The sequence below is a fragment of the Dermacentor andersoni genome, chromosome 8 (genome assembly GCF_023375885.2).
Source record: "Dermacentor andersoni chromosome 8, qqDerAnde1_hic_scaffold, whole genome shotgun sequence".
Classification (NCBI taxonomy): domain Eukaryota; kingdom Metazoa; phylum Arthropoda; class Arachnida; order Ixodida; family Ixodidae; genus Dermacentor; species Dermacentor andersoni.
The window spans coordinates 143,263,236-143,335,324 of NC_092821.1; the positions used below are offsets into that span (position 1 = coordinate 143,263,236).

At 46.4% G+C, this 72,089-nt stretch overlaps 1 long non-coding RNA gene and 1 other non-coding gene across 2 annotated transcripts; both read right to left on the minus strand.

The window, feature by feature from the left end:
- Positions 1–1,893: 1,893 nt before the first annotated feature.
- Positions 1,894–12,904, minus strand: LOC140213029 (uncharacterized). The gene is made up of 3 exons (XR_011889969.1): positions 11,646–12,904; positions 8,970–9,111; positions 1,894–2,185 (listed from the first exon to the last, which is right to left on the minus strand). It is a non-coding gene; the product is annotated as an uncharacterized lncRNA (long non-coding RNA).
- Positions 12,905–22,728: 9,824 nt separating this feature from the next.
- Positions 22,729–22,803, minus strand: TRNAS-GGA (transfer RNA serine (anticodon GGA)). The gene has a single exon. It is a non-coding gene; the product is annotated as a tRNA-Ser (tRNA).
- Positions 22,804–72,089: the final 49,286 nt, after the last annotated feature.

Here is a 72,089-nt window from a genome sequence, read left to right on the forward strand (position 1 = left end):
TTGCAGCAGGTGCTGTTTAATGATAATTTCCAGGCGTTGATTTGCTGGCGAATTTGTGCAAAGGAATAATTTTTACTGTTTTCATTTTGACAGAACAGTTTATGTGTTTTGCGATTGTTGGTATGTTTTAGCTAAAATAATGAAATTGTAAGAGCAGGTGTTTTTCATAAATTTAGCACTGATGTTACCAAAGCCGGGGAACGAATGTATATTCAATGAATCTGTTCGTCAAATAACACTGGAAACTTCAACAGTCACTGGAGACATAATTAAAAAGTTTGTCACTCAAGACAGGTAGTTCAATATCCGTAGTGCAAGAGAAATTTTTAGCAAAGGTATTATTCAGGAGATCAATAAAGGCAAAATCAAACATCCACCCGTTTGTAGCAAGTGCTACAAAGGAAACCCATACGGGTTCCTCGAAAGAAAATCCTCAGAGTTGAAGAAAAATCCGTCCTCGTCCGGGACTCGAACCCGGGACCACCGCCTTTCCGGGGCAGCCGCTCTACCATCTGAGCTAACCAGGCGGCCAGCAGATGGCAGAGCGAAGTCGAATTTGCCGACAACACGAAGCAAAGGCAAGTGTTTGACGTAGTAGTTCTGCGGAAACCCGCAAGGTGGAGAGAAGTAATTAATAAAGGGAAAATCAAACATCCACCCGTTCGTAGCAAGTGCTACAAAGGAAAGCCACACGGGTTCCTCGAAAGAAAAGCCTCAGAGTTGAATTACTTTTCTCCACCTTGCGGGTTTCCGCAGAACTACTACGTAATTATTCAGGAGAGTTGCGCATACGTTCTTGGGAAAAGGGTTCTCAGACCAATTGTTAAGAGCGATAGACTCATCGGAAAGCGGTTGTATGACGCACTATAATTTTTTTTACATTAGTTGTCAACGTAGATTGTAATAAGTTTATAAGAGCGTTTCTTTCGCGCATTTGAATGTGGCTACATAGGCGTTAGTTGCTAATGTGTAGGCTTTCCATCATGAGTCAGTAGGTGATTGCTTTGAAGAACGACAGTCTTGTTTTTTGTTGGATAGCCGCTTTAAATGATTGTTGCACCAAGGCTTGCGCGGGTTGCAAGTTATAGTACGGTTAGGGATGTGCTTATTGATTAAGTGATTTACCTCTGTCGAAAATATATTCCGGTTTGACTGCACAGTAAGATGTTCAAAATCCGTCGAGAATATGTTAAGAAATAGATGCGGCTCTTTATTTATTGCTTCAAAGTTAGGTCTCTTAGTCTCTAATGTTTTTTTTATTTTTACTATTTGGAAGTTTCGGAAATGAAGTATTAAGGTGAATATTTAGTATTAGATGGTCACTAATACTGGATGAGCAATGGATGAAAGAGTTATAATCTGGACGATTGGTTAAGATCAAATTGAGAATGCTTACGGAATCGGATGCGATTCTTGTAGATTGTGTAGCTAACCGAGTTCGCGAAAATGTCGTACAAATGTCCAAGAATTCTTCTGAATCAGAAAAGGATAGTAAGTTAGGTAGATCGTTGTTCCAAACTATATTAAGAAAATTAACGTCGCCAATAAGAAAGGAGGTGAAGAAAACTTTGTGATAATAGGAGCGAATTACATCATGGCATGTAGATAGTCCGTTGTGCACGCCTCTACCACCACTTTCAGAACTGGCCGAGCCTCTAGTGGATAATTGTAAACTGCATAAAGAATCACAAAAGCATGCTTTATAACATGCTTTATGAAATTACGATGACCAATCGTCTTCCTCCGAATGGCAATATCTTTTCTTCACACGTGTGCCCTAATCCATCACACAATTATGCACAAAAGCTTATAGTGAAACACGTACTGCGACCACAGGTCGTCCTTGTTCCAGCAGCTTATTTTGTTGACGTATTGCGTCAAATGTGATGATAACATACGCCAGCAAGAAGCAGCCGTGAGGGACAGTGTAGTCCTTCGCGTTGTAATACGGCAGCGCCGCTAAGGCCGCGTCAGCGACTGTGGCGAGCCTCATCTCTGACGACTCCGATGAGAATCGGTGCCGTTGGTCTGCTGGAATGTGGAGCGTCCGGCCGATCAAATAATTAACTAGCTGGTTTAGGTATATACACTTAATTGCCCCACTGAATATCAATATCGCCGTCCATAGATCCCATCCTCGGCAGAAGCTGAGGCAGCTTGAGATAGTAGGAATGGGCGCGGTGACCTGGGAACGAGAACCAAGTAAAACGTAAATAGCAAAGGAATTAAGACACTTAATAAATACAAAACCACGCAAGATATTGGTGTAAGGAACTAGTTTAATGCGGCAGGTGTGAGCAATGCGCCAAAAAGAAAGGCAGTGCAGAAAAAGAACACCATCACCATGGAGCCATTGCCACGTAATATACAGAGGTAATAATGAAAATATTGTATCCCTCTGCAAATCCGACCAAGTGTTGTAAAACAATACTAACACAACTGTAATCTTCTCATTTTCAGGCTGTAGATTGTATTACCACAGCAAGCGGGGCGAGTGGGTGACTGAACATATTCCTAGGGGTGGGCAGCACAACCCGGGCGACGCAAAAAAGGATGTGCGCGATATGAGTGGAGACTAACAACTAGCTTATATAAAGAAAAAATAAATTATGGGGATTTACGTGCCAAAACCACTTTCTGATTATGAGGCACGCCGCAGTGGAGAACTCCGGAAATTTTGACCAACGGAGGTTCATTAACGTGCACCTAAATCTAAGTACACGGGTGTTTTCACATTTCGCCCGCATCTAAATACGGCCGCCGTGGCCAGGATTCGATCCCGCAACCTCGTGCTCAGCAGCCCAACACCATAGCCACTGCGCAACCACGGCGGGTAGTTCATTTTTTCACACAAGTGAATAAATATACAGAGAATACGATCACGTGAAGTGCCGTGTAGATGTGGTGAAAGAGTGTCAGCCTATCTTGCCGTTCAAGAACTCTGCTTCCTTATCATGCTGAAAGATAGAAGTCTGGCTAATGTATGCGTTTGAGTTGACATGCATGAAGTAGCTTCCATAATTTCGTGGTTGATTTATTTCTGTTTTTATATAATATTTCAGTTTTTTTCGAGCAAGATTTGCCTCACCGATTTCAAAAATACGCGCCCAGATTCGAGCCTGCTGCATTCCTAGCCGCACCTTGGTGCTCGCTAAGGTGGATGTTACGGCAATGTCCCGTCTGCGCAAAGTACGTTTTGCCACATGAAATAACGTACGTAGACCACTACCACAGAGCATGCCACAAGCTGCCCCATGTGTTTGACGCGGCACGCGGTCTGGGACGACTGCTTAGGTCTATTGACGCGATTGGAAATCTTGTTTAACGAATTTTTATTCGAAAAGACGAGTTGAAAACCATATTTCATGGTTGTCATTTTTTAACGCATGCCCCATATGATGTACATAAGGGATGACTGCAAACATTTTTGCCGTTTCGATCTGTTTCTGGGGTGCTTCCACTTTTTCTATGTTCTTCACTAGCCCTTCACATATTGATACGTCAATAGATATTGAAAAACTGACCTTTTCTAGACAATTAAGCTGTTTAGAAAAGCTCAGATTAGCGATTTGATGGCATTCCTTAGCATTCCCTCTTTTCACTAGTTTTCAGTGCGCCTGCGCGTTGTATAGTATTGGTTTTCTTGTTCTGAGCTACTACTGCCAACAAACACGTTGTGCGATTAATATTACCTGTAAATCGAAAAATTAAATTTCAATACTAATAGGCAGTTCATGAGTACGTCTGAGACTCATTCCTTCCTTATCAAAGGCTGCGAGAATAACGCCAATATCTTTCGAACTTGTTTTGGAGTGGATAGCTGCTATGTAGTCGTCAACAATCCAGCACTTAATCATTGTTCATGCCAAGGTGCTCTCAAGTTCCCGGTCAACACTGCCGAGAAAGACCTTGCCAAGAATTGGTGCGACATGAGAGCCAATGCAGACCTCCTGCTTCTGAATCCTAACTTTGTTATCCCACTTAATGAACGAGGAATTTAAATAAAGAACCAAGAGTTCGAGAAATGACTGAACCGGGACGTTACCCTCATTCCTGAGCTTAAACTCGTTGTTATGCATAATGCATCTTTGATTGTCGTCATCAGCTGATTTCCAGAAAGGCAGTAATATAACTCTGTGACGTCAGTGCTGAAGGCTCTGCATGCCGGATACACCCCTTCTAGAAAAAAAAAAAAAAATTCTGAGTTTTTTACTTTGAATGGGTCTTCTACCTGGAGCACTGTTAAGTTTTTCTGAATATAGCCAGAAACTACGTGTTGCCAAGTGTTTGTCTCAGACACAGTTGTGTGTAAAGGTTGCTCAGGTTTATGCTTTTTTATCTTAAAAAAAGCATCAAGGTTCAGCCCCTGACGTTTCTATACTGTGCTACATAGACGCTCCAGGTTCATAAAACCGCAAACAGACTTGAGGCAGTCCCGCAGTATCTTGGCCTGGCTCATTCCATCCGGCCGCAAGATCTTGCAAATCTTTCTGGTTTGACCAACCGTGGGGCTGAAAATTCCGCGCAGTGGCACAACTTTTTCTGGACACGTGTTATGGCTAAGATGCCAAGACGTGTCAGACGTCCAAGATGCCAAGAGGTGCAAGGGTTAAGTCTTGGCCGCTTCACAACGGCACGTGTCCAGAAGAAGTTATGGCTCTGTGCGGAATTTCCTGCCGCACGGTTGGCCACACGAGAAGGATCGGCAAGATCTTGCAGTGCGAATGAATGAGCCAGGCCAGGATGCTGCGAGACTGCGTCAAGTCCGTTTGCGGTTTCATGAAAGGAAGACAACGAGAGTGCCCTCGATACCACGTGTTGTCTAGGGCAACCCAGTATTAGCCGGAATTCCTCCGTAGCAACGTCCGGTGCAACCTATCACCAAGGAGAAGAAACCGAAGCCCATGACCAAAGTGCTGAACCTGACCGATATTGTACTTTCAAAAAAGTACATGAACATTCTTAAATTAGGCCACTACTTATGCCTAGAACCTTGCCTACACCCACTCAATAAGATCGCCGCCGTTAGATCAGTGTCCAGGCATATAGAAATAGATGTCAAATTCAAGTGCCTTTCTCAGTGCTGTTACTTGTTCGCCAAATCTCAAGGAAACCGGAATGGTAGAGTGAAAAAGATCCAACCCGTTGTGATATTTTTAAGAGACAACGAAGTGAAATCATTGACCAGTGATAAAGAATGGTACTTCGTCCTCCTAACAGAAGGACAGTTTTCCGAGAAAGCCTCAACCGCACACACTGAACCTGTCACATTTTAATTACTATTACACACAATATGCCCATCACGGCAACAGACATAAGCACCGATCCTGTGATAGAAAAGAAAAATGGCTCGGCAGCAAAGCAGCTGTGTATGCAGACTCGGCAATGCTAGCGTATGTTCTTATTCAATGAGTACTAGAGTCATTGAGTACGGTATAGCCAAAACACAATGAAAAATTGTAATTTCAGGTGGTTGCATTTGTGTAGAAACTTCTAACATCAAAAATTATTCATGGTTTTCAATTCTCCTAGTTTATTGTGCAGAGTAATGTTCCAGAAAGAAGATGAGAAGTTTCATCAGAACATACTGGTTTACTCTAAAGTTATGACTTCCTGCGGAAGAACAGCCCTCATATAAAACGCACATCCAGGGGCAATTGAATAATAAATGAAAAATGAACTGAAAATGATGTTTTGAAAAAAAAAATTAGTATACCAAATATGTTATATACATCATTGCAAGATCGTGGGAGGCTAAAAGTCACCAGTCCCATAGCTGGGTCTTTCCTTAACTGCCATGAGTTCACCGTGTGATTGTTTCGCAGCTCGTCGTTTTTTTTGGGGGGCTTGTTTTTTGTACGCCGTTAAGTGGCGCTTGGCGTTCTTCAAGCGTCTTGGGTCCCCTCTTTGACAAGCTACTGTGGTGTAGTAGCCAGGATCGACACCAGCCTGCCTTAATATGTCCAGCGTGCCACTATTTCCATTGTTGAAGTGACAAATACAATCGCATAGTTCGAACCAAAGACGTCGCAGGCCGACACAGACATATTTAGGGACACGCTGCCAGAGCATCCCATCGAAGCATTTGTTCACATTCCACGTTTTTTCGTGGAGACCTTTCGTCGAAAGTTCATCAGAACAGAGGTATGCATACAGAGGTTTCACTTCGTTCAGGATGTCACTGGAAAAACCTGCCCTTTGCTTATAGCGTTCTGTGCCCAGAGCTCTCACTACGTTGTAAGCACACCAACTTTTCTCACCCATAGTACAGAGGCCATGTCTAGGAGTTCCATCGGTCAAACTGCAGTAAAAGAGACATGCAAATGTGGCCTCCTTCATAGCTTGTAGGTTCCCCAGATTTCTTTTGATTGCGACAACGTAATAATCTTGCAATCTGTCGGTCATAACATCCGTCAAAATCCCTTTACCTCCAAGTCCACGTACAGTCTTTTTCGGTTTCCTCAGTCGGCATCCGACACGCTTTTGCACGTGCCCAATGCATTAAAGTTTGCGCACAGTGTCAATTCCGCATATATGTTTGACAGCAGCATGGCTTTTCGAGTCGTCGTCTCCATAAATATCAATGCTCTCACGCGTCGTTTCGGACCGCTTAAACAGACGCTACCCTTCTAACACCTTCATGCTACCAGCACTGCCTGTATGGTTGGCGTGGTAGTCAGTGTGGTTCGCCTTCCATTCTTCGAACTCAATGCTTGTGGAACACTTCTTCATATTTTCACATGCCTTGCACTTTTTGGACATTACTTCCTCGTGAATCACCTTTCCTGGGTCCACTGATATCAGAGAGACGCAACCATTCAAAGAGTGCCCACGCTTTTGCCAAGTGCCGTCGCCCGATAGGCCACACTCGTTACTGCCGACAACCTGGCGCACTTCTGCAGGAGCATCCATCACTGACTTTGATGCGACAATTTTCGCGGCATCACAGAGCTTGGAAGAAACCTTGTCATAGGCGGAATGACAAAGTGGCAGTGGCATATTCAAACCCTTCGAAAATGTCAGTGCACCAGTACGTCCTTTCCCCAACTGGCGCATAGCGTAGACAAGCGGAACGTTGTTTTCAGCTGCACTTGCTGCTGTTTTTTTTGATGAGGAAAACAAATGTTAGTGGGCACATGCACTACATATCACGGTGTATACAAAATATACCCCTCGGCGTGAACGCTCCTCAAGCTTCAGTGAAATGTTTTTGCATTCCGGGCATGCCAGCGATGCCAAAACTGAGGAAAGAATTTCGGCATCTGTAATCCTGTGCCCCTGTAACACGACACCTTCCGGTGGCACTTCACAGTCCTCCTGCAACTGGCCCAGTTTCACTTCACTTGCGGAAAGAGCCTTATTCACGTCACACTTCGTCGAGTAGTTCGTCGTGTACCGATTGCCGCAGAACTGGCGTTTCGCCCTTTGCTTCACTCGGAACTTAGCCATGACTTGCTATATTGTGTAGGAAAACTATCTAGGACAATGAAGTGACGAAACAATAACTTTAAATGGCGGTACAACGCGTCGCTGCAGTGTAAATACGATGTCAGGTCGTGCGCCGCCGCTTGAAAATTTGTTCAATTTGAATAAAGAAATGATTGCGATCACCATTGCTCAATTCTATCAACCTTTAATATACGTCGCCATAAACTTATCTAAATGTATGCTGCATATTCGAGCACAAACATAAGTTTGGTTTAATGATTGAAATGTAGGTTTCATATTTACAAAATGTCAGTTTGGGTTTCAGAGAGGTCTGCCAGTACTTGTATAAACATCATACCTTTGGAACAGAAACAGATAAAAGCATAATTTTTGCAGCAGCACAAGTCTGAATGTCTGTAGGTTGTTAAATTTTAAAAAATTTATTTCACTATTTTTGAACAAAAACATCGTTTTCAAGGTTGGCGACATACCTTAACGCTCACAAATACCTTAGCCTTCCCATAAATAATGATCTGTCATGGGATATGCATGCTAATGCTAATCACATGTTAGGATATCTTCATCGTAATTTTTTTACTGTTCCGACGTCTATAAAATGAACACTCTACAAAATACTACTTTGTTCAAAACTACAATACGCATCTGCCATAAAAACTCGTGTGTACATGCAGTGGCGTTATGAAAAAAAAAAAAAAACTTGGGTAGCCCAAGAATACCACCACGTGAACATTCAGTGGCGTCCACAAGGAAGGAACGACGCAGGAAGTGAAATGTAGGGGTGAGGGTTCACATGTTAGCATAGAGCACTCTAAGGATCACAGATGCCTGTGGAGTGTTCCTTTTGTTCTTTACTGCAACTTCTGTGAGATCAAGGAGACTGTCAGTACACCTCCACCTGCTTTTATGATGCTCCTATGGTAAGCTACACTGACGTACGAGTTCTGCGAACTGCATTTTATTGCACTCTTTTTTAAAAACTGTTTTTATAGAAAGTTCATGGGTGTATGAAAAAATAAAAGATAAATGACAAATTATTTGACATCAACATCAAATAAGGGCAAGAAGAATCCAACCAGCGCAAGTGATCTTTTTCTTTTGTGTGAATAGCTTCTCTGGCCCTTTTACCTGTATTTGCGGTGGTCGGTTGCTTATGGCCGGTGTTCAAACCTTTGCCGCCAAAAGGTGCCGATGCAAAGGCCATATGCTCTCACACGACAGTTGTGATGCTCAACCTAACTAGTAACTCTCTGTGAGGCGTGCAAAGCACCGTGACCGCTCGGAGTGTCCGAACACTTCAATGCTTCGGTGGAGTGCTCATGAATGACTGCACTCATCAACTTCTAATTAAAGCAAATACCTCGCTAGAATCACTCGACTATTTGCCCCCATTGACAATCACTATTGTTGCGCGCACATTTATTTCTTTCTCTTATGAAATTTTATATTTTGAGAAAGTCTAAGGAAGTGTTTGCAAACGAGAAGCTATGAAAAGAGAAATAGAAATATTCGCATTCACTTACTACTTATAAGTGAATATTTATAAAAAAATTTGTCGGTGAAGTACACAGCCAAGACTTTCTTCAGTGCTCCACTTAAAAGGAGAAGGTCTGACAAACCGTCAATGAATGTGATAAGCGTCTCGCGTGTTGTGGTGAACACTCCCTGTAACAGAAAACAAGAGGTAAATTTTGTCAATGAGTCAGTGTCTCATTATAAAACATTAATGTTTATTGACAGCTTGTATTTGTACATATATACCCGGACTACCATGTACCAAGATTTAATAAATATAATGCCACATAGCTGGACAGAACCAAAGTAATGTCGGCCGTCGCTTGGAGATACTCATATGGAGATACTCATTTCTTGCATTCCGCCTAATTACATATTTAGAGTTCGCATATTAACCAACTTGTCAAATATTATAGTTAGAATAAATGTGTCAATGAGGAAATTGTAGAGCAACATGAACTTCTGATACAGCTTTCTGTTGCTCACTAGGTGCTACATGACAGTTTTTCCAAGTGTGAAAGAAGCCCGAAAATACACGCAAAAATGGCGCGTGACTGGCTGCTCGAGCAAGCGGCTGGCTTCGTTAATTAAGTATCCGACGTGATGATTCCACATTAATTTACACGTTATATCCACGTCTAAATACTTACATGAACTTGTCGTTTCTAAAGCAACATTATTCAGGTAGTACACAGGCAGGTTATCTTAAGACCGGGATGCTCTCATTAATTTATACTTGCTAATGTTGAGTTCCATTCACCACAATCGGCACCGATTGCTGCCGTTACTAAGGTCGCCTTGGAGCAGGGTGATGTCGTATTCGTTATTTCTCTGAAGACGATACATTTATCTCCAAATAAGTGAACGTCATAAGTTATTGCTGAAGGTAAGTCATTAAGATGGATAAGGAATAACAGAGGTCCCAGGACGGAGCCTTGTTGCACACCAGGCTGGACGTCGCTATGTGGTCAGTTATGACCATTAGCTGTCACGAACTGGGAATGGTTAACGAGAAGCTACTCTATCTATCTTAGAACATTATGGTCAAGGTTTAATTTGCTTAGTGTATAAAGTAAAAGTATATGGCACGTTTTGTCAAAGGCTTTTGAAAAATCTAAACAGATGCAATCGGCAAAAGAATAACGGTCAAGTATTTGGTGTTGTGTTTGAGTAAACGTTAATACTTGCGATTCGTATGAGAACGATTTTTGATATCCGTGTTGTGATGGCGAAAAAATGAATTAGACAGAAGAAAATCTGCAAGGTTATTAAAGATATGTTCTAGTAGTTTGCAGCAGGTACTGTTTAATGATAATTTGTAGGTGATCTTTTGCTGGCGGATTTGGGCAAAGGAATAATTTTTTCTGTTTTCATTCTGACAGAACAGTATATGTGTTTAGCGATTGTTGGAATATTTCAGTTAATATAATGAAATTGTAAGAGCAGGTGTTTGTCAGAAATTTAGCACTGATGATACCAAAGCCGGGCGACGAATGTATATTCAATGAATCTATTAGTCAAATAACACTGGAAACTTTAACAGTCACTGGAGACAGTTAAAAAGTAAGTCACTCAAGACAGGTAGTTCAATATCAGTAGTGCACAGGAAATTTTTAACAAAGGTATTATTCAGAAAAGTAGCGCATAGGTTTTTGGGAACAGGGTTCCCAGGGCAATTGTTAAGAGCGATAGAATCATCAGAAAGCAGATGTATGACGCGCCAGAATTTTTTTACGCTAGTTGTCAACGTAGACGGTAGTGTGGTTGCTAAGCATATTTCTTTAGCGAATTTGAGTGTGGCTACATAAGCGTTAGATGCTAATGTGTAGGCCTTTGAACATGAGTCTGTGGGAGAGTGCTTTGCAGAATGATAGTCTTTTTTTTTTTTTGTTGGATAGCCGCTTTAAATGATTGTTGCACCAAGGCGCGCGCGCGTCGCAAGTTATAGTACGGGTTTGGATGTGCTTATTGATTAAGTGATTTGCCTCTGTCGAAAATATATTCCGGTTTGACTGCACAGTAAGATGTTCAATGTCGCTCAATAATATGTCAAGAACTAGACTCGTCTCCCTATTTATTGCTTCAAAGTTAGCTCTCCTATAGTTTGTAATGACTTTTTACAATTTGGAAGTTTCGGAAATCGAGTATTAAGGTAAATATTTTGTGTTGGATGGTCACTAATACTGGATAAGTAATGGATGAAAGAGGCTTAATCTGGACGGTCGGTCAAGATCAAATCGAGAGCGTTTACGGAATTGGATGCGATTCTTGTGGCTTGTGTAGCTAATCGAGTTCACGGAAATGTACAAATATCCTAGAATTCTTCTGAATCAGAAAACGATACTAAGTTAGGTAGATTGCTGTTCCAAACTATATTAGGAAAATTAAAGTCACCAAAAGAGAAAAGAGGTTAAGAAAGCTTTGTCATAATAGAAGCGAGTTACATCCTGGCATGTAGAGTGTCCGTCGCGCACGCCTCTGCCTCCACTTTGAGAACTAGCCCAGTTGCAAGTGCATAATCGTAAAATACACAAAGAATAAGAAAAGCATGCTTGTTAACTTAATATGCTTCATGATATTACGATTACCAATCGTTTTCGTCCGCATGGCAATATTTTTTCCTCACACATATGCCCTAATCCATCAGAAAATTATGCACAGAAGCGTATAATGAAAACACGTACCGTGGGTCCATTGTTGCTCTGCAGCATCAGCTTGTGCTGCTGGTGCTGGGCGTAGCACGACAAAATTAAGTAGCATAGTAATAATGCGGCATGCACTGGCAAGTACTCTTCCGCGTTAAAGTAAAGCAGCCCTGCCAGGCATAAGTCCGCAAAAAATGAAAACCTCAAGTAAACACATTCGGATCGATAGTTTGGCCTCATATTGCTTTGAACTTCTCTGGATCGCTCCACCAGTAAATTGCAGATGCGATGGGTGTTGATAGCCTTGATTACAGTCGCAACGACCAGGACCACGGTCCAGAAGTCCCAGCCGCGCCCCCAGCTTAGGCAGCTCGAGATAGTGGGTATAGGTCCCGTAACCTGGGAACCAGAACCAAGGAAAACTTAAATAGCAAAGGAATTAAGACACTTGATAAGTACAAAACCATCGCAAGATATTGTTGTAAAGAACTAGTTTAATGCGGCAGGTGTGAACAATGCGCCAAAAAGTAAGGCAGTGCAGAAAAAGAACACCATCACCATGGAGCTATTATCACGTAATATACTAAGTTAAGGTAATGAAAATATTGTATCCCTCTGCAAATCCGACCAAGTGTTGTAAAACATTACTAACACAACAGTACTCTTCTCATTTTCAGGTTGAAGATTGTATTACCACAGCAAGCTGGGCGAGTGGGTGACTGAACATATTCCAAAGCGTAGACAGCGCAACACAGACAAAAGACAAAAGGAAGTGCACGATACGAGTGCAGACTAACAACTAGTTTATTTTTTCACACAAGTGATTAAATATACAGAGAATACGATCATGTGAAGTACCGTGTACAAGCGGTGAAAGAGTGTCAGCCTATCTTGCCATTCAAAAACTCCGTTTCCTTAATATGCTGAAAGATAGAAGTCTGACTAATGCATGCGGTTTAGTTGACATGCATGAAGTAGGTTCCATAATTTCGTGGTTGATTTGATTTCTATTTTTTATAATATTTCAGTTTTTTTTTCGAACAAGATTTGCATGGGCAATTTCAACAATACGTGCCCAGATTCGAGCCTGTTGCATTCCCGGCCGCACCTTGGTGCTCCCTAAGGTGGATGTTAAGGCAATGTCCCATCTGCCCAAAGTACTTTTTGCCACATGAAAGTGGAATAACGTAGACCACTCCCACAGAGCATGCCACAAGCTGCCCCGTGTGTTTGGCGCGGGGCAGCTTGGACGCCTGTTTTGGTCTATTGGCGCGATTGGAAATCTTGTTTAACGAGTTTTTAGCTGAAAAGACGACTTGTACACCATATTTCATGGCTGTCTTTTTTAACGCATGCCCCGTCTGATGCACATAAGGGATGATTGCAAACTTTTTTGCCGTTTCAATCTGTTTCTGGGGTGCTTCCACTCTTTCTATGTTCTTCACGATCCCTTCACATATTGATACGACAATAGATATTGAAAAACTGACCTTTTCTAGACGATTAAGCTGCTTCAAAAAGCTCAGACTGGCGATTTGATGGCACTCTTTAGCATTGCCTCTTTTCACTAGCTTTGAGTGCGCCAGCGCGTTGTTTAGAATTGGTTTTCTTGTCCTGAGCTACTACTCGCAACAAACACATTGTGCGGTTATTATTACCTGTAAATCCAAAAATTAAATTTCATTACTAATCGGCAATTCATGAGTAAATCTGAGACTCATTCCTTCCTTATCAAACGCTGCGAGAATAACGCCAATATCTTTCGAACTTGTTTTGGAGTGGATAACTGCTAAGTAGTCGTCAACAATCCTGAAGCACTTAATCATTGTTCATGCCAAGGTGCTCTCAAGTTCCCGGTCAACACTGCCGAGAAAGATCTTGCCAAGGATTGGTGCGACATGAGAGCCAATGCCGACCTCCTGCTTCTGAATCCTAACTTCGTTATCCCACATAATGAACATGGAATTTAAATAAAAAACCAAGAGTTCGAGAAATAACTGAACCGGGACGTCACCCTCATTCCTGAGCTTAAACTCATTGTTATCCATAATGCATCTTTGATTGTCGTCATCAGCTGATTTCCAGAAAGGCAATAATATAAATCTGTGACGTCAGTGCTGAAGGCTGTGCATGCCGGATACACCCCTTCTAGAAAAAGAAAACTTCTGCGTTTTTTACTTTGAATGGGTCTTCTACCTGGAGCCCTGTTAAGTTTTTCTGGATATAACCAGAAACTACGTGTGGCCAAGTGTTTCTCTCAGACACAGTTGTGTGTAAAGGTTGCTCAGGTTTATGCTTTTTTATCCTAAAGAAAACCTCAAGGTTCAACCCCTCACTTTTGTTTACTGTGCTACATAGACGCTTCAGGTTCATAAAACCGCAAACAGACTTGAGGCAGTCCCGCAGTATCTTGGCCTGGCTCATTCCATCAGGCCGCAAGATCTTACAAATTTTCTGGTTTGACCAACCGTGGGGCAGAAAATTTCGCGCAGAGCACAACTTATTCTGGACACGTGTCATGGCTAACATGACAAGACGTGCAAGACGTCCAAGATGCCAAGAGGTGCAAGGGTTGCGTCTTGGCCTCTTCACCACGGCACGTGTCCAGAAGAAGTTATGGCTCTGTACGGAATTTTCTGCCGCACGGTTGGCCACACGAGAAGGATCTGCAAGATCTTGCAGTGCGAATGAATGAGCCAAGCCAGGATGCTGCGAGACTGCGTCAGTCCGTTTGCGGTTTCATGAAAGGAAGACAACGAGAGTGCCCTCGATACCGCGAGTTGTCTAGGACAAGCCAGTATTAGCCGGAATTACTCTGTAGCATCGTCCGGCGCAACCTATCCCCAAGGAGAAGAAACCGAAGCTCATGACCAAAGTGCTGAACCTGACCGATATTGTCGTTTCAGATAAGTACATGAACATTCTTAAATTAGGCCAACAGTTATGCCTAGAACCTTGCCTACATCCAGTCAATAAGATAGCCACCGTTGGATCAGTGTCCTGGCATGTAGAAGTACATGTCAAATTCAGGTGCCTTTCTCAGTGCTTTTACTTGTTCGCCAAATCTCAAGGAAACCGGAATGGCAGAGTGCAAAAGATCCAACCTCTTCTGCAATTTTTAAGAGATAACGAAGTGATAGTATTGACCTCTGATAAAGAATGGTACTTCGTCCTCCTAAAAGAAGGGCAGTTTTCCGGGAAAGCCTCAACCGCTTTAATAAAAAACTTAAAGAAGGCACACACCGAACCTAACAATGTCAAAGATGAAGCAAAGAAATTGTTGCTGGAGTTGAACTTTGAGCGTATATGTAGAACAGTAAAGAGAGGCGTTGAACTTGGAGGTTTTCTTTATGATAAAAATGCATAAACCTGAGCAACCTTTACGCGCAATTGTGTCTGAGAGAAAAACTTTGCAAGACGCAGGCTCTGGTTATATTCATAAAAACTTAGCAGGGCTCCAGGTAGGAAACCGACTCAGAGTAACAAACCCGTAAGTCGTTCAGTTTTTTTCCAAGAAGGGGTGTATTCAGCATGCACAGCATTCAGTGTTGACATCACCGATTTATATTATTCCCTTCCTAGAAATCAGTTGACGAAGACGAAGATTGCATTATTGATAACGATGAGTTAGTTTAGGAGTCAGAGTGGCGTCAAAGTTCAGTCATTGATCGAACTCTTCCTTATTTATCTTAGTTTCACGTTCGTTATCTGAGACAACGAAGTTATGATTCTGATGCAGGGGTTCAGATGCAGGGGTTCTGCATTGGCTCCAAGGTCCCACCAATTCTTAGCAAAATTTTTCTCTGCAGTATTGACCGGGCGCTCGAGAGCGTCTCGGCAGGAAGAGTGATTATGTGCTTCAGATTTGTTGATGACTACTTCGTAGTTATCCGCTCTGAAACAAGTTCCTAAGAAATTGGCGTTAATCTCGCAGCTTTTGATAAAGAAGGAATGGGTCTCAGATTTACTCATGAACTGGCCATTAATAAAGAAATTCAATTTTTAGATTTACACTTAATATTAACTGCACAACATATTTGTTGGCAATATAACCCCAGAACAAGCAAACCAATTCTAAACAATATGCGTCGGCACATTCAAAACGATTGGAAAGAGGCATTTCTACGACGTGTTCAGCTCCCGCACTTAGAAAGTCGTGCCATCGGCCACCTCACCAATGTCGTCTAGAGAAGTACGGTTATCCAATATCTATTGTGTAAGTACGTTAAGGACTATTGAAAATATAAAAAGGGAAGCACCCCAGAAACAGATTGAAACGGTAAAAAAGTTTGCAGTCATCCATAATGCGCGCCGGATGGGGCATGGGTTAAGAAAAGCTCAGCTACGAAACATGCTGTTTAAGTCGCCTTTTCAGATAAAAACTCGTTAAACGAGATTTGCAATCGCGTCAATAGACCTAAACAGGCATCCAAGACTATGCGCCGCGTCAAACATACGGGGCAGCTCACGGCAGTTCGGTGGGAGAGATCGATATTATTCCATTTTTTGAGGCAAAACATACTTCGGGCAGAAGGGACGCTGCTTTAACATCCGCCTTAGGGCGTACCAAGGTGCGGCCAGGAATGCAACATGCTCGAACCTCGGCGCGTATTGTTGAAATTGCCCATGCAAATCTTGTTCCAAAAAAACTGAAATATTCTATAAAAATAGAAATCAATTCCACCGCGAGATTGTGGAAGCCTACTAGAGAAAGGTAAGTGGAGTAGAGAAAGGTAGAAGGCTAGGCGGGGCGATGAAATTAGGAAGTTCGCGGGCGGTACTTGGAATAGGTTGGCGCAGGAGAGGGGTAATTTGAGATGAGTTGGAGAGGGCTTCGTCCAGCCGTGGATATAAAATAGGCTGTTGCTGCTGCTGATGATGATGATGGTATGGTATGCAATATACAAAATAGTGATATTTTTTCCTTGCTTAATTGCCGAGCTGTAAACTTTATAGGTAGCTTCCATTGCTGAAAATGTGTGATTTTCAACAATTCCAGCATAAAATTTTGACAGCTCAATCTCCAATTCACTAACAACAATGCCTAGATCATAAGTGTTTTTTAAATGCAAAAAACCTCATCAAATTTAGTGCAGCTTTTGCCGAGAGAACAATTTCACCTTTACAATGTGTTTAGATAGGAGTGCCTTCCTTTTCAAAACATGAATCCACTTTGCACACGTAAAGTAACGGCTGTGAACACAGCGGATAATGTAGAGTTTTATTGAAGTATATATATATATATATTTATATATATACAGAGAAAGAGAGAGAGAGAGATGGTGGCGCACAAAAGAACACTGGCTCCGTTGGTATAGCACAAAAGGAAAATAAACGCCACATTCTGGTACCATGACTGGTAGGCCAGCCTTGGACAAGTTGTCTCTGGCGTCATCCTGATAAAGGCAGGTCTTCCAGCCGAAAGTGTTGAGAGTGAAAAAGGTGTCTTCACGTGCATCTCATTTCGTCCCGTGCTATATACGAGGTGTTTCAGCGAACAATTTTTTAAATATTTACACGTTGCGTCTGTCTGATATGACAATCCTATTTTGTGAGCTGTTTTGTGAGCTGGTCTACTCAAGGAAGTGGATATTACATGAAAAACAAAATTTAATGCATAGTCGACCAAATAACAAAGATGATCTAATTATGTTTTTACTAATTACCTTATGGCCCATATGGCAATTTACAAATTCAAGCCGTGGAGTTCACAAGGCAGATCCAGTTGGAATGAGTTCTCCGGATGACACCAGTTTCGAGATATTCCCAAACTTTACGGAGAAATGCATTGGCGTTACAGTGACTTTCTTCACAAAAAGTCATTTTGCGCATTGAAGAACACAAGTAATTGGAACCCCGATGCGCTTCTTCGCAATGGTTGGGAGTTGCAGCATGGAAGCAAGTGTCGTCCTGCTTTAACTATGACGCACGCCGTAGGGGTTATGAGGCACGCCGTAGTAATGGTCTCCAGAAATATGGAGCACCTGGGGTTCCCCTACGACCACCTGAATTTAAGTGAACGGGCGTTTTTGCATTTCGGCCCCATCGAGATGCGGCCACCGTGTCCAGGATTCGATGGCACGACCTGATGCTTAGCAGCCCAACACCATAGCTAGTAATCAACCACTTCGGGTGTGTTATCCTGAGAATTTGTTCCAAGTGGACTTGGCTTGCAAGCTCCGGGGCTAGAATTTGTAAATTGCAATATGGGCCATAAAATCGTTTGTTAAAATGTTCATTGTGCAGATTCTTCTTGACTAGTTGATTATGGACTTTCATTCTTTTGTGCAAGCAGTTTTGTGTGCGAGACCACCTCATGAACAAGAATTATTATTATTTATTTATTTATTTATTTATTTATTTATTTATTTATTTATTTACCTATTTACTACAATACCCTCAAAGCCAACAGCCGCGGTGCAGAGGGGGTGGGCGAAAAAAAAACAACGAAGACACAAAACAAAGAAGTACAGCAAAATTCGAAAATGATAATGCAGATGCCTGCAAAATGATATGCATGGTGACGGCTGCTTTGAAGGATGGCGTGTCTTCAATGCAGGCAATAAGAGGTGGATGGTAGCTCAGCTCGTTGCTAGTCTTGCTAAGAAAGAAATAAAACCACGCGTGTTGGTTTAAAATAAGCGCATTTTACCAGTGCTGACATAAGGGGCGGAGACTTTGAGACTGACAAAGAAGCTCGAAAACAAGTTAAGGACCGTGCAAAGAGCGATGGAACAAAGAATGTTAGGCGTAAGTTTAAGAGAGAAAGAGAGCGGTTTGGATCATAGAGCAAACGGGTATAGCCGATATTCTATAGCCGATGCTAAGATATTAGTGAAAGAGTTGAGTCACGCAAGAAATATTCTTTCGAAACCAGTGCTGATTAGAACTTAAAAATCTAGTGGCATTAAAGAAAACAAACGAGATTAGAGTATATAATGGCCTCTAGAAGTTTAGTGGGAATGCTTGTTAATGAAATAGGCCTGTAGTTAAAAGGAGAATTCGGATTACCTTGTTTGAAGGGCGTAACCACCCTTGCAACCTTTCAATCAGCTGGCATTGTGGAGTGCTCAACAGGTTTAGTGAAAAGTTGCGACAAGTATACGCTAAAATAAACAGCAGTATTTTTCACACACTTTGAATTTATGCTGTCAACACAACTGGACGATAACTTCAGGCCCTGTATTAGCTTCACAATACCGGTGAAATCGACGACAATGGGGCCCATGGGCAAAGATTGTTGTGTCTGCTACAGGCAGCCTTCAAAAATTTTTGAGCTGCAAGAGGTATGTATAAATTTATGTAGAACATATCTACAGCAAAGAGAGCGAATTTTTTGGAAGACTTAATTACTTAACATTTTCGGCTGGTGGACCAACTGAACGAGTTATTGCCTACGCGAGCCGCACTCTGTCACACGACGAGTACAATTTTTCCAGCACTGAGAAGCAGTGCCTCGCGTTTTTTTGGGCTACTACAAAGTTTAGGCCGCATCTCAACGGGCGGCCATTTAAAGTTGTGCCCGATCATCATTCTTTGTGCTGGTTGGCCAACCTGCGAGACCCTTCTAGGCAAGTGGCACGTTGGAGTGTGCGACTCCAGGAATTTAACATCACCATCCTATAGAAGTCAGGCAGAAAACATGAAGATGCTGACACGCTATCACGAGCACCTGTTGAATCTCAAAACCCTGACGGGGAAGACGACAGCGCCTTCCCGAGAGCCCTCAGCGGGCCGGGTCTGCTCAATAAACAGCGATCGGACGCGGAGGTAAGACCCATCATCGATCACGTAGAAAGCGGCATCGCGTCCATTCCTCGCCCTATTTCGCGATGGTTGTCATTTTGCCTAAGAGAGGGCATCTTGTACAAAAAGACACAAGTGCCGGCGACAAACCACATCTTCTAGTAGTGCCTCAAGCCCTTCGCGACGACATCCTATTAGCTTGCCACGACGAGCCGACATCTCCTCACTTTGGACTCTGAACAGGGTGCGACAACTGTACTACTGACCTAGACTGACTGCTTGCGTCAAAGGCTACGTGAAAGGATGCTGTGAAAGCCAGCGCCGCAAGTCACCACCCTTCAAGCCTGCAGGCCTTCGATAACCCTTTGACCCTCCGCGTACGCCATTTGATCAAGTTGGAAGGGACCTTATTGGACCATTTTCCTCGTCTGCCTCCGGCAATAATTGGATCGTTGTCGCAATTGATTACTTGACGCGTTACGCTGAGATGAAGGCACTACCACGCCGGACAGCATCTGAAGTTGCCGAGTTTTTTATGCATCACATTGTGCTTCGACATGGCGCACCGTCATTCATCATCACTGACCGAGGTACGGCATTTACGGCGAAGCTTCTGGACGACATCTTGAAGTTGAGTTACACGAGTCATCGAAAGGCCACTGCATACCAGCCTGAGACTAACCGCTTAACAGAAACACTAAACAAAACACTGGTAGACGTGATCTCTATGTACGTGGATGTGCAGCACAAATCGTACGACGAAATCCTGCCGTACGTAACATTTGCGTACAACACTGCCACGCAGGAAACTACACGATTCACGCCGTTTCGCCTTGTTTATGGTCGAAATGTTGAAAATATGCTAGAGGCCATGATTCCGTATGAAGACATCGATCAGCTCGACCAGTTAGCTCTTCACGTCGAGGAGTACATTCAGCACACCGAGGAATCACGCTAACTGGCCCGTGTGCGCATAAGACAGCAGCAGTGTATAGATGCAGTAAGCTACAATCTCCACCATCGACAAGTTGCCTATGAGCGTGGTGACCTAGATTGGGTTTGCACTCCTATTAGACGACGAGGCATCAGCGAGAAACTCTTGAGCAAGTACTTCGGACCATACACAGTACTAAAGCGTGTAAGCGACGCGAACTATGAAGTGATTCCAGAAGGAGACCGGCCATCGCCCAAGCGCCGATTACCACGCGCAGAGATTGTACACGTAGTCCACCTCAAGCCGTATGTAACACGGTGATGTTAATATAATGGACTGGTGAAGCAAACTTTCTTTTTTTTTTGCTGTAGTCCCGTCGTCCTTCAAAGAACTGCGTAGCGTTTTTTTTTTGTTCACGGCCATAGAACCCATTTTTTTGCCTCATGTGCATGTCCGTATGTGTGCTAGTGCGTTTCCTGCTTTTTGTCTTACCCGATATTTGTATTTTCCGCGTACGTCTTGCGTTTGGGCATCGAGTAGACACTTCATTGGGAGGGGAAATAATGCCACCTGGTCTTTTGAGCCAGCAAACGGTCGGCATTGCGTGCCCAGCAAAAAAGGCGAAAAAGACGACAAAGTTAAAAGAGATCCTGAGCCAGCTGCAGAACCGTCCCTTGGTGTCTGGCTGCTGGTACTGTTGCTTGCTCTTGCCTTAGCGTGGGACAATATATACACCCAAATGTGCTGCCTTGGATTAAGATTTTCGCCAATCGAGCTAAATATGCCACAGCCAATAACTATTCATCTGCTCTGCCATGAGTTGCATCCGGAGTGCCACGCGGATCTGTTATGGGGCCTTTGCTGTTCTTGATTTATACTAATAATTTCCCAATGTGTAACACCATAATAAATTATTCCGTTTGCAGATAGTCGTGAAATATATACCGAAATATCACTAACCCTGATGATTCATATAAGCTGCACAGGGATCTCTACAATGTGTCACTCTAGTGGAACAAACCGCATATGAAACTTAACGCTAGCAAGTTAAATAGCTGCGCATGTGATGTATCATCAGTGATTGCAATTAGTGTACATATATACTCAATAACACTTTGATAGCATCAGTTAGGGTATGTTGGCACCTTTTTACAAATCTTTTGATCCTAAACTGATTCCTTTGAGTTTGCCTTAACAAGGGCTGCTTAAAAAGACCCTTCAGGTATGTTAGACAATAAAAGTGAAACCTAGTCACAATTCAATTACTATTACTCAAAATATGCCCATCACGGCAACAGACCTAAGCACCGATCCTGATACAAAACAAAAATGGCTCGGCAGCAATGCAGCTGAAGCAAATACCTCGCTAGAATCACTTGGCTATTCGCTCCCATTGACAATCACCATTTTTGTACGCACACTTATTTCTTTCTCTTATTAAATTTTTATATTGCGAGAAAGTCTAAGAAAGTGTTTGCAAACGAGGAGCTATGAAAACAAAAATATAAATATCCACATTCACTTACCTAGCTTTACGCAAAACGCGTAGAAATCACTCTCCCTCATATATATCGCGATGAGCTCCTTGGCCGCTCCACTAAGTAACAACATGCCGGAGCATGTGTCGCTCGCGGAGACCAGGACGGAGGAGATTTGTCGGTACCAAGCCTGTAACAGAAAACAGCAGGCAAATTTTGCCAATCTGTCATTGTCACATTATACGAGAAATGACTATCCATTTTGGAACATTATGATCAAGGTTGCATTTGCTTAGCTTATAAAGTAGAATATATCGCACACTTTGCCAAAGGCTTTTGAAAAATGTAAACATATGAAATTAGCAAAAGAAGAAGGATCAAGTATTTGGTATAGTGTTTGAGTAAACGTTAATACTTGCGATTCATATGAGAATGATTTTTGATATCAATGTTGTGATGACGAAAAAATTAATTAGACTCAAGAAAATCTGCAAGGTTAGTAAAGATACGTTCTAGTAGATTGCAGCAGGTGCTGTTTAATGATAATTTGTAGGCGTTGATTTGCTGGCGAATTTGTGCAAAGGAATAATTTTTACTGTTTTCATTTTGACAGAACAGTTTATGTGTTTTGCGATTGTTTGAGCTAATATAATGAAATTGTAAGAGCAGGTGTTTTTCATAAATTTAGCACTGATGTTACCAAAGCCGGGGAACGAATGTATATTCAATGAATCTGTTAGTCAAATAACACTGGAAACTTCAACAGTCACTGGAGACATAATTAAAAAGTTTGTCACTCAAGACAGGTAGTTCAATATCCGTAGTGCAATAGAAATTTTTAGCAAAGGTATTATTCAGGAGATCAATAAAGGGAAAATCAAACATCCACCCGTTTGTAGCAAGTGCTACAAAGGAAACCCATACGGGTTCCTCGAAAGAAAAGCCTCAGAGTTGAAGAAAAATTCGTCCTGGTCCGGGACTCGAACCCGGGACCACCGCCTTTCCGGGGCAGCCGCTCTACCATCTGAGCTAACCAGGCGGCTAGCAGATGGCAGAGCGAAGTCGAATTTGTCGACAACACGAGGCAAAGGCAAGTGTTTGACGTAGTAGTTCTGCGGAAACCCGCAAGGTGGAGAGAATTAATTAATAAAGGGGAAATCAAACATCCACCCGTTCGTAGCAAGTGCTACAAAGGAAAGCCATACGGGTTCCTCGAAAGAAAAGCCTCAGAGTTGAATTACTTGTCTCCACCTTGCGGGTTTCCGCAGAACTACTAAGTCATTATTCAGGAGAGTTGCGCATAGGTTCTTGGGAAAAGGGTTCTCAGAGCAATTGTTAAGAGCGATAGACTCATCGGAAAGCGGTTGTATGACGCACCATAATTTTTTTTACATTAGTTGTCAACGTAGATTGTAATGTGGTTTATAAGAGCGTTTCTTTAGCGCATTTGAGTGTGGCTACATAGGCGTTAGTTGCTAATGTGTAGGCTTCCCATCATGAGTCAGTAGGTGATTGCTTTGAAGAACGACAGTCTTGTTTTTTTGTTAGATAGCCGCTTTAAATGATTGTTGTACCAAGGCTTGCGCGAGTTGCAAGTTATAGTACGAGTTGGGATGTGCTTATTGATTAAGTGATTTACCTCTGTCGAAAATATATTCCGGTTTGACTGCACAGTAAGATGTTCAAAATCCCTCGAGAATATGTTAAGAAATAGATTCGGCTCTTTATTTATTGCTTCAAAGTTAGGTCTCCTAAAGTCTCTAATATTTTTTTTATTTTTACTATTTGGAAGTTTCGGAATTGAAGTATTAAGGTGAATATTTAGCATTAGATGATCACTAATACTGGATCAGCAATGGATGAAAGAGTTATAATCTGGACGATTGGTTAAAATCAAATTTAGAATGTTTACGGAATCGGATGCGATTCTTGTGGATTGTGTAGCTAACCGAGTTCACGAAAATGTCGTACAGATATCCAAGAATTCTTCTGTATCACAAAGGGATAGTAAGTTAGGTAGATCGTTGTTCCAAACTATATTAGGAAAATTAAAGTCGCCAATAAGAAAGCAGGTGAAGAAAACTGTGATAATAGGAGCGAATTACATCATGGCATGTAGATTGTCCGTTGTGCACGCCTCTACCACCCCTTTCAGAACTAGCCGAGCCTCTAGTGCATAATCGTAAACTACATAAAGAATCACAAAAGCATGCTTTATAACATGCTTCACGATATTACGATGACCAATCGTCTTCCTCCGCATGGCAATACCTTTTCTTCACACGTGTGCCCTAATCCATCACACAATTATGCCCAAAAGCTTATAGTGAAAACACGTACTGCGACCACAGGTCGTCCTCGTTCCAGCAGTTTTTTGGTGACGTATTACGTCAAACGTGATGATAACATACGCCAGCAAGAAGCAGCCGTGAGGGACAGTGCAGTTCTTCGCGTTGTAATACGGCAGCGCCGCTAAGGCCGCGTCAGCGACTGTGGCGAGCCTCATCTCTGACGACTCCGATGAGAATCGGTGCCGTTGGTCTGCTGGAATGTGGAGCGTCCGGCCGATCAAATAATTAACTAGCTGGTTTAGGTATATACACTTAATTGCCCCACTCAATATCAATATCGCCGTCCATAGATCCCATCCTCGGCAGAAGCTGAGGCAGCTTGAGATAGTAGGAATGGGCGCGGTGACCTGGGAACGAGAACCAAGGAAAACGTAAATAGCAAAGGAATTAAGACACTTAATAAATACAATACCACGCAAAATATTGATGTAAAGAACTAGTTTAATGCGGCAGGTGTGAACAATGCGCCAAAAAGAAAGGGAGTGCAGAAAAAGAACAGCATCACCATGGAGCTATTGTCACGTAATATACAAAGGTAATAATGAAAATATTGTATCCCTCTATAAATCCGACCAAGTGTTGTAAAACAATACTAACGCAACAGTAATCTTCTCATTTTCAGGTTGAAGATTGTATTAACACAGCAAGCGGGGCGAGTGGGTGACTGAACTTATTCCTAGGGGTGGGCAGCACAACCCGGGCGAAGGAAAAAAGGAAGTACGCGATACGAGTGCAGACTAACAACTAGCTTATTAAAAAAATATGGAGTTTTATGTTCCAAAACCACTTTCCAATTATGAGGCACGCCGTAGTGGAGGACTCCGGAAATTTTGACCACCTGGGGTTCCTTAACGTGCACCTAAATCTAAGTACACGGGTGTTTTCACATTTCGCGCCCATCGAAATGCGGCCGCCGTGGCCAGGATTCGATCCCACAACCTCGTGCTCAGCAGCCCAACACCATAGCCCCTGAGCAGCCACGGCGGGTAGTTTATTTTTTCACACAAGTGATTAAATATACAGAGAATGCGATCACGTGAAGTGCCGTGTACAAGTGGTGAAAGAGTGTCAGCCTATCTTGCCATGCTGAATGCTGAAAGATAGAAGTCTGGCTAATGTATGCGTTTGAGTTGACATGCATGAAGTAGCTTCCATATTTTCGTGGTTGCTTTGAATTCTATTTTTATATAATATATCGGTTTCTTTTTCGAACAAGATTTGCATGGACAATTTCAACAATACGCGCCCCGATTCGAGCCTGTTGCTTTCCTGGCCGCACCTTGGTGCTCCCTAAGGTGGATGTTAAGGCAATGTCCCGTCTGCCCAAAGTACTTTTTGCCACATGAAAGTAGAATAACGTAGACCACTCCCACAGAGCATGCCACAAGCTGCCCCGTGTGTTTTACGCGGGGCAGCTTGAACGCCTGTTTAGGTCTATTGGCGCGATTGGAAATCTTGTTTAACGAGTTTTCAGCTGGAAAGACGACTTGTACACCATATTTCATGGTTGTCTTTCTTTAACGCGTGCCCCATCTGATGTACATAAGGGATAACTGCAAACTTTTTTGCCGTTTCGATCTGTTTCTGGGGTGCTTCTAGTTTTTCACTATCCCTTCACTTATTGATACGACAATAGATATTGAAAAACTGACCTTTTATAAACGATTAAGCTGTATAAAAAAGCTCACATTGGCGATTTGATGGCATTGCTTAGCATTGCCTCTTTTCACTAGTTTTGAGTGCGCCGGCGCGTTGTTTAGAATTGGTTTTCTAGTCCTGAGCTACTACTCCCAACAAACACATTGTGCGGTTAATATTACCTGTAAATCCAAAAATTAAATTTCATTACTAATCGGCAGTTCATGAGTAAATCTGAGACTCATTCCTTATCAAACGCTGCGAGAATAACGCCAATATCTTTCGAACTTGTTTTGGAGTGGATAGCTGCTAAGTAGTCGTCAACAATCCTGAAACACTTTATCATTGTTCATGCCAAGGTGCTCTCAAGTTCCCGGTCAACACTGCCGAGAAAGATCTTGCCAAGAATTGGTGCGACATGAGAGCCAATGCAGACCCCCTGCTTCTGAATCCTAACCTCGTTATCCCACATAATGAACGTGGAATTTAAAGAAAAAACCAAGAGTTCGAGAAATGACTGAACCAGGACGTCACCCTCATTCCTGAGCTTAAACTCATTGTTATCCATAATGCGTCTTTGATTGTCGTCATCAGCTGATTTCCAGAAAGGCAATAATATAAATGTGTGACGTCATTGATGAAGGCTGTGCATGCTGGATACACCCCTTCTAGAAAAAAAACGAACAACTTCTGAGTTTTTTACTTTGAATGGGTCTTCTACCTGGAGCCCTGTTAAGTTTTTCTGAGTATAACCAGAAACTACGTGTTGCGAAGTGTTTCTCTCAGACACAATTGTGCGCAGAGGTTGTTCAGGTTTATGCTTTTTTATCTTAAATAAAACCTCAAGGGTGAACCCCTGACTTTTGTTTAGTGTGCTAGATAGACGCTCCAGGTTCATAAAACCGCAAACAGACTTGAGGCAGTCCCGCAGTATCTTGGTCTGGCTCATTCCATCGCGCCGCAAGATCTTACAAATCTTTCTGGTTTGACGAACCGTGGGGCAGAAAATTCCGCGCAGAGGCACAACTTTTTCTGGACACGTGTCATGGCTAAGATGCCAAGACGTGCAAGACGTCCAAGATGGCAAGAGGTGCAAGGGTTGCGTCTTGGCCTCTTCACCACGGTACGTGTCCAGAAGTCATGGCTCTGTACGGAATTTTCTGCCGCACGGTTGGCCACACGAGAAGGATCTGCAAGATCTTGCACTGCGAATGAATGAGCCAGGCCAGGAAGCTGCGAGACTGCGTCAAGTCCGTTTGCGGTTTCATGAATGGAAGCCCACGAGAGTGCCCTCGATACCACGAGTTGTCTAGGACAAGCGAGTATTAGCAGGAATTCCTCTGTAGCAACGTCCGGCGCAACCTATTCCCAAGGAGAAGAAACCGAAGCCCATGACCAAAGTGCTGAACCTGACCGATATTGTAGTTTCAGATAAGCACATGAACATCTTTAAGTTATGCAAAACGTTATACCTAGAATCTTGCCTACACCCAGTCAATAAAATAGCCGCCATTAGATGAGTGTCATGGCATGTAGAAGTAGATGTTAAATTCAGGTGCCTTTCTCAGTGCTTTTACTTGTTCGCCAAATCTCAAGGAAACCGGAGTGGCAGAGTGCAAAAGATCCAACCCCTTGTGCAATTTTTAAGAGATAACGAAGTGAAAGTGTTGACCGCTGATAAAGAATGGTACTTCGTCCTCCTAACAGAAGGGCAGTTTTCCGAGAAAGCCTCAACCGCTTTAATAAAAAACTTCAAGAAGGCATACACTGAACCTAAGAAAGTCAAAGATGAAGCAAAGAAATTGTTGCTGGAGTTGAACTTTGAGCGTATATGTAGTACAGTAAAGAAATGTCAGGGGTTGAACTTGGAGGTTTTCTTTATGATAAAAATGCGTAAACCTGAGCAACCTTTACGCGCAATTGTGTCTGAGAGAAACACTTTGCAAGACGGAGGCTCTCGTTATATTCATAAAAACTTAGCAGGGCTCCAGGTAGGAAACCCACTCACAATAAAAAAACCCAGAAGTCGTTCAGTTTTTTTCCAAGAAGGGTTGTATTCAGCATGCACAGCCTTCAGTGTTGACATCACCGATTTATATTATTCCCTTCCTAGAAATCAGTTGACGAAGACGAAGATTGCATTATTGATAACGATGGCTTAGTTAAGGAGTCAGAGTGGCGTCACAGTTCAGTCATTGATCAGATCAAACTGTTCCTTATTTATCTTAGTTTCACGTTCGTTATCTGAGACAACGAAGTTATGATTCTGATGCAGGGGTTCAGATGCAGGGGTTCTGCATTGGCTCCAAGGTCCCACCAATTCTTAGCAAAATGTTTCTCTGCAGTATTGACCGGGCGCTCGAGAGCATCTCGGCAGGAAGAGTGATTATGTGCTTCAGATTTGTTGATGACTACTTCGTAGTTATCCGCTCTGAAACAAGTTCCTGAGATATTGGCGTTTATTTCGCAGCCTTTGATAAAGAAGGAATGGGTCTCAGATTTACTCATGAACTGCCCATTAATAAAGAAATTCAATTTTTAGATTTACACTTAAGATTAACAGCACAACATATTTGTTGGCAATATAACCCCAGAACAAGCAAACCAATTCTAAACAATATGCGTCGGCACATTCAAAACGATTGGAAAGAGGCATTTCTACGACGTGTTTAGCTCCCGCACTTAAAAAGTTGTGCCATCGGCCACCTCACCAATGTGATATTTTCGCAACAGCTTAGTCGTCTAGAGAAGTAAGGTTATCCAATATCTCTTGTCGTGTAAATACGTTAAGGGCTAGTGAAGAAAATAAAGAAAAACGGAAGCACCCCAGAAACAGATTGAAACGGTAAAAAGTTTGCAGTCATCCATAATTCGATCGCGCCGGATGGGGCATGGGTTAAAAAAAGTCAGCCATGAGACATGCTGTCACAAGTCATCTTTTCAGATAAAAACTCGTTAAACAAGATTTGCAATCGCGTCAATAGACCTAAACAGGCATCCAAGACCATGCGCCACGTCATACAAACGGGGCAGCTCATGGCAGTTCGGTGGGAGAGGTCTACGTTATTCCACTTTTGTGCGGCGAAAAGTACTTCGGGCAGATGGGACGCTGCCTTAACATCCGCCTTAGGAGTGAGTGAGTGAGTGTCAACTTTATTATTAGAAGGGGTAAGGGATAAGGGTGGCTAAGCTACGTAGGCTTCCAGGCTGTGCTTCACGATGGAGGCTTCAGCTCGTGCCAGGACCCGTGTTTGGATGTCTCGGTCGGTGCTGGAGAGAAGGGCCTCCCATTGTTCGTCGGTGGGGGGTGGCGAGACGAGGTCGGTGGGCGGGGGGTCTTCCGGGCAGCCCCAGAGGATGTGGTTTAAGGAGGCAACGTCGCCGCACAGGCAGCAGCGTGGATCAATGACACCAGGGTGGATGTGCGAATACACTAGGGGGCACGGAAAGGTGCGGGTCTGGAGGCGACGCCAGGCGATCTCGGACCGCTTGGGAAGACTGCCATGTGGGGGTGGGTAGGCGTACCGTTCGAGGCGATAGTGCTGGGTAATGTCGTGGTAGGTGACCAGGGGCTCCGGCACCGGGGCGTCCGACGCGGAGGGGCCCACCGCTCGGTCGACGAATCCTCGAGCGTGTTGGTGAGCCGACTCGTTGCCGGGGTGACCCGAGTGGGCGGGAACCCAGACCAGTTCTATGTGACACGGTTCGTCCCGCAGTAGAAGTGGGCGAAGGAGCCGTAAGGTGGTAGGCGAGACGAGACCTCGGGCGAAATTGGAGATGGCGTGCTTGGAGTCGGAGAGTATGACGCTGGCGTCGGTCGAGGTGGCGGCTAAAGCGATGGCCGCCTCCTCAGCCTCGACGACGTAGGGCGTTCGAACGGTGGCAGCCGTGATTATCGGCCCCAAGGGTGCCGAGGGTGCCGAGGAGGGGGAGACGGAGACGACTGCGAAGGCGTCCCCGGGCGAGGCGTATCGGGCCGCATCCACGTAGGCGATGGCCGGGTGGTCGGCGTACTTGGCGTGAAGCATGGCCGCACGGGCTTGGCGACGGGCGTCGTGGTGTCCCGCGAGCATATTCTTGGGTAGCGGCTTGATGGAAAAGACTGCCCGAAGAGCATGCGGTAGTGAGACCAGGTCTGGTGGGTGAGAAGACATGTCATGACCGATGGAAGAGAGGATGTAGCGACCGGTCGGCGAACGATGAAGGCGTTGCACCTGAGCGGTGCGGTGAGCTTCGATCAGTTCGTCGAGCGTGTTGTGGACTCCCAGGCGGAGGAGACGCGCCGTGGACGCGTTGGGGGGAAGGCCGAGAGCAGTCTTGTATGCACGGCGGATGAGGACGTCGACCTTGTCGCGTTCCGATTTGAGAAGACGCGTATAAGGAAGGCCGTACGTGAGACGGGAAACGACGAAAGCGTCGACTAGGCGGAGGAGATCGTGTTCGCGCATGCCGATGCGCCGCGCTCGGACACGAGCGAGCATGCGCGCGGTTTGCTGAACCGAAAGCGAGAGCTGGTCGATGGTGTGAGCATTATGGCGGTTTGACTGTACTATCAGCCCGAGCACCCGGAGATGCGAGACGACGGGAACGGGAGTAGAATTGGCGTGAATCGTGATGGTGGGGTGAGGCGTCTTGTGGCGACGCCGGTCGGGGGGCCGCATGAGGAGGAGGGCCGATTTGGCCGCCGAGCAAGCGAGACCGGCCGCGTGCACGTGACTCGTGACGACGTCAGTTGCGCGTTGCAACGTCTGCTCAATGTGCCCGTCGGAGCCAGACGTGACCCAAAGAGTTACGTCGTCCGCGTACAGGGTGTGTTTGAGATCGGGGATACGGTCAAGCTTGTCGGGAAGTGAGCGAAGGGCGAGATTAAAAAGAAAAGGTGACAAGACGGCGCCCTGAGGGGTACCACGAGATCCAAGTGCATACGTGGGAGACGAGAGATCTCCCACGATGATTTCGGCCGTGCGGGCCGAGAGGAAGGAGCGAATGTAGTGGTAGGTGCGAGAGCCAGGGTTGATGGTGGCGAGTTCGGTAAGAATAGCCAAATGGGAGACGTTGTCGAACGCCTTGTGAAGGTCGAGGCTAAGGAGAGCCTTAGTGTCCGAGAAGGTGGGCGGATCGAGAAGGTCGTGGTGGAGTTGCAAGAGGACGTCTTGTGTGGAGAGGTGGGGGCGGAAACCAATCATGGTGTGGGGAAGGAGGTGGTGAGCGTCTGTGTACGTTTGCAAGCGAGCTAGGACGACGTGCTCCATGAGCTTGCCGACGCACGAAGTGAGTGAGATGGGCCGGAGGTTCTCGATTGTGAGTTTCTTGCCCGGCTTCGGGATGAAAGCCACGCGAGCGTGTTTCCACGACTGGGGGAGGTTGCCGGAGCGCCAGCACTCATTCAGGAACGAAGTGAGGGCAAGGACCGAAGGGGCATCAAGATTTCGGAGAAGTTTGTTGGGAATGCGATCTGGACCGGGGGCGGAGGTGGTGCGGAGCTTGTGTAGCGCCGCGTAGACTTCAGCTTCCGTGATATCGGCATCTAGTTCGGGGTTGGGGGCCCCGGAGTAGGACGCGAGAGGGGAAGAAGAGGTGCCAGGGGGTGGCAGCTGGAGGTATTTGGCGGCCAGGTCTGCTATCAGCGACGGTGTGTCGCCGGGGTAGGCCCGGACAACGCGTTGTAATTGTTGCCGAGCGACTGACTTGGCGGAAGCAGGGTCGAGGAGGTGGCGGAGGAGATGCCAGGATTGCTTGCAGCCCAGCTGACCGGAGATCCCTGAGCAAAGCTGCTCCCACTGTTGGCGGGCGAGCACAGTTGTGTGATGCTCGATCTCGCGATCGAGGTATGCGATGCGGCGGCGCAGGCGACGGTTGTGACGTTGCTTATGCCAACGGTTGGTCAGGCTCGTACGAGCGGCTAACAGGTGGGCGAGGCGGGAGTCAATTGCCGGATGGTCCTCCGTGGTGGGGATCGCCGCCTTAGGAAGTACCAAGGTGCGGCCAGGAATGGAACAGGCTCGAATCTGGGCGCGTGTTGTTGAAATTGCCCATGCAAATCTTTTTCGAAAAAAGCTGAAATATTACATAAAAATAGAAATCAATTTGAGTGCGAGATTGTGGAAGCCGACTTCATGTACGTCAACTCATGCACAAGCGTCAGCCAGACTTCTATCTGTCTGCATGATAAAGAAATGGAGTTTTTGAATGGCAAGAGGCTGACAACCTTTCACCACTTGTACGCGTCACTTCATCAAATGATCCGATTCTCTGCATACTTAATCACTTGTTTGAAAAAATAAACCAGTTGTTAGTCTACACTCGTATCATTCCTTTCGTTTTGTCCTTCGTCTGGGTTGCGCTGCTCGCCCCAGAAATATGTTCAAGGTTGTGCCCCTTCATGGTCTAAACAAGCTAAAGTTTCTAGGCTGAATACGAGCGCTCGTTCATCATGCTTGTACTTCCTTACATTCAATGTCTTCATGCTCTTTGAAATCCTCTAGATATTTCTACTGCGGACAATATCCATAAGCAATTATTTCGAATCTTACTGTCGCAGCTGCAAAAACAAATTAGCAGCAGTGCCAAAGACTATAGCTGCTTGGGATGGCAGTGTTCTTTGTGAACAGTGCCCATTTGTGCCAAACACAGGCCCAGCGAACTTCCTGCCCACAAGCAACCCAATGTTCACACTGCCCTTTTTTTCAACATCGTTTGATTACGCACACGCTTTAGCAGGCATGCGCAGCCACCTAAAGAAGACGCTCGCAATACCATGAGCTGGCCCGGTAGCTTGTCTTCAGCACTGACCCATGAGGAAGACAGCAGTCTTTGCGTCACATGGTTTGAAAGTGCGTTTGCTTAGAAACGCCCTGAAGAGGCATCAATAATTACAATCTGGCACGTACCCAGGATATTTCTTGGGAGGGGACCTAATGCAAGGTAACTTTTCTATGCAAATGAGGGGGGGTACCTTTCCTACCAAAAATGTGAATAATGCCCACTGTTTACCGTAAAGAGACGTAAACCCGCCAAAAAAAAGGAAAAGAAGGCGTATGTCACAAGTACGCCTTTGAGACACACCTGTCCTTTACTAGACGAACAAAGAACCACATCAAATGGACTCGCTCAGGAAAGAAGCACTGGAATACTGCCAAGAACAAATAAACAAGCTAGAGTGAAAAATAAAGATTTCAAGTAGCGTTCTTTGAGTTATCTCCGGAAATATTATACAAATATATGTATTTGCGGAACGCAGTTCACTTGGATCCCTTCTTTCCTGCTCTACCGAGTGCCAAAACGGACTCGTATTGTTATTTGGGAAGTTGCGTAACGATGCGCGACCGCCAGTCCCGTACAACCACTTATACTTGCGGCGTCCACTGCGGAAGGTTTGTAAAACACCCAGATAAGCACATCACAGAAGTGGCTATGCCAGGCGGCTCGACTGACAACTGTAGAAGCGTCATTCAAAACACACGGACTCATGCTTCACTTCCGGTGGTGCTTTCTATATTTCCTTTTTAAAAGAAAGGTGCAGATCCATAAATATTTCCATAAACAACGGGTAAATTTGTTAATTTTCGCTTTTCCTTTATGTTTGGCTACTGCCTCGGCTCTCTCCCTTAGTATAACGGGTAATTTATAAACTCTTTGGTACTGTCGTTTCATGTTACTAATGTTGCGCGAAATGTGTCGTACAATTAGGGAAAAACCAGACGAGGTAACGGGTGAACATTCACAGTGCTTTTGTGTCTTGGATTATTGCAAGGTTTGACGATGAACGCTGTTTCGCATGATTCTATTTTCCACCTTATGTAACCCATATCCCGGGTATATGGTTCCGTGGAGGATCTGCCAACGTCGCGGAGAGCCGTCACTCGAGGAAATACTGAAGCAAGGGGAAAAGCTAGATGCAAGTGGCATTTTCTCCGGCCACAACTCGTTCAACGAGCATGCAGAGGCAGAACCTTATAATGGTTTGGAAAATTCACCGTTCACTTAGCCGCTTACGTCACTAAATGGGCCACTACCAAGCTGCTGTAGGAATAAGGGGAGAACGCGACCAATAAACGAGAGGGTGCCGCCATAGAGTTTCATACAATTACTAGAGGGAACTCTAGCGCTATTGCGTGCGGGAGCTGCAATGATAATGGACGAGAGGTTCATTTGAGAGATCGCCAGTCGTTCTTGCGTGGGCGCGAGAGAGAAAATCTGGGGGCTTTTGCCCCTTGAATTACAACTGTGCCTAGGTACTGTGGAGGAGTCTTCTTAGCGCGTGTTGCAGGCTTTTGCCTCTAGGCGTGCCGAGATTGCGGAGTGGGGTCGAGTTTGCTTACGCTCGGACGCTGGCTGCCAGCGCGGTAAAGTAGGTGAAGCAGCGGGCTAAGTCAGCCACGATGGATCATAGCTTTCTCACGTCTAACGGCAATGCACCTTGTAATTGTACAACGTTACAGATCTCTCTGTGGGATCAACAGCGACCGTCGTAGAGCCTGAGCCGCATATATTGAAAATCAACCGCGCCTTAGCGAGCGCGGTTGAACGGAAGTGGCTGAAAGGCCGGCGGTGGCGATGACTGACTCAGGATCAGCGCCGCAGGTGCGCGAAAGTGTGTCCGGCGTAGCTTCAGGCGTAAAGTTCTTTCTGGTGTTGCAGAAGTCGCGGGGCGCGGTAGTGCTGAAGTTAGCGTCACAAGTTGCCGGCTGGGGTTAATTATATTTACTCTATCGTATTTTTTACTAATTGTAACAATGTGTCATTATTTCGCATTATTGGCGGTGCCTCCAGGTCACAAAAGCGACAACGGGGACAGCAAAGCTAGAACCCTGACTGGTCCGTGGGTTGGGGCTCGCCGAGGCTTGCGCGTGCCAGGAGTGTATAAGGTCTGCTGTCCGCTATCGCGGACAGCGAATTTTTTATGCGGGCACCCCCTGGCACGCTTCGGCCTCCGCGGCCCCAACCCACGGACCGCCACGCTACCAGCTTTGATACCCCCGCTACCCCTCGAGTGACCTGGGGATCCTGCGCCACCTGCTTTATTATAACCCCAGATTCTCTCCTGAGGCCTCCGTTTGACGGTCACATGTGCCCTCCTGGAGCAGTGCTCGTAAAAAATCCAAGCTATCGTCGCGAGGAATAAAGCGACCCGCGACTTATACAACACCAGACAGAACCTTGCCACTTCAGACGCGGCGATCGCCAAATGGGGCGTCAGTGTCAATTGCCTCACCGAGCGGGCAGCCAGCGGCGGAGCGTAAACAAACTCGATCGCACTACGCTGTGCCGGCAAGTCTAGGGACCATACGCATACAACACGTGCTAAGAAACCTCCTACGTAGTGCCTGGACAGAGTCATATATTCAAGGAGCAAAAGCCCCAAAAGAAAGACGATCCCTGGCGTTACTTTCATTCTTTTCACCCGCTTATGCCCGTCTTGCCCTTGGCCTCCACTGCATATGGCCCTACACATTGGAACAAGGTAAACTATATCGCATACATATTTGTGCAGTGTTTTACGTTTCACTGAAAAAATGTGCTCCTTTGAACATCTAACGGACAAGAACTGTGCACTTAAAATAACGGCCTTTAGAAAACCAGAAACATGAGCGGTCATATTCTCTGTACAGATTATATAGCCAGGTAACGCGCTCCTTAGCGTCACTTGGCACACCGTGCGCAAGGAAGGATCGCTTAAGTCGCGGAAAAATAAGAACCGGTTTATGACCTGTCGTATAAAGAGGTGCTTCGTTCCCAAACCTCCGTCTTTAACTCGTCTGAACAAATTCGTTGGGCTGCAGCATTCCCAGTTCGAAGCCCACACAAGTATTGCGAAGACGCGGTGCTACTTCTGTATATTTACCGTTGAACAATGCCATACCTGCGCTACATCTGCAGTGTTGGAGTGACACCTGACAACGGCGAAAGATGCCGAAAGCGAGTTTGGCTGTACAAATCCTGGTAGACAAATTAAGAACGCCCACTAAGCTTGAACAAAGGCACTCCCTCCCCAGAACAGGAATTTGCCTCTCCGGTGCAGTATTCGGCCATGACCTCCCTGATGATATCTGGAATTAACCAATGGCCCTCAGCCCCCAGCAGCTGTGAAGCATTTGACCAATGCGGCGGTCAGACCTGTAATGTAGCAACGGGTACTAAGAACGTCTGGGTCCGGACAGGCCGCCAATCGAAACTGACCCTTGCAACCTTTAACACCCGACCTCTCGCGAGTGAGGCTAGCTTAGCAGGACTCTTTGAGGAACTATCAGACACTGTTTGGGATATTATCGGGCTTAGTGTGATAAGAACTGGTGAGGCTTACACATTGCTAAATAACAGCCATGTCCTCTGCTATAGATGTCTCCTAGATAAGAAGTAATACGGGGTAGGATTCCTAATCCATAAGGACACAGTGGGCAACATTGACGAATTCTTCGGCATTAACGAGAGGGCATGAGTAGTCGTAATGGAACTCAATAAGAGGTATAGATTAAACGTAGTACAAGCCTGTGCTCCAACATCCAGTCACGACGATGAGGAGGTAGACCAGTTTGATGAAGATGTTGAATTATTCTTCAGAAAAGTGCAAACTCGGTATACAGTACAAATGGGTGACTTCAATGCAGAAGTGGGGAAAAAGGGGGCGGGTGAATAGGCAATTGGCAACTACTGCGTCGATTCTAGAAACGCTAGAGGAGAGAAGCTGGTAGAATTCGCAGAAAGGAATAAGCTGAGAATAATCTACATATTTTCTGGAAACGTAACGACAGAAAGTGGACCCGGAAATGCCCTAACGCTGGAACAAGAAATGAAATCGATTTCGTACTTTCTGCCGATCGTAGCATTGTGCAGGATGTTGAAGTGATAGGTAGGGTAAAGGGCAGTGATCATAGGTTAGGGAGGGCTAGAATTCACTTCAATTTGAACAGGTCAACCTAGAAGCAGTCAGGGTAAAATCGGCGAAATTTAGCCTGGTACTTGCAAACAAATATGCAGCCTTAGAGCAGAGAGATGATGATGATGACATTGAGGTAACGAATAAAACCGTAACGAGGCTGGCTTCAGAGGCAACAATTGAAGGGGGAGGCAAGGCACCAAGGCAACCAGTAGGCAAGCTCACCCAAGTAACAAAGGACCTAATAAAGCAACGACAAAGAATGAAAGTGTCCAACTCAAGAAATAAGACCGAATTCGCAGAATGGTCGAAACTGATCAACAAAACGAAAATAGGTGATATTCAAAATTATAACGTAAGAAAGACTGAAGAAGCCCTAAAACATGGACGCAGCCTGAAATTAGTGAGATGGAAACATGGCATAGGACAAACCAAGCTGTATGCACTGAAAGATAAGCAGGGTAATATCAGCAATCTCGATGGCACAATAAAAGCAGCGCAAGAATTCTATTCTGACTTGAACAGTACCCAGAGGACTCAGGGGTACTCTATTCGAAACAATAATGAACAGTATATAGTAACTCCTCGTATAACTGGAGATGAGGTCAGAAGGGCCTTGCAAGGAATGAAACGGGGAAAACTGGCAGAAGAGGATGGAATAACAGTCTATTTAATCAAAGATTGAGGAGACATAATGCTAGGAAAACTGACAGCTCTCTATACAAAGTGTCTATCGACGGCAAGGGTCCCAGAAAACTGGAGGAATGCAAATAATATCCTAATCCACAATAAGGAAGACGTTAAAGAATTGAAAAGTTATAGGCTGAAAGGCGGACTCGCAGTATTGTATAAAATATTTACCAAAATAGTCTCCAATACAATACAGGCAACACTGGACTTTAGTTAAACAAGGGAACAGGCTGGGTTCAGGAAGGGATACTCTACAATAGTTCACAACCACGTCATTAATCAGGTTATCGAGAAATTCGCAGAGTACAGTAAGCCTCTCTATATGGCTTTCATAGATTACGAAAAAGCATTTGATTCAGTAGAAATACAAGCAGGCATTGCGTAATCAAAAAGTACATAACCCTTACGCAATTACCCTGGAGAATATCTACAGAAATTGTACAGCCACCTTAATTATAGACAAGTAGGAAGATACTTGTACAGAAAGGGGTCAGACAAGGAGACACAATCTCTCCAATGGTATTCACTGCGTACTTGGAAGAATTATTCAAGGTATTAAAATGCGAAGGTTTAGGAGTTTACGAGAGCAGCCTTGGGTTTGCCGATGAAATTGTTCTATTCAGCAACACTGCGAACCAGTTACAACAAATGATTGAGGACTTGAACAGGGAGAGTGTAAGAGTGGGGCTGACGATAAATATGCAGGTGACAAAGATACTGATAAATAACCAGGCAAGGGAACAAGAGTTCAAGATCGCAAGTCAGCCTCTAGAGTCTGTGAAGGAGTACGTTTACCTAAGTCAGCTAGTCACAGGGAACCTTGACCATGAGAAAAAAATTCACAGAAGAATAAAAATGGGTTGGATCGCATACGGCAGACATAGGGAGCTCCTGACTTTGAGCTTACAGTTATCATTGAAAAGGAAAGTATACAATCATTGCATTTTACCGGCTCCGACATATGGAGCAAAGACTTGGAGACTGACAAAGAAGCTTGCGAACAAGGACTGTGCAAGAAGAGACGTAACGAAGAATGCTAGGCATAACTTTAAGAGACAGAAAGAGAGCGGTTTCGATCAAATGTCAAACGGGCATAGACGATATTCTAATAGAGAAAAAAATGGCGCTGGGCAGGTCAGGTAATGCGCAGATTAGATAACCGTTGCACCATTAGGGTGAGGGAATGGGTACCAAGAGAAGGAGAGCGCAGTAGAGGACGGCAGAAGGCTGGGTGGTGCGACGAAATGAGGAATGCGGGTGCTAGTTCGAATCGGTTCGCGCAGGACAGGGGTAATTGGAGATCTCATGGAGAGGCCTTCGTCCTGCAGTAGACGTAAAATACGCTGATTTTGATGCTGATGATGATGAATGCAATACCTGCATTATATAGCAGAGTTTTGCGACAAAAATAGATTGCAAACTGTAGCTCTTGAAAACTTTGACAGATGCCCGCCTTTCCATTTATTCGCTTTTTTCTATGTTTTTCTTGTTTGCTCTGGGCAATACTCATCGTTATTTTTGTAATATTTCAGCGGGAGGGCTAAGTATTTAACGGGTGTCGTCAGCCACTTGACATTGGCGAAAGTGACCCTGGTCGAAAGCCCTTCTGCATTCCAGAAACTAAGGCACTTCCCCATTTTACCAGGCTTCCGGTTACCTTGCCGACACCCTTCACTATTGCGATAGCTGCCGCTACACTTTCTTTATCTGTACAACAAAAACAAACTGTGACGTCATCCGTATACGCCAGAATTTTAACTTCCGATGCAATCAATCTGAAGCAGTGAATAATGCTGTTTTCAGTGACGGCTTGCAATATTGTTTCTATATATATATACTGAACACAAGGGGGCTCAGGGGACAGCCCTGCCGTACAGTACGCTTTAGGTTAACGGTGACCTCCACTAATTTGTTAACAATTAAACGCGTAGTGAAGTTCCGGTGCGCCAAAGCTGCCCCATCTCTGATGATAGATCCGCCACTAACGTGGGCTAGGATACCAAGCAAAATGCCATGTGGTACACTATCAAAGGCTTTCTCCAGATCGAGGTGTATAATAGCCACCCTTGCTTGCATATTGCCGCAGTACTACATCACCCACCTCATCTTATGTACATGAATCACAATCGAACGCCCCATAATGTTTGGTGAGGCCCAGCCAATTCCTTAATTACTTTCTGTAGCCGCCCTGTTAGCACTTTCATCAAGATTTTATAATCACAATTAGTTACCGTTACAGGCCTGTATGAAGAAACCAACTTTAACTGCTCTGTCTCTTCTGTCTTTAGTATTAATACAGGTATGTGCTTGCCCGAATGACCGGGGCAGGACATCTAGTTCGTACGCCTCATTAAAAACAATTGTAAGCGCACGAGACAATTCAATTTTAAACGTCTTGTAAAACGAAGCGCTGAGACCGTCGGGCCCTGTCGACTTCCCGAGATTCATGTTATCTATAGCCTTTTCTACTTGCGTTCTTGATATGGGTGATTCCTACACTGTTTTAATGTCATCGTGCAGCTGTGGCATCCTCTCAAGAAATACTTCTTTAAAACTCTCTGCATCTACAGGCCTATAAGCAAAAAGCGCTTTGTAGCGTCGAGCTAATGCACGGCCTATGCTGCCATTGTCTGTCCTTTCTATCCCGTTCTCTTCAATAACTTCTATACGGTTTTACCGGGCGCGACTTCTCGTGAGTTCAAGTGCGCGTTTTGTTGGACATTCATATATAGCCATCGCCTCTATTCTTGCTCTCACTAGCGCTCCGCGATAACGCTCCTCCTCATAAAGCTCCAGTTTCTACTTGATACTACGCAGATCTTTGGCATACACACCTTGCGTTTGCCATTCAGGTGCTGTTAGTTTTTCAAAAGTGATCTTGAGTCCTTTCTCTTTCTTTTTAGCTTGAAACAATAAAATGCTGGATCTTTCTATAGCTTTAATTTTTATCTGTTGGTTGAAAAGTTCCCACTGCCCTCCTATTGTGTCCCCAGTATGTTAATGGATATTCTTAATTTCGTGCACTACGGCTACGTTGAAATATTCGTTCCTTCATAAATTGAAGTTCAATTTCCATTGCTCCCATGAAAAACTCTTGCTCTCTTTCTTTAATCCTATTTGACATTTTACAAGGCAGTGATCAGTAAGCGAAATCGGCAAAATACCATGACTGCGACACTTTGTAACTATATGCACTGACAGGTAGTCAGTCCAAGCAGGCATAGCTGCTTCCCTAAAAATGACTGTACTTCGCAGCTCAGGAGCCCTCCAGGCACTCTGAAATATCCTCGAGCTCATACTCTGCAATCACTTGTAACAAAACATCACGGCTTTTGTCTTTAACCATTCTACCACTTGACCTATCACTAGAATTCAAAGCGCATTTCAAATCCCCAACCAAAACAAGCTGCTTATCAATGCACATATCCTGTACGTCTTAGGTTAGAAAAGAAATTTACGCGTTCCTGTGCCACTCTTGGAGCATAAACACACATAATACGCCATGCAATATCACTATATGTGAAATCACACAGCAAAAATCTACCGGGAACACATGAAGAAACATTTGGCACTTACAGTCCTGGATTCCTTCGAACAAGGAGGACACACCCTCCGGACCTGCCAATAGCGTGTCTCACAACGGCGTGCTGCCGTGCGGTGAACCTCCGCAGCATGTTCGCCGTTTCCTCTTCCACTTTCGTCTCCTGCACAGCCAAGCCGTCGAGATCATTTTCAAATACCAACCGGTGCAGTTAAGCGTTGACCAGACCTCTAACGCTTAAAGTGGCGAGCGTAAGTGACGTTTGAGGAGTCATTGTTGATTTGCGAAAAAGGTATGGAAGCATGGCGCTTACGTTGCGCGTCTGGCTCAATGCTAGACGCCTCCGGGACCACCCGGTGGGACGGTCTCACAACCCGGCCAAAGTGGCTTGTCGTCACCTTTCCTATCCGCCGTTCCCCAAAAAGTGGCTTGTCAACTTACCTATTCGCCGTTACCCCAGGCCTTGCCCTGAGGTTCGTGCGCCTACCCGTTGGTGTCTTCGCAGGCGGTCCCTCGATGCATCGCGCGCCGACCTTGTCTCCTTGGCCTGTGGCGTCTTCCAGGAGTCCTTCAAGCGCCGAGCTGACGCCGGTACTCCCAGAGACGCCGCTGGCGTTCAGTGACGCGCCGAAAGCGTCCAGTTCGGCACTTGCACTACGAGAGACGCTTTTCGCGGCATCCCGCTTAAACGCTAGTGTGAACGCTTTAATTACTTGAGAGCTTACATCTTTTGCAAAGTCGTCTGTTCCCTCAGCCGGTTTAGCTGCAGGGTCCGGTGGGGTGCGTGCTGCTTCTAATCGATCTTGACTTGCGGGAGCTGAGGCATCGCAATGTAGCCCAGCAGTGGGCACATCTCCGCTACCTCACGCGGCGTCATCTGCCTCGGTCACGTACTACATAATGTGCACCGTTAAATCCTCTTCACCGGCTGTTCCCGTCACTGGGGCGTAGGAACGAACGCACTCGGCGTCGACGTGACCGAAACGCTGGCAGTGTGAGCAACGTGGCACGTTGCACTCTCGACGTAGATGTCCCGAACCATGGCAGCGCAAGCACTGCATAGGCCGACCTGGTGCAACCAAAAGCGCTAGTTCACCGGCGACGCGAATCTGGTGTGGCAGGTCGTCAACGTTAAGACCACTCTTGAACTTCAGGAGCACAGTCCGGGTTGTCGAACCGTTCTCGTTCACTCTCTCCACACGCCAGCACTGCCGAGTAACCTCGATCACTTTGCCAAACGCCGTCAACCCCGTGCGCACGTCGTCATCTGCCATGCCGTGTAGCAGCTAATGAAGTCGGAGCCCCATCTGCTGATCCTGCTGGTCGATGACGAGACGGCATCACCCCTTGACCTGAAGTTCCTTTAGTCCAGCCAACCGCTTCTTCAGCTGCCGACCGTTTCATGTCACGAGCCACACGTGGTCGATCTGGTAGGCGCCCAAAGCCACAACGTCAGGGAGCAGCCGTTCCTTGTGCAAAGCGTCCCGGAAATCTTGGACCCTGAAGGGCCACGCTCGAACATCTCCGCACGAGAACACTGTGTTCAACACGACCCGTTCTGTTGACAAATGAGGCAAAATAACCTCAAAATTCTTATCGGCTTCAGCTACAATCCTGTTTTCGGTGCCCGGGTGGGCCGCTGAGACCGCTCGTGAAGAGCAGGACAGTCCGCGTCCGCTCACCTCGGTGGCTGAAGAGGAAGTACATTAAGCCACGGACACGTGTATCGACAAGCGAATGAAACGCCCTTATGAATGAACCGCGGGCATGCCAGTGCCTTGAGACGCTTGGCGCGTTTCGATTTGGCCCGCTGGACAAGCTCAATTGTTGCATTTAATAGCAATTGTGCGCGTTCGCGGCGTCTTCTGGACTGCGCAGAGTATAAATTTCGCTAAAATTTTCAAAAATATTATTTACATAGCGTAATGTACAAAGTCTCAAGAACGTTTGAATCCACAAGCGCGAAGATCAGACAAATCGATGTACTTCCCATCATTCACATCGTGGTACGACTGCCAGCGTCGGAATTCCCTCTTGTAATTATTGTATAAAACTCTGTGGATGCCGCCTCTGAAGTGTACATCATCATATGACCACTAATCTACAAATTGCAGGTTAAGCTTGCTGATTAGCTATAAATTAAATGTTATACGGCAACTTCTAAAGTGTAAACGTGTGGTCCCGGGCGTTTACGCAATACTCGAAGTAATTTATTAATATCATTCTTTTTCATTCTTAGCCGACAGGCGGTATCGCAAGCGTAAATGAGTTGGCACAGCGCAGCGCTATGTCGTCTGCTACCAGTAGATTACATGTTGCAATCCACTGCCAGCACTTCATAAGTAGCGAGCGCAACAAAACTGTGAATTGGTTCTTGGGGCCAACTTTACTAGCCGACTATAGGCGCTATTCCGGACATTCCGCTATTTTCTTCGATGCGTGACGTAGATGCGACGCGAATAAAATGGCGCTTTCGTAACGTGACGCAAACTTCACGTTATGCCTAAGAAACTGAAATGAAGAGTCTGAACGTAAGGTTCTCGGTAAAGCAAAACAGTTTTCCTCCGCAGTAAAAATAAAGCAGCTAGGTCAATGCGCATGACTATTCAGTCGGAAACACTTCTCACTTCCGTCATCTGCTGCGTACAAGTCCGTCAGCTTCATTAGCTAGGACATAGAGTAACATAGTAAACGACAAGAGCGGACACTCGAGTCGTTTCGCGGCCGAGCTATGGGGCTTCGCCGATTCCGCTAGGTGGCAGAGCACATCAATAAAAATGCGGCTGTGGCTGCGGCTGCGGCTATAGCAGCTTGACAGGCTGCACGACCACTGGGCACGACTCAACAGGTGCGAAACCTAGCCAGGCCACGCCCGCCGGGCTCTTTCTGTAAAATGCACCTGAACATCGTTGTTAGGCTCTTCTGCCAGCGTGGGCTGCGTCGCCGTTTCATGGTAAGGCCACAGCAAGTTCTTTTGCGCGTTTTTAACGACTTATTCTCTTCGCGTTTTGTTATGTCACTATTAGCCGCACGAACGAGTGACGGCGGCCTTGCAGCCATGCACAGCTGCTGCCCATTTTGCTACGCTGACTTTCATTTCGCATCCCTCTTTTTTATGCGCAGCAATGAGCGGTGATGCTAGCGATAACAGCGACGCGGCAGCGTATGAGCTGCGAGGCACGTTCGATACAATGACGAAGTTCGAAAATAAAACAGTTCGTTAAGAAATGCGGCCTATGAACACATGCCGTTCGGGGCGCAGAGCTTTATGTTACGCGCACCACCTGATGAAAAAGTATGGTGCTCTACTTTTGCAAAAGAAATGTAGCTATTTCTAAAGTGGTACACGTGCAATATTTGCAGTATGGCAATAATGCGCTCGCTCTCATCCTCCGTAGCAGGCTATGTGCGCTCGAGAGTTGTTAGCTGTTCTGCATTGGGCTGATGATACGAGTTTTCATGATTTAATTGTGCATGGAGTCGTTACCGTAGAAAGTTCTGTGTTTCTTAGCATTTATAACAGTGCTTCCTTAACCAAGGAAACATGCATGACATGAAGGAACGCAGCATCTCCAATATAAAGATTTGCAGGCTCCACTATTGCTTACACGAAGGAACGTAGCGTCTACATTTAATAGCTTTGAAGCTTCCAGTATCGTTTACCTTCTGTCTGTCATTCTACGTTCTAAAACTGGTAGAGTGCAACATAAAAATGAACAAAAACAAGCCGAGCCGGCCAGATACAGGAACAGAGCGCTCCAGTATCTGGCTGGCTCAGCATGTTTATTCCTTTCTATGTTGCGCTTTACCAGTTTTAGAATGCAATACCAACTCGCCCAATCTTCAACCCCAGTGAAGGTCATTCTACGTATTGCAGGAATCTCTACAATTTCCTCAATATACAGTGTACAGCCGAAGGACGTCATGCATAATCAAGGGTAAAATTCCAAGTATCGGAAGACGACTGCAAGTCTTCGAAGACAGCAGGTGAAGACCCCCAACACAAAGTGCTTAATTGCAGCTGTTTAATTACGGACACATTGGCTTACTCATTCGAGATGAGTATGCTGGTGCGTGCCCAATTATTTTTGCAGCCACCTTATTTCGGCACGCAGCCATTCATATAAATGTGTTGCTCTAATTTACCTTTCTTCGCAGAAATACATGAAAGAACGTCATATTGCTACGGCACAATATGCGCGATCACGAAAGGCCAGCAGTGTGAAGACGACGACGACGATTAGAAGCTAGCGCGGGCTGTTGCCTCTTGGCCAAGCGCAGCGTATTTTCCTTGTAAATATATTTGTACATAGCTTTTCGTCTGCGTCTTCCTACGTAACATATCTGGTGGAGGTGGACGTTCCCTGTACCTCGTCACGGAGCTTCGCAGTGGACGGTACGTCGAGCCTTCCTTCATGGCTCCCGGCGACGACAACCCGACTCCGCCGGCTCCGACACCTGCTGCCACTTCGACGACCTACATCACTCTCCCCGCTCCCCGTGATCCTGGCGTATTCTCGGGCCAAGATGGGGAAGACGTCGATGACTGGATCAGCCTGTATGAACACGTCAGCCGCAATAACCGGTGGGACCCTACTATTATGCTCGCCAACGTAGTCTTTTACCTCGGTGGCACACCTCGAGTTTGGTATCGCACGCACGAAGATGAGCTCACCAGTTGGGATTCACTTAAGACACAGCTTCGAGACTTGTTCGGCAACCCCTACGGTCAACAACTTGCCGCGCAGAAGGCGCTTTCCGGCCGTGTGCAGACGTCAACAGAGCCCTATGTCACGTACATTCAGGACGTCTTGGCTCTGTGCCGCAAAGTTGACATCCACATGACTGAGTCAGACAAGGTTTCCCACATCCTCAAAGGCATTGCCGATGACGCCTTCAACTTGCTCGTTTGCAACAACGTAGCGACGGTGGATGCTGTTATAAGAGAGTGCCGCCGCCTGGAACTCGCCAAAAGCCGACGTATTGACCAGCAGTTTGCCCGTCTGCCCAACACCCCAGCGACATCTTCCTGTGCCGACGCTCCTCGTCCCAACAACACTGCCGATGTTACCAGGATCGTCCGGCGTGAGATCGAGGCCGCCTATCCGGCTGCCTTCGACTCCAGTCCCACCAACACATCTGCAGTCACGGTCTCACTGATCCAGGCAGTTGTCCGCCAGGAGTTTGAAAACATGGGTCTTCACACCATCTGCTCGGCCCATCGCCCTAATACCCGCCCGGCTTCTTCGATTTCGCCCCGTCCCGCATCTTCTTACCCACCACGTTTCCGCAACCCATCTGAATGGCGCACTGCTGACGACAAGCCTATTTGTTTCCACTGCCATCGAATCGGGCACATTTCTCGGCACTGTCGTAGTCGCTGGAGTTCCCCGAGCCGGCCTACTTATACTGCCTACTCTCGCCCCTCAGGTGGCCCTTCTCGTCCCTATGCCGCACGCTCCGATAATGCCGCCACTGATTCTCCTGCAACGAACCGCCCCTATTCTCGTTCGCCTTCGCCCCAACGACGACAATCTCGCTCTCCCCAGCCCCGTCGCTCCTATTCGCCGACTCCCTTCGGACGCCGCTCCCAGCCGGAAAACTAGACGATGCAGCGCCTCGAGGTGACGCTGCATTGCTCCCTACGCCGCCAAATCCTCTACTGACTTTGCCCACTCATCTGAACCTTCTTGACGTGCAAGTCGACGGTGTTTCTGTGTCTGCTCTCATAGACACTGGGGCGCATTTGTCCGTAATGAGCGCTGACCTTCGTAACCGGCTCAAGAAAATTATCACGCCCGCCACGACGCCTGTTGTCCGTGTCGCCGATGGCGGAACAGCCCCCGTAATTGGTATGTGTACCGCCCGCGTCTCCTTCGCCGATCGCTCAACAATCGTGCTATTCACAGTCATCGCCCACTGTCCCCACGACATCATCCTCGGCTTAGACTTCCTTTCCGCACATTCTGCTCTCATCGATTGTTCCGCCAGTACTCTCCGCCTTGACCTGCCTGTTCTGGATCCTGCTGAACCACACCCCAGTCGCCTCAGTTCCGCCGACTTCGTTCGCTTGCCACCTTCGGCACTGACCTACGTTGACCTAGTGTCATCCCCACCAGTCCCCGACGGTCACTACATCGCGGCTCCTATGCAAGACGTCCTCCTTACACATGGGATCACAGTACCCCATACAGTTTTATCTATTACGGCGAATTGCGTCTGCCTGCCAGTGGTCAACTTTGGCTTGACGACACAAGTGCTGCCACGTGGGATGTCTTTGGCCCAGCTTTGTTCATTCGAGGATCACTCAGTAGCATCCATTGCAGTAGACGACACTTCATCCGATACTCCTCTACCATCGCAGTCGGCAAATTGTACCATCGCTGACTTACGGAAAATGATTGCCCCCGACTTGCCCTCCGAGCACGCTCGTGAACTCTACCGCGTTCTGTTTTCCTACCACGATATTTTTTACTTTAACGATCGTCCTTTAGCCCAAACTACAGCTGTCAAACATCGCATTAATACCGGCGATGCCCCTCCTATTCATCGCCGCCCGTATCGAGTGTCACCAGCTGAGCGTCAAGTTATTCACGCAGAAGTTCGCAAAATGCTTGCCAAGAACATTATTGAACCATCATATAGTCCATGGGCGTCACCTGTAGTACTGGTCAAAAAGAAGGATGGCTCATGGCGCTTTTGCGTGGATTATCGGCACCTTAACAGGGTTACCAAAAAGGACGTGTATCCCCTACCTCGGATTGATGACGCCCTTGACTGCCTCCACGGTGCTCGCTATTTCTCTTCTATTGACCTTCGCTCCGGCTACTGGCAGATTGCCGTGGACGATCTCGACCGCGAGAAGACTGCTTTTGTCACACCCGACGGTCTTTATCAATTCAAAGTGATGCCGTTCGGTCTATGTAACGCCCCTGCCACTTTTGAACGCATGATGGACTCCCTTCTTCACGGTTTCAAATGGTCCACGTGCCTGTGCTACTTGGACGACGTTATCGTATTCTCCCCAACGTTCGCTACGCACCTCGAGCGCCTCTCAGCAGTCCTGGACGTTTTTCGGCGAGCCGGTCTGCAACTCAACGCATCGAAGTGCCAATTCGGCCGTCGCCAGATTACCGTCCTTGGACATCTCGTTGACGCGAACGGAGTGCAACCGGACCCAGGCAAGATCCATGCTGTTACGCACTTCCCTGTTCCGAAGTGTGTCAAGGATGTGCGCAGCTTCATCGGCCTTTGTTCGTACTTCCGCCGTTTCGTGAGAAATTTCGCCGCCATAGCACGACCACTAACCGACCTTTTGAAAAAAGACGCTCCTTTCCAGTGGGGCGATAACGAGGCCTCTGCATTCTCTCATCTAATCGACATTCTCACAACGCCTCCCGTTTTGGCCCATTTCGATCCTTCTGCGCCTACCGAAGTCCGTACTGATGCCAGCGGTCACGGAATTGGAGCAGTACTGGCACAACGCCAGCGTGGCCACGACCGTGTTATCGCTTACGCCAGCAGGCTCCTCTCACCCGCGGAGCGCAACTATTCCATCACTGAGCGTGAGTGTCTGGCCCTAGTTTGGGCGGTTGCGAAATTCCGCCCATACTTATATGGCCGATCCTTTTCCGTTGTCACAGACCATCACGCGCTTTGCTGGTTATGCTCACTGAAAGATCCTACAGGAAGACTTGGTCGCTGGGCCTTACGCCTCTAAGAATATTCGTATACTGTCACCTATAAATCTGGCCGACTACACAAGGACGCTGACTGCCTGTCTCGCTACCCGGTCGACGAGCCTGACGACGCCGACAGTAGTAGCGCCAACGGCATTTTCTCTGTCTCTGCCTTCGGTAACATCGCCGATGAGCAGTACCGAGACCTATCGCTGCGAGCACTTATCGAGCGTCTGCGCTCTACACCTACCGACGCATCCGTTCGCCGATATGTCCTCCAGGGTGGCATTCTGTATCGAAGGAACTTCCTCCCTGACGGCTTTGACCTTCTTCTTGTCGTGCCAAAACAGCTACGACAGACTGTGCTCTTTGAGATGCATGACGCACCCACTTCAGGACATCTTGGGGTAACCCGCACGTACGACCGCGTCCGCCGCCGCTTCTATTGGCCTGGTCTCGCTCGCTCCGTTCGACGCTATGTTGCTGCCTGTGATCCCTGCCAGCGTCGGAAGACACCTCAGGTGCTACCTGCCGGTCATCTCCAGCCGATCACCGTCCCCGTGGAACCGTTCTTTCGTGTTGGATTAGACCTGCTCGGTCCCTTTCCCACGTCATCTTCTGGGAACAAATGGGTAGCCGTCGCGACTGATTACGCCACCCGATACGCTATCACTCGGGCTCTCCCTACCAGCTGCGCCACTGACGTCGCGGACTTTCTCTTGCGTGACATTATCTTGCTTCATGGCGCCCCGCGACAGCTGCTGACTGACCGTGGTCGAAACTTCCTCTCGAAAGTTATCGCTGACATTGTGCGTTCCTGCTCCATTCAACACAAACTGACTACTTCATACCATCCTCAAACCAATGGCCTGACAGAGCGGTTAAACCGTACTCTTACCGATATGCTGGCCAAGTACGTTTCCAAGGACCACCACGACTGGGACATTGCCCTTCCTTACGTAACATTTGCGTACAATTCTTCCCGGCACGACACCGCCGGATTTTCTCCCTTTTATCTACTGTACGGTCGCGAACCTACCTTGCCCCTAGACACGGCACTTCCTCCTGCTGCGGTCTCAACAAGCGAGTATGCGCGCGACGCCATCGCCCTCGCTGACCATGCACGCCAGCTTGCCCGTGCTCGACTGACGGCCTCACAGACCACTCAGCAGTGTCAGTACAACGCCCGCCATCGTGACGTACAGTTTTCACCTGGTGCGCTCGTGCTCCTGTGGTCGCCCTCTCGTCACGTCGGACTTTCAGAGAAGCTCCTTTCGCGATACACAGGGCCCTACCGCGTGCTGCGCCAGGTGACGCCTGTGACTTACGAAATTGCTCCTGTGGCCTCAACCTCGTCCTCTCCTGTGGCATCTAGTGATGTCGTACACGTCAGTAGGCTCAAGGCCTACTACATTGCTTCCGAGTCCGATCTTTAGTCGCTCCGGGACGGCGCTTTTGCAGCCGGGGGTAGTGCTACGGCACAATATGCGCGATCACGAAAGGCCAGCAGTGTGAAGACGACGACGACGATTAGAAGCTAGCGCGGGCTGTTGCCTCTTGGCCAAGCGCAGCGTATTTTCCTTGTAAATATATTTGTACATAGCTTTTCGTCTGCGTCTTCCTACGTAACAATATTTTTTCCTTCTAAAACAATCCCATTTTGAGCAAATTAATTGCTGGCGTGTATGATACCCATGCCAAAGTCGACGTCTCGTAGACGCTATAGCCGACTGGCCGACAGAGCCGGCACATTAGCCGGGGACGGTAACATAGCGGCAGCCGTCACAATATCCACTCCCTTTTCTTATGTGCACCGATCGAGCTACTCTGTCCAGCCGGCCTTTTAAACTCCTTCGTACACGTATCGTTTGTTAGAAAAGTTGATTTTGCACACGAATCGCTTGTTTCAATAGTTATTGCTGCGCTTTCGTAGGTACTTCTATCGGTCAGGACAATCTAGGGAACAGCCGAAAAGTTATATATGTGAAGACATACGGCGCTGTTGCTATGAATGGAAATTGCGAGAAGCCTTCATTTTTTTTAACTGTGCACAGCCAAAAATTTCTTTATTCCTTATAGGAGGTTTGCATAATTAAAAGCAATCGCTTCGAGTACCAGCAAATAAGATATGAGCTAAAATCGTACCATTGGCTGGCTCGCATAAAAATAGTACCATGCACCCGGACCTGAGCTTACGTGCGGTGCAACGCCCGTGTGCCATACGTGGGTGAGCCGTGTACGAACGCCATTCCTACTTGTCGTTCTTACGTGCGTACGCTTCAGAGCGCGGCTCTTGGGCGCCCGTTACTGCGTTAAGAGGAAGCATGAGCTCGGGCCCAACTCCAACGCGGCCTATTCAAATACATGTAAAACGCGAAACCGTTTTCCTGAGGTAACCCCTGGACCGATATTAATAAAATTTGTTGCATTTGAGATAGAAAGTTAAATTATAGTGACTGTTGGAAGCAGAATTTATATTTGTGAACTGCATTTCGGGAAACAAATTTTCAAATGTACGAAAGTTGGGAGAAAATAGAAGCACGAAGTTTACAAATTAATAGCTTTGCATCAAGAACAGATATCGCGGTTCTGTAAACGGCATCCATTAGAATATTCAAAGCGCACAAATTCTATTCGTCAATTAAAACCCTACGTGAATTTGTTACGTTGTGTACAAGGGTTCTGCAAAAGCTGGACTTCCATATTACTAATTTTTTTTTTAGATTCATGTGTAACATATCAATTTTGTACGCTTTAGAGGTACTATTAGATGCAATTAACATAATTGTTATATCATTTTTATTGCTGAGTGACAGAGTTGTAAACTTCATAGTTTCATTTTTTGAGAATTTTCTATTTTCGCCAAGTTTTAATGAAAAATTGACGACGTAAATCAAAAATTCGAAACCAACAGTCACTAGATATGGTGGTTAGGATCGTCACGTCGCAAGGCGTGTGACGCGAGGAAGATGGAGGAGACGGGGCATAATGAGCAAACACACAACAATTATATTAGACGGCACGTAAACACGAAGGATATCTTAAACTAGACCCACACATGCAAGGTTGCTCGTAAACAGGAAAAATGTAGTCTCACGAGATTGCGGTTGAAGTCCGGAGTGTGGTGACCGGCTTGGAAGAGCAGACGCCGCAGCACGGGGTCGGAAAAGGCGGACGCGTCCCACAGCTCCGTAGACGGGAACAGTCCACTCCGAAGTCTCGAGCAAGAAGACGGCCCAAGGCGCTCGTTTCGATGACGGACGCCCGGTCACCCGAACCTCGCGCGTAGAAGCTAGTTCCGAGATGTCAGCAGGCCAACCTGGGGCCTCGTGCAAGGCGACGACCCGAGGCGCTCCTCGTCTCGATGACGGACGCTCGCTCTCTGGAACCTCGCGAGCAAATGCGGGTTTGAGGCTGCAGCAGGCCGTTCCGAAGTCTCGTGCCGTACAGCGACCCGAGGCGTTCCCTGTCCCGAAGACGGACAAGGAACCACCCGGTCAACTGAACCTCACCGGTAGATGTGGGTTCTGTAGGCCCGGCTGCCCTAGTCGTGCCGGCGTTCCAACGATCTCCGTTGCGCGAGCCCCTTCTCGTTCGCTGCACGAGCCTCCCTCGTCTTTCTTTTCCTCTTGTTGAGAACTGCCGCAATGTCGTCTGCTCTTGCGCTCGGTACTTTGCGCGTACTTCTTCACATTAGATATTAGGTTTTTCATTTAAATGCAACAAACCTCGTCAAATTTGGTGCAGTGGGTGCCGAGGAAAACGAATTCTCCTTTTGCATGTATGTAGATAGGAGCACCGGAGCTAAAGCTTCTGGCGTTCCAGAAGAAGTAAGACGCCAGAAGAGCTAAAGCTTCTGGCGTCTTCTAACCTTTAAGACGCCAGCTAAAGCTGGCGACTTAAACGTTGGCGCGTTTCGGCGTCGTACCTAGTGACCGAGCGAACGAGCCCAGCGAAACACGAGAGCGAAGACGAATCGGCAGATGGAAGACGCGAGCCGCGAACGGCGGAGACCAATAAGAGTGGCCCCTTCAGTGACGTGCGCGTGGAAAACGTGTCACGCGGACTCGCCCGTAGCTGAATGCGTACTCGTATATGGTCTTGGCCGGAGCGCTCGTTTCGTACTGTTGTCTACCCGCGTCAGCTATCGCTAGCGCTTTTTTCGCGTGGTGGTGCTCAAGCGCGCACGTTAACGCACATTGTGAGAAGTATTTCGGCGTGTGATGTGGACTCTGGGTGCGATAACACGACTGGTCCAAACTGAAATTATTCCAGCCCGTACGTCCAATTGACGTGGCTCTTTGTGCGAACGGGGCGGCAACTCGCGAAGTTTTTAATGGGGCCAATCAGCAGCCTTCAAGGTTGCCGGAAGCGCAAACGTCAGTTTCCCGTGTCAGTTTTCGAGCATTGCTGACGTCGCTTGACAGAGGCGAAATGAGCGCGGCTTGAAAAATTTAGGCCAGTCACCGACAAGTAATGGCGGATGTGGAATGAAATCACTTTCGAATAAATTTACGTTATACCGATCCTGTCTGCGGCTTTTTCAGCATCACAGTAACTCTACTGCGCACGAAGCAGATAAGACCTACCAAAAATCCATGCAATTGAGCGTTTGTGAATGCGGGCACCACTGACAGGAAATTAGTTCTCTGCCGGATGCGCATCAGCAAAACATCACATCCACTGGCCCATAGCTAGAGCTGCAGTAAAACGGCTCAGTCACTGCAACCCCGACATGCGTTTCCCTAGCTCCGCGCAAACCCGCATTACTCACGTTTTTCGGGTACTTGGTTAGGTTAGGTTAGGTTAGGGGAGGGCCACGCTTCTTCCAGGCTCTTGCAAGGCAATCCTCGTAGCCAGTCATGAAAGAAACACGACACAGAGCATAACACCCGAGCACAAGCATTCGGAGAGCAAACGTTGCCATTCGAACGCTCGTGATCTACTGGGACGTACCCGCTCTGGGGCATCGGCCAATAATCGGATTGAGTATTATAATTTGCACAATAATTCATGCTGAGAAATTCATCCACCACTCCTTCAAGGATTTCGTCCACGTAACGCTGTGAGCGTATGATCGAATAAGATGGGTCCTATTACAGCACCGTTGTAAATTCCGAACCACACATTGAACGACCACTTTTACTGTTGGCGAGTGCGCGATACTCAGTGTGCATTGCAGTCACTCTAGAAAAAGAAATGGGCATGGGCTGGACATGTAATGAGGAGGGAAGATAACCGATGGCTATTAAGGGTTACGGACTGGATTCCAAGGGAAGGGAAGCGTAGCAGAGGGCGGCAGAAAGTTAGGTGGGCGGATGAGATTAAGAAGTTTGCAGGGACAACATGGCTACAATTAGTACATGACCGGGGTAGTTGGAGAAGTATGGGAGAGGTCTTTGCCCTGCAGTGGGCGTAATCAGGCTGATGATGATGATGATGATGATGATGACGGCGACGACGACGACGACGACGACGATGACGACGACGACGATGATGATGATGAATAGTGCTCATTTTGCAGATTTGTCTGGCTGTTTCTGCAAAAACTCGCTTTTTAAAAGAACTGGATGTTGCTCAACAAGTCCAGTGACTCGTCGGCTTTTGTGAGGAGCAAATTAGAGAAATCTATACGACTCTGCAGCTCAGTATCATCCAACCATTGGTGCAGGTTAACGTGGTGCGGGTGAAAATCAGAGTCATTTAGAATCCGCCAAACTGATGACTTGGAAATTGGTACCTGGGCGGCCACGGCTAGCACGCTAGCATGAGAGCTTGAGGCCGTAGATGTCAAAACATCCGGGCGTTGGCTACGACTCAAAGATGGAGTCCCCTGCCGCTGTTTGTCGAAGCAGCCGGCTTGTCTCAGGTAATTATAATTTTGGATAGTCGATGCCTTTAGTTGACTGCCACACTCGCATTAGGGACATATATTTGCTGCCTTTCTCTTATTGCCATTTGCAGCTCCCAAGGCAAGGATGATGTTTCCATTCTGCTCATTAGAGCAAGACATGGACACTGGAAAGAAACAAAGCGAACCGTTTTAACTTTGTACTGACGTTGTCACATCGCTTTTGTGATAAGCTTTGTGGCAAAAAAAGAAAGAAAAGACGCCATCGCTGCCCTTTATATATGCTAATACAACAGCTATGACAGCTTGTTTCGAACTAACACCAAGCGCGACTCGTTATTTCAGCCCGACTGGTGTAGATAAGGAACTAGCTCGATAACAATGGTTTTGTTTATTTCCTTTATTTTCTTCTGCCAAACTTAGAGGGAGCTTGTTCGAGGGGGCTACTTTGTGATGCGGGTGGGAGCACAGTGACTGGTATTCTTCAGGTTTCGCGCGGTTTACTTATGAGTCGGAAAACTTAATACGCAGTTAGTACGTCGCTGAGAATAGCGCAATTAGATGTACCTTGGCAGTGCCTACAAATGCCTTAGTGTCACTTCGATAATTAGAACAGTACGTCTCGAGTTGGATAGTTAATTACATTATCCTTAGCACATATCAGTAATTATAGAATTAGCGGCAGCTTGCACCATACCGGAAACAATATGCACTAGGTTTTCTTCGAGTAAAACAATTGCTCTTTTTTTAAATCTGGGTGCATCATAATTAGTTGGGACTCTCTGTATACATTTATGACCTCTGCGTGCAAAGGATGTTTTCATCTCTAATATATGTTTTAAATTATTGCAACATTTATTACTAATGTCCATACGTCGTTAGCATTGCTTATTAGAAAGAGAAGCAATATCGAGACACATATTATTAACGTGCATTTCACACGCCGTTGATAATAAACTCTTGCGAAGGGGTCACTGAAGTCTGCAGGTATGTTTTTTTTTTTTTCAGAGTCAAGAAAAACACACAAAGCGATTTGAAGTGAGGTGAACATGCAGCGACATATTCCGTTTCTATAGGCATAGGTTATTGATACCTTTAGAAATTATTAAACACATGAAAATGTTAAGAATGGTCGCGGCACGTCAAAAGAAACCTGAAATAAGGTGGGTGACGAGAAACTCAGTGCCCTTCCACTCTGTGAAGAAGGAGGACCAGCGAAGGTGTGTATGTGGGCCCCTTCATAGCGAACTGCACCTCCGCCGACAATCAGCCCGGAATTGCACTATCTCGGGATCGGCCCGCGTATGTGGAGTGCTTAAAGGGCCCCTCACCAGGCTTTATTGCAAATTTTGGTCATAAGCTGCAAGTAATTACTTGCCCTATAGGGAGCGTTCTGTCGGAAAAGTTTTTCAGACCGGCTCATTATTAGCAGAGATAAAAATATTACAGTGCCGCGAACCCATGATTTGAGCAGGCGGGCTCAAATGATGAGCTCAAATTTGAGCAGGCGGCCAAGCAAGACGCTCTCTCTCTTCGCCCCGTCCAGCCTGCGTAAGCGAAATTCCTTCGCTGCGTTCTGCCATGCCAGACCTCGAGGATCGCGTGACACATACGTCACAGGCCAAGCCTTCAAATTTTTTTGGATACGCCCCCCAACGAAGAGGTGCACTCGGCTACAAGAGGTTTTACTGACCGTGCGCCGGGTAATGCGTACTCTCCTGGGCGACCCGAGCCTCTGGGCTCGAACAACGAGGTCTGCTATCATAACTATCTATCAAGAACACTCCTGCCTTTGCCGCACTCCTCGCTGTGCAGGGCCTAGGCAGTCACTCTCAGTCTTCTGCAAGCAAGCACTTACCCAAGCCTCGCGGCGCTGCACACAATGTACCCCGAACGGTTCCCGAGCCCGGACTTCCCCCTTTGTGGTGGTTATGCGGACTTCGAGCATGTCCTATGGGGCTGCGTCTCTGCCGATCCTTTTCACCCAAGAGGAAATGATGAAGCTCATTAGGGCCCAGGACCAGACCACTCAAATCTCGGCAGTCCACATGGCTCGCGAGAGGGCCATCTGGTTTCACCTGATGGTCCCAAAGTGGGCCTAGCCAGGTGACGTTGAGTTTACTCGCGTCTATTGTAGACTAAATAAAGCTGTTTCCCTAACTCCCTCCTCGCTTTTCTTTCGGCGTTACACACTTCCACTGACGGCGACGCGCGCGAGATGTCTCGTTCGCTCAGCGCACGTCTTTGCGCGCTGTGCACAAGGAAACATGGCTAGTGGTATAGTGCAGTGCTACACGAATACTGAGGCAGCACAAGCGGATCGCAGAGCATGATCACGTGCTGGAGCACGGTAGAAAAAGGCATAGGTTCGGTACCTATGCACGTCACCACTCGACCATGGGAACAAGCAGACGAAGAAAGTACATCTCTCTCGCTTCGGTGCGAAGTACAGCAGAAGACGCGCAGACATTCCGTTTGTGTGCTTTATTATTTCTCTAAACTTCCACTCGTCAATTCAACCAACAGATCGCACACATTACAAATGTTTTCTTGAATAGTTCTCGAAGTCACGTGTCACCACGAGCGACGTCACACTGCGGACGAGAGTGCTTAGGCGCCCGGGCATGACTGCGTTATCCTCCGGCTTGGAGCGCGGTGGCCGCGAGAAGGAAAAGCGGCGTTCGGTTTGAAATTTCAGATCTTTCCGCTGCGCGTAGCGATGTAGTACTTTGCAGATACGATCGTTATCGCTCAATGTATGCTCTGTGCTTGTGACCTCAAAATGGCCCGACCTTGTGAGGGGCCCTTCAAGATGAAGCTTCAGCTCGGGCCCTATTCCGACGTGGCCTATTCAAATACTTGAAGAACGCTAAAACACCTGTTCCGACAAGGAGTCGAAGCTACCGAGGAGCTTTCTGAGCAGTTCATCAGGGACTTAAGGAAGATGGCACGATTCGGCAACTTTGGTGCAATAGAAGACTCAATTATTCGGGACCAAGTCGTGTACGGAACAAACAGCGAGAAAGTTAGCTAGAAACTACTGCATCGTGAACAATTAACGCTAGCCAAAGCCGAGCAAGTGTGTCGTTTGGCATAACTGTCCGCGGCCGGCGTAGTACGAGGTATGGCGGTGGGAACAACAGCTCGACAGCGTCGACAAAATGGCTAAGGAACAACCCTCAACCTTCAGATGCCGTAGGTGTGGGCGAGCCCATGGTCCACGAAATTGCCCAGTGTTTGGGCACTCGCGCCGAATATATGGAGGTGAAACCCGTTTTAATGCAAGACGCAAGAATGCAAAAGAAGTAGCAGAAGTCAAGAGGGGTGAGGATGACTTCGAGATCTTTGACGTCTCAATAGGCAGCGCAATTAATCAGCGTGATTGGATCGTCCAAGCTCAAGTGGCAAACGGAGACACGTCCCTAAAGGTAGACACAGAAGCGCAAGCAAACATTTTTCCTCCGTAGAGCACATATCGTAAGCTCAACCCAAAAGTGCAGCTAACACCCAGCAACTCGGTGCGGCGTTCTTATGGGGGAGAACTCACCAACCACGTCGGGATCACCACGCTAAAGGTCAGCATCGGCAGCAAGACCGTCTGCCTCCCCTTCTTTGTTGTTAAAAAAGGACGGCAAGCGATTCTTGGCTGCGTGTGAGTGAACAGCTTGGCCTATTCACAAGGTCCATTAGCGAAATTACAACGGGAATAAATGAAGAAGCGGTACGGAAATACTGTTTCGGGGTTAAAAACAGTCAGACGTATATATACAGGATATTTACAATAATCGTAGCGGCTGACAAGATGGTAGACCGCGCGCGAAGTCCAGAACGTCGTCTTCTTCCGACCAAGCTGACAACATCTTCTTTGTCAGTGTGTCACACAACCCCCGGCGGGGGAAGCACCGGCTCGGTGCTGGTTAGGAGGCGGGCGTGTGATACAACTTAAGACGCGCGACACGGAGTACGTCGGAGCGATGCTGAGCCACGGTTGGCTCAAGAGGGGCGATTTCGTACGTGACATCAGTTGCTTTACGCAAGACAATACCAAGATGACTTCTGAGGCATTGGGTGCATTCAACGGCCATACAAAATGGTACTGCAACCAGGCAGCACACCTACAGTGCAAATAGCCAGACGACTCAAGTTTGCTCTCCAGTGACCACTCCGAGCAGTGCTCGACCGGATGCAGAGGGCCGGCATCATTACGAAGGTGGATGACCTAACAGGCTAGGTAAGCCTACTAGTGATCACCACAAAGAAAGACGGCAAATTTGCGCGTAAGCTTGCATCCCAGAAAAATTTACCAGTGTTTGAAGCGCGAGTATTACGAGATGCGGCGCCGAGAGGACATAGAGGCAGAGCTTGCAGAAGCAAAAATTTTCTCTCACCTTGATACCAGGTCTGGGTTCCATTAGATTCCACTTGATGAGGAGACTGCCAGAACATGCACGTGTGCCACCCCTTTTGGTCGCTGTAGACTCCTCAGGCTTCCTTTCGGAATACCGTCAGCCTCGGAGATCTTTCAAAAGTGTATGAATGAAATATTTGACTCAATTCCGGGTACACAAATGCACGTTGATGATATCCTGTTATGGGGTAGCACGAGAAAATAGCATGACGACAGGCTACGCACAGTCCTGCAGTCCACGCACACAGCGGGACTAACGTTCGACCCCGTGAAGTGTCCAATAGGCTTCACGCAAATTTCCTTTTTTGGTGACGTAATTTCGGCGGAAGGCATACGCCCGAGCCCCACCTCTGCCTCTTCGGTGGTAGTAACAGCGCCCCCAATCGACAATCACGCTGCGAAGAGGATGTTATGGGTGGTGAACTATTAGGCGAAATTTTTACCAGCGCTGGCAGAAAAAACTAAACTGCTCCGAAGCTAATAAAAAATGACAGTGTTTTTGAGTGCACTGCTAACCATATGAAAGAATGGAATCGCATACTTCGCACTCTGAGTGAGCAACCCATGCAAGCTGTTTTCGACCCCAATCAACACAGTAAGATAAGCTCAGATGCGTCACGAGACGGCATCGGCTCGGTTCGACTACAACGGCATGCTGACGTTTGGAGACCGGTTGCTTATGCGTCCAAAGTTCTAACGAATGCTGAGCAACGTTATTCCTAGATCAAGAAAGAAGCCATGGTGGTGTTATACGTATGCGGAAAATTCCACCATTTTGTATACGGCCGCAAAGTGTTGCTTGAAACAGAGCACCACCCACTAATAGGAACGTCCCAGAAGGCCATTGGTGACACGCCGCCGAGGTTGTAATGCTCCGTTCTTCGTCTACTGAAATGTGATTTCACCCTGCAGTTTGCTCCCGGAAAGTGCTTGCTGTCGGCTGATATGCTTTCACGGGCGCCCGTCGGCATGGCCCGAAAGGACCACGTTGAGTAGGGCATCAAAGTTCATGCTGTAAGTGTCATTTCAGCACTTCGAAACGTCGCAACGTTACGCTTACTAATAAAAGGAACAAGCGAGGACAGCTACTTGAAAAACGTCATCGTATAGCTAAAGATCAACAAACCCGTGACAGCCAAGTTAAACCCTTTGGAGCAGAGCTGTGGACGGTAAACTGCGTGGTTTTGAAGGGATGCAAAGTCGTTATCTCAACGAGTATGCGTGCCGAAATTTTCCACAGAATTCACGACGGGCATGTGTGAGAGAGAGAGAGAGAGAGAGAGAGAGAGAGAAAGAGAGAGCAAGGACAGCAAAGGGGTTGAAATCCGCGCCGGTTGGTACATAGTTGAAGGGAAAAAACCAGTCACAAAGATAGTAGACAAGAAGAGAGGTTCACACCACAACGACAGGACTATCAATTGAGCTTTATTAGAAACGGCGTAGTCCTTACAGGGCAATCAGATCATGCGGAACAACAGCATCACTAATCATAGAGCATGAAAAGTCAAGTTATCGCAATTCAAGTCAAGTGATCGCAAAAGTCGAGTAAGCGCGCGGAAGTGGTACTAATGCACCCGTCACCTAATAAACTGATGTAGTAGGATTCCAGGATTTTCCGCTCTTCTTTGCCCTTGTCCCTACTAAGAATCGTTACATTGTTGAACAAAGGGTAAGAGCGACATTCATTGCAATGGCGAGGCAAGCTTGCACCGTGGTTGGACCCCATGCAAGACTGGCGCTCACGCAGGCGGTCATTAATACATAGAGCAAATTTGGCCTATGTAACCTCTCTTGCATGTGAGAGGAAACTTATACACAACCCCTGCGAAACATGCCGTAAAGCAGTTTTTGTGCTGCGTTGTGCAAACGTGGTTCTGAGGTAAGAAGTTCGCTAAAACCTATAAAAAGATACTTTATAGGCGCACATTAGAACAAACTTCGCCCCTCAATTCGGGGGTATAGTCCAGTCTCCAACTACGATGATATTGAAAAAGCAATCAGACATATGTTTCACCACTTAGCGACGGCCGCACAAAGGTGGGAAAGGAAACTACACAAAGATATATAAGCAGCCATAAAGTCTTCTCCAAATGACCGAGCCGTAGCCGAGCAATGAGACTTTGACTTCGGAGTTGGTAGGCGGTGGGTTTCAAGCGATTTCACCGCCGGTGGTTATTTGTGACCCAAGTTGGCCGACCTATCCGCAAAAAAAAATCGACCTGGGATGCAAGGACGCTTCGAAACAAAAGCTATGCGCACAAGTTCAAATCGTTTGCGAAAGCCCTCGCGGGGGCCTCGATCGCACTGATCAAGCAGCGGTATCTACGGCACTACGACTCTGGTTTACAACCATAGCACCGGTTTCCGAACCGCCAGTTTCGTGTAAGTCGAGACGTAATGATTTTCGGGGCTGGTATGACAATTCTCCGTCTATCTCACTCCGGTGACGGCCGCGTTGATCTGCTAACAGCTGTCACCACATGTACTACGGCCGTGGTTGGTGGCGAGGTGGCGATGCGGAATCATGCCGGTCCCGAAGCCGTCGGCAGCACAAGACCACTCACAAGTATATGTTTTGTCGCTTATCCTGTCAGTGTCATCATCATCATCAGCAGCAGCAGATTATTTTATGTCCCCTCCAGAACGAAGGTCTCTCCAGCGATCTCCAATTACCCCTGTCCTGCGCCAATCGATTCCAACTACACTCGCAAATTTCCCGATTTCGTCGCACCACCTAGTCTTCTGCCGTCCTCTGCGGCGCTTCCCTTCTCTTGGTAACCATTCTGTCACCCTAATGGTCCAACGGTTATCTAACCGGCCCCTTACATGACCTGCCCAGCTCCATTTTCTTCCTCTGGATGTCAATTAGAATATCTCCTATACTTGTTTGCCCTCTGATCGAAACCGCTCTCATTCTGTCTCTTAACGTTATGCTTAGCAATCTTCATTCCATCGCTCTTTGCGTGGTCCTTAACTTGTTCTCAAGCTCTTTGTCAGTCTGGAAGTTTATGCCCCGTATGTAAGCAATGGTAAAGTCAGGAGCTCCCAATGCCTGCCGTACGCGATCCAACTCATTTTTATTCTTCCGTGAATTTTCTTCTCATCATCAGTATTCCCTGTGATTATTTGACCTAGGTAAACGTCTCCTTCACAGACTAGAGGCTGGCAGGCGAGTCTGAGCTCTTGTTCTTTTGCCCGGTTATTCATGATTATCTTTGTTTTCTGCATATTAATCTTCAACCCCACTCGTACACTCTCCCTGTGAAGGTCCTCAATCATTAATGGTAACTCGCATGCAGTGCTGCTGAATAGAACAATGTCATCTGCAAGTAGAAGGTTGCTGAGGTATTCGCTGTCGATTCTTACTCCAAAAGCTTCCCAGTTGAATAGCTTGAATACTTCTTTCAAGCACGCAGTGAATAGCATTTTGGAGAAAGTGTGACTCTTTGTCTGACCCCCTATAAAACTTCCTACATTACTTGTGTAGAATTAAGGTAGCTGTGGAATCTCTGTAGATGTTTTGAAGAGTGTTTACATGAGCGGTCTCTACTCCATATATATGCAATGCCTCTAGACTGCTGGTCTAACTAGTGAACGACATGGATGCGATCCTTTGTAGAGTATCGTTTCCTGAAGACAGCCTGTTCCCTTCGTTGACTAAAGCCCAGTGTTGCCCTTTTATATTGGAGATTATATTAGTAAATATATTATATAATACTGGGAGTAAGCTAATGGCCGTATAATTATTCATTTCTTTGACGTTTACCTTTTTTCTGGATTAGTGTGATGTTTGCATTCTTCCAGTTTTCTGGGACCCTTTCAGTCGATAGACACTTCATAAAGAGAGCCTCCAGGTATTATAGCACTTTGCCTCCTCCGACTTCGATTAAATTGACTTTTATTCCATCTTCTCCTGCCACTTTTCCCCTTTCAATATCTTGCAATGCCCTTGTGACATTATCTCTAGTTAGAGGCGGAGTTTCTGTATCCTATTCATTATTGTTTCGAATGGAGTACTCCAGAGTCTTCTGGGTACTCTACAGGTCCGTAGAGCATTTAAGTGCACTTTTTATTATACCTGCGAGAATGTTGATGATATTACCCTGCCTATCTTTCAGTGCGTAGATCTTGGTTTGTCCTATACCAAGTTTCGTTCTGACTGATTTCAGGCTGCGTCCATTTTTACGGCTTCTTCAGTCTTTCTCACGTTAAAATTTAAAATATCATTTCTTTTCGCCTTGATCAGTTTTGACAGTTCCGCGAATTCCATCAAATTTCTTGATTTGGTTACTTTCTATCTTCGTCGTTTTTTTATTAGGTATTTTGTTACTTGAAAGACCTTGCCTACTGGTTGCCTTTGTGCCATGCCTCCCACTTCAACTGCTGCTTCTGAGGCCAGCCTCGTTACGGTTTCATTGATTACCTCTGTGTCATCATCATCATCTATCTGTTCTAATACTTTATATTTGGTTGCAAGTACCAGCCTAAATTTGTCTGCTTTTAACCTTACTGCCTCAAAGTTGACTTGTTTTTTCTTGATCAATTTGGTGATTGATCAATTCTTGATCAATTTGAAATTTGGTGAAGAATGGTGATGTTCCTTAGCGTTCCTTGAATATCGTCCACCAAGCCGCTGGCTGTTTGTATGGCCTCACTTGCAGGCTTCCGCAAGTTGTGGTGTGATGCTCGACGTTTCACAAGCCCACCAACGCCGTCGCAAGCATTTTTGCCGTGCCCAGTGGCCGAAAACATCCATTTCATCTCTTGACATTCACTGCGTTGTAGCTCATGAAACTGATGTTTATTCTTGAAGTGAGCGGAAGCCCCGTCCCTCACATATGTTATCTTGGTGTAGATTGGCGCGTTGTCTTCGAGGTGTGCTTTGATTTTCGACAGAGCCAAGCATGCATGAGCTGAATCATGAGACATATCGTTGGAAATAGCGGCACAGTTCTGAGTCGATTTTCTTGACGTGACAACGCAGGTGAACATGGTGACCTGCTTTTTCTGCCAATGGCACGCTTGTACTGCGTCTGGAAGCACAACTGTCCAGTTTTCGGCGAAATCAAAACGCAAAACAATTGCACCTCTCTCGCAGCTGTGTTTTTCTTCATGCATTGCTTTTGCATGCACAGATCTGATGTAGTTGTGGGGAATCCATTTCATGGTCATTCTTAGACATTCTCTCATAAATGATGACGCGGTGAGAGTTTTTTTTTTTTTTTTTTGCTAGCTCACCGTATTCCCATGAAGCAATCAATACCTCGTCCTCGCTGCTCATTTCAATTTTTTCCAAAGTGAAAATGCCAACTTGTGTACAGTGCTCACAATTCCTGAGGAAACATGACACAGTAGGTTCCTGGCATACGCAGAGACTGTGCATATCATCGGGAGAAAACGACCTTCCGGAGGCGTTCTGCAGTCCCATGAGGCACAACTAAAAGTTTGCACAGCACACGCAAGCACACACTTGCCACTGTGGCGACCATTTCACCCACATAGGACGCAAGGACATGAATTTTGTGAAGCCAACCTGGGAGGCAGAGTGAGCTTTCTTGTAGAGGCGGAATGCTTCTCGCAAGGACCCCGTCATGAAGCGTTTAGGTGCCTATTCCTTCTCTCCCTCCTTTTCGATTCTCACAACATCCTTTTTGTTCGGTGTCTGTCTAGAGCAATCGAGCTCATCCATGGTATAATATTCTCAAACGGTGGTAATGTCTTCGTGTTGTAGTTTACATCTTGTATATCTCTCCTGTGTTGACCATATGCCTTCTTCATCCACCGTGTTCTTCGATTTTCGATTTTTAGATAACGTTCCTCGTTGCCTCTGGAATAACTCCCTGCACATATTTCACGGTTAGGTTGCGTGGTACCAGTGTCAGCAGCTGACAACGCTCTTGAAAGGACGTACACCTATTGTAGGCAGCATGTAGATTGTCTTCCCAGCTTATGCATTACCCACGCGAAGCCTCTGGGATATTGCTACGGCACAATATGCGCGATCACGAAAGGCCAGCAGTGTGAAGACGACGACGACGATTAGAAGCTAGCGCGGGCTGTTGCCTCTTGGCCAAGCGCAGCGTATTTTCCTTGTAAATATATTTGTACATAGCTTTTCGTCTGCGTCTTCCTACGTAACATATCTGGTGGAGGATATATATATATATGCTGCCTGTATCCCTGATCAGATTTTTGTCACCATAGCTCTTGCCACCTCTTCCTGCTTTCGCTTTGCATAGCAAAGTCTGACGCGTTTTTTAGAGCGCTCGGTGGCTTTAGGGGAGATATTTCGGAGGTAAGGCTGACACTGGAGTTTAAATTCTCTACGATTTCTTCCCCAGGGTGGAATTCTTCGAATGTTTCTGTTGACTCTGCCTGCATATTATCTACGTCTTCCTTGAACCGACGGTAACAATTCTGACTGATGAAGTCACCTTCTCGCACTCGGAGAGCTTCTTCGGGAAGTAGTTTTTTGAGAGCAGCGACACTGAGTGTCTTTACACTGCGAAAATTACGTCCTTTTTCAATTCTCTGTTTGTGCCTTTGTTGTAGTCGGCACAAAACGTTCGCCGCGGAAATCTCTTCATGAATGCAAAAGCTCACCGCTTCCGAAGGTTTTCTTGGGACAGAAGAGCAGGTGACGGATGCAGGGCCCAGGGCTGCTTTTCAAAAAAAAAAGTAGGTGGACAGATGGATGGATTTTTAACACAGGCTGCCCACCGTCGACACTGACGCTGGTTCGGTCTGGCGTACGAGCTGAGACTGAGATACCAAGTATGCGTGTCATGGGAACCCTCCAGCGCCGAGAAAACACGCGAGTACAGAAAATGACCCCACCAGGCCTGCGAAACGGCACACGAAACTCGAGATCCGAACAATATCCGCTTATCGGGGCTGTCTCGGTCGAAGGTCGAAGGCTGAGGCATAACTGCCAGGCGTTCGGTGCGTTGCGAAGGAATGATGATATCAGCGGCTAAAGCCTCGGTGCCGTGGCGGCACACATGGTGCTATGAAATGCAAGATCGTGCCGGGCGTTATATAGTGTTAAGAACGGCCCGCTGAGGTGAAAGTTTTGCCAGCCGGTTGCGACAGCGGCGTCAACTTTTCCTGGAACACCACCGCAACCTTCTAGCCACACGGCGTCACTAAGTCTACTGTGTCCGCAGGACAATGCGCTACGTCCGCCATTCTGCGTCGCGGTATGCCGAGATGAGTTCGACGAACCGGGCTTTATGACTGAACACGCCACCACCGATCTGTTCTGCCGCGAGCGGGGGAGTTGCCGAGCGAACGTCTTCGGAAGCCCCTTCCCACGCGCGTTTCAAGACGCAAGACAATGGAGCACCGGCGGCCGCGCTGCGGGGGTCAGCTCGGGGAATAAGATGCGCCTTTCCTGACGTAAGCCCTGAGTTCTACGAAGACCATCTGACGTCGGTGGGGACCGTGAACCTGTGCGGAAGTGTGTGTGTGTCCCTTCCGCAGAGAGGCGGCTCGTCTACGGTGCCTGGTCGAACGTATCCCTCACCTTGGGATCGAGGGAGGACCGAGTGTTTATAAACCGCTGTTGTGCGGCTGCTCAGTGTACTTTCTCTCGCAGTCATGCTAGACTGATGAACTGCAACGTCCTCATGTAGATACTGTAAATAAACCCACATTCCTCTTTCTCGATGAGAAGCAGGCCTTCCCTTCAACAAAGTCCTCAGCGTGGATAAGTCGAACGACGGCATGGGCCAGCTACCATCTGATTCATGCCCGACTCCAATCTTGACAACTGGTTACGAACGCTGGGATTGACCTCCCAATCCATACAATAGCTGTACGAGGGGCTGTCAAGCGCGGGTCATCCCTGGAGCTGCGGCAGCTCGTTAAAGGCATCTTGAGAGTAGCGACGCGTGCATTAAATGTTTGCATAAACTACCACTAACCGCACGTCACTCCAAAATAACGTGCTAAAATAGGCTTACAGTAATTTAAGTCCCACTGTTAGAAGAGTACGAAAGCGAATAGGAGCTTATAGACCTTTGATTGTAGGAGAAAAAAAACACTTACAAATCACACTTATGAACTCCGCCACTGCAGCGTTGAAAATTTACCCAGAAAACACCGATACTAAATCCAGCTTTTCACGATTGCGCATCCTAAGAAAGAATTCTGAGCAGTCGTAGGGATTGAAATCATGAAGTCTGTTTTGTATTTATTTTCATATTTTAAAACAATATAATGCAACGCTTTTTCTGCCTTATAATTAACGAGTATTGAGGATTATTCAGGCAAGTTTTAATGAAATTCGATGATGATTTCTTTTCTTGGGGGGGGGGGGCCAGATAGCGTTTTCAGTGTTGCCATATTTAACATCACACCTCTCAAGGCTGGGAGAGAAGAAACTCGTGGCTTAAGTTGAATAAGTAATGCAATAAAATTAAGGCGGCATCAAATGTGACCGCTACGCGTATAAGCACAGGCTGTAAATTTCAGACCATTTTTTGTGTTTTGCATGTGTACGCGTGTTCTCACCTACCTTTCTTCTGTTTAGTGATCCAAACTTCGAATGCTCAGTCACTGCGTGTGGACGGACAGAAAAAAGAATTAGTTTACCAATAAGTATTAGTGTGCACGGTTTTCCACGTTACGGTCACCTGTGTTGGCTGTGTCAATAATGCATCGATAAACTGGCATTTGTAATTTGAAACTCCTGTGCCGAGGCCTCCTTAAACAGAGAGAGAGAAAAAAAGGGAAAGGACACCCTTCGCTATTTCTGGAACGTTACTGCAATAGTAGTTCGACACAATGGCTCCTCCGGCAGACTAGGTACCATGCCCTCATTATGTCCCCTTCATGGAGTGCCAAAATGTCCGAGTAAACAGCACTAATGGCTGATATGGTAAAAACCTTAAATATACCAAAATAAACTTCTTTACTTTTCTTCTTCTCGATCTGCACTTTCTCCAGTTCTTTTGCTGCACCCCCCTTGCTCGCCGTTGTTAAGGTGTCAGCCATCGGCGAGGCAGGAATGGTGTGACTAGCACATTTCTAAGTCTCTGCATTTCTCTCTTCCAACAGCAGAATTCTTTTTGTTTCTCCAAACGGCGCGTAGACGCGAGCTGGCACGTGCCAGCAAGCGTTGGCTGGTACTTTCATTGTCGTACCTATAACATTTATCTCCCTCCCTCCCTCCCTCCCTACCTCCCTCCCTCCCACGGTTGATGTGAAGCGCGAAGCTTTCGTGAAGTGGCCATATAAATGCTACACAACTGGTCATCTTCTGCACGGCATTTGACAGCACAGCGATGGGGCGCCAGCCAGGCACGGTGGCATGACGCAGAGATCCCCACCACGTGACTCACTCGGCTGTGAATTACACTGTCTCGGACAACATGCAACGGTAAATTCCATTAACGTCAGGATCGGTGCAATTCTTTCAACGAGAAACTGACTGAACAGACGCTGAGAATGCCTGAAAATAAGGTATGAAGGAGCTTTGTTTAATCAGTGAGTAATTCGCTTGATCGCGTCTATTTGGAGAGATGAGGATATTTGGTTTACGTTCTTTTTTGTTCTGTTTCATTGCCTGATTTAGTAGACAAAAGAGCTAACCATGAGCACATATATAAACATAGTACAGGTGGGGTTACACACAATTCCGAATGCTTACGAGTGCGCACCTGTTGATAAACTATTAGGAGGTGTAATATAACCTCTTTAGTGAGCTATCCTGCAAGACAGCAGGGACAGCAGCCCTGGTCAAGAAAGTACGTGATTGTTCACAAAGAACGCTTAGGCTCAGAAACACTTCAGGGCGTTTCAATGCATGCGTTAAGTGGTTGGTTCACAAATAGAGCAGGCAGAGACTGAGCGATCACTTTTTTGGGGAACACTTCGTTCGAGGCGTGTAGTGTACGTGACAGATGGGATGGGGAGGATTGTCGGATGAATTCAGTAACTAAAAAAAAAAAGATATCCACACGCAGCGTTGGGTTGCACGTTGTGATTGCAAAACTTAATCTGGTCGATATGCGAAGAATCCCATTATGCCGAAAATGCTACGCCTGGCACAAGTTTCGAGAAATGTGCGCGCAAATTGTAGGTTGAAATGCGCTGGTGCCCCTGATAATGATTACAAGCGCTTCGACAAAATGCCTCGTGGAACGGCGCTCACTCCGAATAGTTAGTGTCGATGCCCTCCTTTCCGCCTCCACACCGGGGGAGGGAAGGGAGAGACATTCTTTCCAAGGCCACTTGCCACATTGACTGGCTGACTGCGCCCTCTACAATGCACTCCAATGCATTGTAGCAGCTACAATGCACTCGGAAGGAAATGTGGCCGATCGGGCGGTCTTTTCCCACCAAAATGCCTGACAGCTGTGCAAAGTCATTGGAAGCACCACCAGTTTTCCACAGATCCCAAGAGAATAATACAGCGGATTCAGACAAGTAGTCGACATAAGTAGCAACACGCCAAGTTTTCGTCCGTATTCAGTGTAAGAATGGTAACGTTCTTTTTCTTTCGAAAGCCTTAATGTACGATATACTCTTTGTAGGTATGCAGCGATATTGCGTCTGTATTGCTAGGGTGAAGAAAAAGAAAACTTCACTTGAAGTAATTTGTTGGGATTGCTAAATATGCGGTGCCAAGTCAGGTGCATATTGAAGCGGTAGCATTTTTGAGTAATGCTATTCTCATACGCTCCTTATACATGAATTGTAGACTCACCATAATAGCTTTCTGTCCACAATTCCATATGAATTGGTATTTAATTCGGTGTAATCACTATTAGAGTCGTATATGATTCAGCTTAAAAAGTATTCGCGCACCGCTGGTCATAATATCACCTCCGCCAGACACTATTATGTCCCTGTGTGCCACTTCTATTGGACGATGGCACCCCTCGCCACATTGCCATCGGAGATCATCAGCTCCAACAAAAAAAGACTACGGGAGTATTATCCGCCATTTATTAACTTTTTAATAACCTTCTCCTTGACATTTAAAATGAAGATAGCGGTATGCCGAAAGGAATGTCTTAAATAGGTTTATTATGGAAAGGGGAAGCCTGGTTATTAAGAGCTAGGAAGCTTTATCTCAGTCCCAACACCGGCGCGGCCTATTCCAATACGTGTAACACGCAGAAACGCTTTTCTGATATAACCCCTGGACGGATTTTAATGAAATTTGTTGCATTTCATAGAGAAAGGTAAATTCTAGTGACTGTTGTGATAGGAATTTCTACTTAGGGCCTTCATTTTCTGATAGAATTTTCAGAATGTTGAAAGTTAGAAAAAAAAAAGAACCACGAAGTTTACAAATCAATATTTCTGCATCAAGAATAATCATATCGCGGTTCTCTGACGGCATCGACTGGATCATTCAAAGCGGCCAAATTAAATTTGTCAATTTATATCTTGTGTGAATTCATTATGTTGCGTGCGAGGCTTCTACAAAACCTGTATTTCCGTATAACTAAATTTTTTTATTCATGTGTAACATATCAATTTTGTGCGCTTTATACGTATTATTTGATACAATACACAGAATCGCGATATCATTTTTTGTTGCTTAGTAAGAGTTACAAACGTGATAGTTTCGTTTTCTGAAAATTTGCAACTTCTGCCAGTTTTAATAAACAATGAAAATCTAAATCAAAAATTTGAAACCAATATTGACTATACTTTGAGTTTTTATTTTATATGCAACAAACCTCGTCAAATTTAGTGCAATGGTTGCCGAGAAAAACTAATTCTCCTTTTACATGTATTTAGATAGGAGCTGCCGAGCTAAACCTTCCTCTTAAAGCGAACTGAAAGCTTTTCTTTATTATTTTTTTTTTGTTGAAGCAATGAAGTTAACTTTACATCTAGCTATTGCGCGTCAGTGCTCACGAATCCCTAGGAGATACGAATAATGCAATCTCGAGTTTAGAAGGTAGTGCCGATTTCCCGCATGCTCGGCGTAAAGTATCAGTGCGTGGGACGTCAAGGCTTAGCCGTCATTAATTTGTTGATTCAATCATTTCCATGTACTGCGTGCTCCATTAAGAAAAAAGGCAGAGGTCTAGCGAGAACAGCCACCTTTTGGACAACCTTTAACAGACCGAAATAATCAACAGCTGTTAGGCTTCATGACAAAGCCACATTGCGTTGGTTAAACTTATGAGGGGCATTCACGCTGCATCCGAGTATCATTTCAAGTATACTTCCACCCAACAGGGCACGAATTCTCGCCACAACTCCGAGTTCGTCTAATGTAAACGACCAGAGGGGACATTCTGTGCACGCGTTTCGGATAGCATGCCCAAACTCCGGAGTTCAATCTCGAGGGTTCCGGGCATGGTATTAGTGGCGCGGAATTTAATTATCCTAGCGATGCAGTCCGTTAGAGGCATCCCCACTCCGAGTGCCTTAATATTTGTAGCTTGTGGACGAAATTCTGCGCAGCGGCAAACAAGGCGCTAACTTTTGCACAAGCCCTGGCAAACGAAAGATAGATGGGAAAGAGTACCTTCACTCGTGCAACGTAAACAAGTGTCCCTCCCCTATACCGTTTCTTTTTTTTTTTCGCAGTTTGCCATTCTCTGCCCGTCGAACAGTTTTAATTAAAAGCAAACCACTGAACCTAGGACAATGCGACCGGGAGCTGAATGCCAGTCCAGGAAGAATCCAATCAAGAATCAAATACGTTAGAGGAGAACCGCTCGAACGCGTCCAGTTCCACGACGGTTTCTCGAACAGTCTCGGTGGAGCGGCGCATTCCGGGAGGACGATTATCGAGGGCGGGAAATATTCAAGAAACGCCCGATCATCGTCGAAACAGTTTCTTCCGCCTGAGGATATATTCTCAACGCACGTACGTCTCTCGGCTCACACGGTGGGTGGCACCTCCGAACACGAATAGAGTTTATTTGGTTCAATATACCAGCCAACACTAAACCAATGCAATGCTTATACGATCACGGAATCCTGATATTGAGCTCAAGGTCTTCGTGAGTTCGACTCCAAACTTCGGTGGCGGCGGCACTTTCACGGTGACGGTATGCAAACACGCTCGTGTACGTTTTTTTTTTTGTATTGAATTCGGCGTTAAAGATAATCTTACCCTGGTGCAGCTTACCCTGGTGCAGCTCACCCTGGTGCAGCTTACCCTGGTGCATCTTACCCCGGTGCATCTTACCCCGGTGCATCTTACCCCGGTGCATCTTACCCCGGTGCAACTTAGCCCGGTGCAACTTAGCCCGGTGCAACTTAGCCCGGTGCAACTTAGCTCGGTGCAACTTAGCTCGGTGCAACTTAGCACGGT